At 35.5% G+C, this 72,089-nt stretch overlaps 1 protein-coding gene and 1 pseudogene across 2 annotated transcripts; both read left to right on the top strand.

Moving 5' to 3' along the window:
- Positions 1-52,095: 52,095 nt before the first annotated feature.
- On the top strand, positions 52,096-56,149 carry LOC149212633 (uncharacterized; annotated as a pseudogene). Its single transcript, XR_016250019.1, has 5 exons — positions 52,096-52,654; positions 52,832-52,988; positions 53,788-53,832; positions 54,013-55,312; positions 55,474-56,149. The product of XR_016250019.1 is annotated as an uncharacterized LOC149212633 (transcript).
- A 7,334-nt stretch (positions 56,150-63,483) lies between these two features.
- Positions 63,484-67,448, top strand: LOC149212632 (disease resistance protein Roq1-like). Its single transcript, XM_089390631.1, has 4 exons — positions 63,484-64,404; positions 64,507-65,590; positions 65,732-66,007; positions 66,147-67,448. The coding sequence occupies exons 1-4, from the start codon at positions 63,788-63,790 to the stop codon at positions 67,317-67,319; spliced, it is 3,150 nt and encodes a 1,049-aa protein (XP_089246757.1). The 5' UTR covers positions 63,484-63,787; the 3' UTR covers positions 67,320-67,448.
- Positions 67,449-72,089: the final 4,641 nt, after the last annotated feature.

Below are 72,089 nucleotides of genomic sequence, written 5' to 3'. Positions count from 1 at the left end.
CTAGGGGCTTAGATTTAACTATTGAGCTCCTTTGCTTCTCTACCTAACTAATTATCTGCCAAGCTTGAACTGTTTGGACAAAATTCGCTCTCCATCTCTAAAACAAGAAATTTAAACAAGGAGTGGCCAAGATTAAGCTGTTTGGAAATCCATCAACTGTGACAAAAGTCACTGATTACACATTTTGGACTTCTTTGCAAAAAATAGGATAGTAGTGGCATTTTGGACTAGCACACTTTCCTGGTCTTTTCTTTGGGGTTCATTTTCTTTCTTTTTGACCAATTCATTATTTTTTCCCTTTGATTTTTCTTTTAGGGCATACCCTCTTTTCATTTTTTAATTATTTTGATTTTTTGAAAATATGGAACCTTTGCAGCATGGAAATGATGAACATGTTTGGCATTTCATCAGTCAATCATGAAATATGATACCTATTGGTATAGGAGCATAATAGTGGCTCCACTCGGGGATGGATTTTCCTTGTGAAAAGCCAAGAACAACAGGTCAGATGGCCTTATATTCAACTCTTGTTGTAAACTGAAATTTTTCCTTAGTTGTAAATAAGCAAACTGTATCTCTGCAACATAAATACATTTTTCATAAATTCATTGAAACAATTACAGTCTTGTTTTAACAGTTTGCCTGAGTGTTTGCCATCATATCTACAACTCCCAAGTCTTCTTCTTCAATTCCTCTGATAAACTGAAAAGGTACTATAAAAAGCTAGCACAGTTCCTCGCCTTTTTCTCAAAATTTGCTGCATTTCCTTCTTATCTTATTGCTATAATAAAGTACAGAAAATAGACACTATTATGTACAAAATACAGTCCTGATATATCAACAAAGTGGATCAAAATAATGCTTGAGCATCCGACCATTGACTGGCCCTTTTTCTACTTCTATACCATCCATGCTTCTCAAGAAGTAGGTGTTGTTTCCTTGTACATCCTAAATAGCAAAAGGTCCTTTCCATAGGAAGTCAAACTTCCCATGTTTTCCTTTATCTTCCCTTCTGGAATCCCATTTCAGCACTTTGTCTCCTATGAAAAAATCCTCTACCTTTGTCCTTTTGTCAAAAATCTTCTTAAGTTTTTCTTGTAAAATCTGAGATCTTTGGTACACTTCTTCTCTAGTCTGTGGTAAATGAATTGTTTGATTGATTCTCCGCTGAATGTCATTAGGTTCTGCTTGTGCTTCTTGCAGCAATTTTATCATAGGGATTCCCAAAGAAGAAGGGAATACAACCTCCATGCCATAAACCAACTCATAGGGGCTTGTTCCAATGGATCTTTTTGTAGTCAACCTATCTGCCCAAAGTGCATTGATAAGCTTCTTATGCCAGTTTTTCTTGTTTTCCTCCAATACTTTCTTAATGATAGTGATCAAGATTTTATTGGATGATTCATCTAAACCATTACCTTGAGGGTAATAGGCTGTGGAGTGCCCTAGGGTAATATGGTATTTGTGACAGAAATTGATCATTTTTTTGGATTTAAAAGCAGCAGCATTATCAGTTATAATCTTTTCGGGACAGCCAAACCTAGACAGGATATTGGTTTCTAGGAATTACATGATCACTGAATCATTGGCTTGTCTACAAGGGATGGCTTCTATCCATTTGGTGAAGTAGTCTGTGGCAGTCAAAATCCACTTATGTTGGCCAAAAGAGGGAGGGTGAATTTCCCCAACGAAATCTAAACCCCATTGTTGAAATGGTCTTTCAGTGGAAATGGGTTTTAGGGGTAGAGGTAAAACCTTTCTCTTGCCTTCATAGATTTTACATTTATGGCAAGAAACTACAAATTTCTTTACATAAGAAAACATGGAGGGCCAATAAAAACTAGCTCTTAAAATTTTATCAGCAGTTGATTTCCAATACAAATGTCCACCACAGTCCCCTTCATGAAATTCTTTCAGCACCTTGTCAGTTTCATCCTTTGTTAAGAAATTTAGTAAAATGCCTTCATGATTTTTCCAAAATAACAAATTATTTATAATACACAATTTTGAAACTTTCATTTTCAAGAATCTCTTTTTAGTTCTGGATAACCCTGTAGGAGCCTGCAGGTTTAACAAAACATAAATTATATCAGCTTACCAAGGTGATTGTAAAAAGGCTTGATTGATCTGTGGAGTTGCTATCTCCTGTTCGTTATCCAGTTCATTGATGTCAAGGGCTTGAAAGTTGGTTTCAGTCATCAATTTAGCTAATACTTGTCCTTTTATCAGCTTTGTTGGTTTAATTTCAATGTCATATTCCAAAATGTTAGCTATCCATTTGTCTCTCTTGCCTTCAAGTCCTTCTTGAGTTAGGCTATCTTTGACCACAACATTTGGTACATAAGCTATTACATGAGAGTATAAGATATAAACTCTGAAATCCTTGATGGCCTTTACAAGGGCATAAGCTTGTTTTTCTATGATTTGATATCTGAGTGGTGAATCTCTAAGTGCTTTGCTGAAAAAGGCAATGGGTTTTTCACATCCCTGACCATCTTTTTGTAGTAGGACAGCAACAATAGTATGTTCAAATGCAAAGGAAAAGATTATAAAATCTCTGTCAAATTTCAGGCTTGTGAGGACTGGTGTTTTAGTTAAAGTTATTTTGATCTCTTCAAAGGCTTGCTTAGCTTCTGTTGTCCACTTTACTTTGGAATCTTTCTTCAACATGTTAGTCAACAATCTTATTAGTTCAGTCAAGTTGGGTATGAATCTTCTTAGAAAATTGATCTTTCCCAGAAAAGCTTGCAGTTCTTTGATATTTCTAGGGTGAAGAACTTGCAAAATGGCTTGTATTCTATCTGGGTCAATTCTAATGCCATCTTTTGAGATTATGTGACCTAACAGTTTGCCCTATTCTAGGCCAAATAATGATTTCTTTGGGTTCAGTGATATGCCATATTTTTTGCATATTAAAAACACTTGCCTCAAATGTTCTAAATGTTCTTGGTATGATTTGGAAAAAGTAGTGAGATCATCTAGATATATGACTAGAAAATCACGAATTTATTTAGCAAAGGCTATGTCCATCGCTCGTTGAAAAGTTGCCCCTGTGTTTTTAAGCTCAAAAGGAATTTTTACATACTTGAAAGTTCCCCAAGGTGTTGTAAAAGCAGTTTTATCTTGATCATCCGGGTGAACTAAGATCTGATTAAAGCCTGAGAATCCATCTAACAATGAAACTCTGGAAGCTCCCACTACCCTTTGTGAAATGTGATCCATCTTGGGTAAGGGGTAGTGGTCTTTGAGAGAAACTTTATTCAGATTTCTTAAGTCAACACACAATCTTATCTCTCTTGTTTTCTTCCCAGTGGACACTAAATTAGAGATCCATTCTGAGAATCTAATAGGTGCAATTATTCCAGCTTCGTACATTCTTTTGACTTCCTTTTCAATAAGGGGGAGGAGAACGGGATTAACCCTTCTAAGTTTTTTTTTAAAAGGTTTTTTATTTTCTTTTAAGGGTATTGTATGCTAGATCACAGAAGTATCATAGGACTTAAGATCTTTATAGCTCCATGCAAAAAAATCTTGAAATTCTATGAACAGCTCAATATATTTCAGTTTTTGGTCAGGTGGCAATGCTTTACACAATTTTATCATTTTAGGCTTCTGTTTAGTGCCTATGTTGCAATCCTCAATTTTTGTGTTTATTGGCTGCATTTTTGGCTTTCTTGGAATATCATTTGAATCAAAAATATCCTCCAGAGGAGTCAATCCTGTGGGTAATCCTTTAAATCAATTACTTCAATATCTCCTTCAGCAGTTTCATCAAAGTCCATTTGTTTCAGCTCTTGTAATTTTTTGCTGGTAAAGATTGTTGGATTCAAAATCTGATCTACTGTTTCAGCTGAAATATTAGTTTCAATTCTGTCTATTTGTTGTTCTTCATAAATGGTGCTGGTGTCTATATTTGTGCTTGAAAATTCCTCTTTCAAATTCAGGAAATTGTTGATCTGAGTGTCATTTTCAAACACTTGCCAATTTTTAACATTGTCTGGTACAGCAGGTCTGTGTTTAATTTCAGCAGTAAAATGATGGTTAGGCTCAAATGGCAGCTTACAAGTGCTGGCAAATGTTGCCAAACTATGAGCATGCAAATTGTGATTTCTTGGAATTTTGGTAAGCTGTGATTCTAGAAAAGTATTGAGTATTTCAATCACTGCCCCTCTATAAGCTCTTAGCCTGAGATCATTTATAACAAAGTTTCCTTTCATTTGTTGAATAATCAAATTAGAGTCTCCCAAAATTGAAATCCTAGCTGCCCCTAGACTTTTAATCAATTTGAGACCTAGCAGGAGGGCTTCATATTTAGCCATGTTATTTGTGCATCTAAAGTTCAATCTGTATGCATGTCCTTCAGCATGATCATTTTGCATGTTATGTATCCAAATCCCTGCCCCTACTCCTAGTTTATTCACTGACCCATCGAATTCTAGATACCATAGGATTTGTTGATGACAACCATCATCAGGAGTTTTAGAAACCCTCTTAGTGGGCAGATTTGGATTTTGTAACTCATATGGTTTGCCTTGTGTGTTTGTTGCATCAATTATTTCAGCAATTTCTAGATCTTGAGCAATGGATTCTCCATTTATGCTTCTTCCTTGTGCTGATTCTAAAACTTTGTCATCAGTTTTGGGAGAAATTTCAGCATTGTATAGGATGAAAGAATCCATATCAGAATGCGTGGAATAAATGGGGAAATTTTGCAGTTTCTCTTGACTGTTGACCACATATTTCATCAAAGTTTCCCGGTACAATCTCTTTGGCTAGTCAAAGACTGAGATGGTAGCATAAGACATGTCTAGCTGCAAAGATCCTTGGAGCTTTGCACCCCAAGATCTGGACAAAAGCATTCCATATTTAGGTGGGATGTAAGATACCACCACATCCTTTAAAATTGTCTTGGCAGGGTATTGCACTAGAGATACACACAAATCTTTGATTAGGCCTAAATACCTGACCTGGCTAGAATCAAATGAAAACAAGTCTTTATATGGCCTTGTGATATCTAGGTCCAATTTTTCCATCACAGACTTAGGCATTAGATTATGGGAATCTCCCAAATCAAACATTGCATTGTGGAGTAATTTGCCATGAATGTTAAGGCTTACATAGAATGGAGGAGCTCCTCCATCTATTAATTTACCATTTACTTCAGGACCAAAAATTAACTATGGCTGGTCATCTAGGACATTTACTGCATCTCTGGTTTCAGAAATTTGAAGTGTCCTGCTGATTTGTTCTCTATAGACCTCATGTTTAGCCAATTCGGATAGGGAATGGCTATTTTTAACTTGCCTATTTTGGTTTCTAGTTTGAAAGGTTTTTCCACTTGAATTTTTGCATTCCGGATAGCAAGATTTTCTTTTTATGTTGTGTTTTCAGTGATTTTTTCTCTATCAGGAGTGCTGTTATGAATTAAATCTGCTTCAAAGTCAATTTCAGGAGATTTTTTTTCATTTTATTTTGGAGGAAAGGAGGTGGATGGTTGATTGTTTGATGGCTATAAGTCTGATATGTCCTCAACTGTGGGCTCTTTTGGGTTGAGGTCTTTTCTAGCAGGGAGTTCTGTAGGGGAAGTTTTATCCTTTGCTTTTTTAGGTTGCTTGGTATCTTTCTGCTCATTGGGTTCAGGAACATCTATTGTTCTGCTTCTTAATTTGTATTGTTTGTGAACCTCATAGACAGCTACATCATATCCCTCTCTGAAATCAAATGATTTTCTCGATTTGGTTTGCAATTGGTTGAAAGTATGAGCCTCTTAGTCATCTTGGGTTAAAAATATTTGTTGTCCAGTGTTTAGACCCATCAAATTAATCTGAGTATCCTCTATTGGCTCACTAGAAGTTGAAGCTTCAGCATAGTTTTCCTCAAAATGGAGGTCGAATGTTTTGGTCGGGACTAGCCTTCCCGGTGTTAGGATTCTGATTTTTCTTGAAGTTTGGATTTCTTGCAGTGTTACTTGGTTGACCTTCCCAAGAAGATTTCCTTTCAATTTTTTCTACTCTATCACCCAATCTGTCCATTCCTTTGATAATTGCATCTAGTTTTTGTTCAAATGCAGAAGGTTCTTCTTTGAAGGGAGTCCTTCTTTTAGCTCTAGCTCGAGCTCTTTTAGAGATCATATTAGCCTCTACACTAACAGCTATGCTCTGAATGTCTTCTAAGCTTGGGGGAGCTCTTTCCCTGAGTTGGTAAGCCATGTCAGAATCAAATCCATCAGGAAATTTGATCAAGGCCAAGTCAGGTGGAGGTCTAAGGTTCTGAGGAATGGCATTGTACACATTATTGAATCTAGCACAGTAGTCTTGGACAGTTTCTTGTGGGCCTCTTTTCAGGCTTTCATATTCGGATAGGATATGTAATGGGTCCTTCTTCTTTTCCCATTTGTTCAAAAAAAATTGATAAAGGGCATCTGGATCAGCAATTGTATTCATAGGAAGTGCCCTAAACCAGGTCCTCACATCATTGGTTAATCTTTGAACAAAAATTTTCATTCTGACATCATTATCATCAATTTCATAGTTCTCAAAATAATCCATCATTTTATTAGTATGTTGTTGTGCTGTGTAGGTGCCAGTACCATCAAAATAGGTGATCTTGCTTTGATAATCTTGAGGCATAGCTCCTGGATTTACAGGCAACTGCAGGGGAGCATATCGATTTGCCATATTAACAGGTATAAATAGAACAGCTGGAAGCATGGGGGAGTGGAAAAGATGCTTTGAAGTGATGATGGTGAACTAAAAGAAGCTGCAACAATAGTAGAAAGGATTGTTGCTTCTCTGGGAGTAAGCTCAGTTTGGAAAGAATTCTGCTGAGGTATGTCAAGGTTTAAATCAGTGGAATTTTCTTGACTAACTCGGCTTCTAAGTTCCTTTGGGATTAAATTTGGATTTTCAAAGATAGATGGAGGATTTGGATATGGATTTGATCTAGTGTAACGGATTTTCTTCTTTGGAGCCAGCTTCTAAATCTGTTTTTAGTATTTTCTAGAAGTATTTGGAGAACACAGCTTTTGACAATATCTTTCTAGGAAATCATGAATTGTGAGAGTCTTGAATTTTCCTAAAGATCTTTTGAAAAAAAATAAATAAATAAACTGATCAAATTTTGAGACAGTTGTTTAAAGCCTAAAACTAGACTGGAGATAGACTGAAGCAGTTTTTATTTACTCTTGTAATTGCATAGCAAAAACAGTTTCAAAGGCTTCTTGGCTAACTTCAGGCTCCATCTGCAGCTTTAGAAACTAGACAACAGTAACAAACAGTCATTCAGCTCCCCAGTGGAGTCGCCAATGATGTTATCACTCAGGTTGTGCCCCAAAGTTGTAACAAAAGGGAATACGACCGAGGTAACCACTAACTAATATTTTAGATGCAGATTCTAGCCAATCAGCAGCCAGAGAGGGCTCTCTCTTTATGATTTAGCTTTGTTTTGGGGTATATTAGGCTAGTTATGAAGTACAAGTATTTGTTTGATTTTTGGATGGTGACTTTTAAGTGAACAGGGGCGCAAATATGAAAAGTTCAGTCCATTGGGGTTGATGGAGTCTATGAAGCTGAATTGTTGGATATGATTTCTTTGACGGGGGGGGGGGGACTACAAAGCAAATTAATTAACCATGGAACAGTTTTCAGGCTGGAATCAGGTGAAATGGAGTCAGGGGGTGAAGGGCAATTAAGAATCCTTCATCATACTAACAGAGGGAAAGTGGGTGAATATTACCAAGGAGCAGTTAAGAATTACTTAGTTATATCCAAGGTGTAAGAACCAGGGAAACAGGAGTAGTTAAGAATTCCTGCTTATGCTAATTCTGAAGAAAACATTTAAAAATAACAGGGATTGAACACAGAGTACAGTTAAGTGAGTTCTGAGCTATTCTTTTTCCCTGCAATTTAGAGTATGATATGTAAATGATATATAAAACACAGAAATAGTAAAACATGAGTTAAAAAGACTTATTGATCCATGAAATAATTCGAGAATTCTGTAATATAATCTTCTACCATCAAATCCCCAACCAGAGAGTTCAGTAGCAAAGCATTCCAACAACCTTTTATTCAGAAGAGTTCTCAAAGTTATAGCGCAGTTCCAGAATGATATTACCAACCCCTTATACTTTTCTTGGGAGTTATTTGTACAAAGATGTTCACAAAATATCTCAAAGAGATCATATCTAATAATAACTTCTTCCACCTACTCTACAGAAGGAGTAAATGATTTTGGGATTAGAGAGAAATGAATGCAGAAGTAAGAGATGTTGTGCTGGCCGCTCAATTGGTGAGGTGCATTGATTATTTTCTCAGCGAGGCGACCGATGGATACATTAGTGAAATTCCATGCTGCTAGCTCTGCTTTCCTGAGTGCTTTTAATTGCGCTTTAATAGACTATTGGCCAGCATGATTTTGATCTACTCTTTTCTCCACTTTATAATATCTATTGTGTTCTGGGAAAAATAAATAAAACTTTGAAATACGCCTACAAAATTTATAGCATACTCTGCCACCACTAGTCATTTGGTAATTGGTGTCTGCGCATTTTTATTAGAGTTTCATCAGCATCTGTGTACTTGAAGAAAGTAGGCTGGACTATGAAAAGATGTCTCACTTCATGCTCAATAAAAAACAAATTTTTTAAATTGTCATACAAGCTCTGTCCAGATGGGAGTGCCTTCTCTCCTATAGAACTTGATGATGTTGTGACTCGATTATCCACATATGTATTCAACCTGTGTACATAGTCTGCATGTGTCATCAGTCTAGGGTCATCAGTTAATAAACTGGGCAGACCCTTTTCCTCTAAAGTTGTAAAATTCTGTGTGAAATCATTTATCTCCATTTGCATCTCCTGGCACTTCCTCTCCAGATTTTGTATAAAGTTCCTCATGGTCAGAACTCTTTTAATTGTCAAGATGGTGTTGGTCATGTCCCTGATATCCAATGTTGCCAGTTGCTCCTTGGTGTGGGTGTTCAAAAACTGTATTAGCCTATTGGCTTGCTCGGGCATGTGTCCCAATGAATCCCTGACCTTTTGAATTTCTTCTTGAGCTACTGCCACCAAATCAATTTGCTCATGAATTATTTGTATTGATGTCCATATATCGGTGATGGATTGGCCAATGTTGGCCCACAAAATGCTCCTGATTTCTCCCAGAGGCTTGTCTAATAAGAGGTCCTTTTCTGATGCCTTTACTTTATTCTCTAATGCTTTTACCTCCCTTGTTTTTTCTGCCATAGTCATTTTAGATTTATCATAACTAATTTCCAACTTGGCCAATTTCTCTTTAACATCCTTTAATTCTGATACTTGGAGTCTTAGATCCTCCATGGCCTTTATCAGTTCCTCAGTAGTCATGGTAGTGCTGCTACCTGCTACTGTTGTTGTTTAAGTACTTGGTGTTGTTGATGCTGGGACAGTAGGAGGGACTGCTGTTGTGACTGGAGAAGAAGCAGTTGTAACTATTGGAGCTGTTTGAGATGGCTGGGAGGTCAACACTCCCTGCTTTTCCTATAACTCCTTCTCCAATACCTTCTCTGTTTCTGCCAATCTTTCTGAGAGCTTAATGTCTTCTTCCTTATTTTTTATTAATGCTTTAATGCCCTTGGCATCCTTGGGATCATGTCCCAGCTCTATGATAATCTCTTCCAAGGACTTGATTATGTTATCCTTGGCTAAAGAGGAAGCTTTTTCGAAATCCAATTAGGCAGAGGTATTATTTAAATAATTCTGAAATTTGTGGGCCAATAATGCCTTATTTTCCAATGTGGAGTACATCATCTCTCCGGTTTGCTTATGTAATTCAATCTGGTCCATTGGCTGGATGTCTTTGGCTAATACTTTTAGATTGGTCCTGATGTAATCAGCAGCTGACTATGGTTGCTGCATTTTGGGGTTGCAGTGACTCAGGACCATCTTTCCTTCTTGAATGTCATATGTTGACATTAACCTTTGTTGATTTGTGGGGGCCATCTTCAGCAAGTGATTATAAAGTTGAATTCTTATTGGCTCATTCTTTTCCTTTATTTTAGTAAATGTTCTTGTAATGTCAGAGCCTTGCCTGCTTTGTGGCTTGGCAGAAGAAAATTCCACATTATGTTGTCTTTCGATTTCCTGCCTGTGTGAACTGGCCGATGCTTCTGTGACTAGGGATGTATCCTGGCTGATTGTTCTTTCTTCCCTTAGACTATCTGTAGTCTCTTCAATGAATTCCTCCTCTGATAGGGGGTTCAATCTCTGCTTTTTCTCCCCTGGTTGCTCTTCAGGACCGCTGATCGGTGTGTCTTCTTGCCTATCCCTTTTCTTGCCTCTCTCCTCATTTAGAGGAGTTTGTAGTATAGAGATTTCTGGTGCTTTTGTTTGAGCTGGAGGAACCTACCCTTGGCCTTGTTCCTTTGATGTAGCTGGTTGGTTTGTCATTATGTCCTGCTCTGAACCTATTACCTCCTTGCCCTTTGCTGACCCTGTGTTGGCTTTTTGTGTGGGCTGCTAAGAAGTTCAAGTAAAAGATGTATCATCTCCTATACGCTGAGGTAGCTTGAAGGATACCTGTCCAAAAGTGTCCAGGTCAAGCATTTTTTCAACCTCCTTCATGGCTTTTTCCAATTTCTCTTCCTCAGTAATTTCTTCAACTAATGTGCCTTCTACCCATTCTCGTTGGTTAGCATACTGTTGAATTTCAGGGATCTTGTGGTAACATATGCTGTTAACTTGTTTTTCACTTTTCTATAACTTATGAAATGATCAGGGTCATAAGGTGCCCAATAAAAACTTTGTTTCAACTTAAGTTGCTCCCCTAAAATCTTGTCAGCCTCTTGCCAGGCTTCCCTTTTATTGAATACAAATGGGCCCAATTGATTTCTTATTTTGAGTTGTGCCTTTTTCTTGGTAGCATAGAAATGAGTCAAATCTAAGCTAATAAATTGCCTGAAGTATTCCAGGGCAAACAATCTCATAGGAACATACTTTGGCAGTTTATAGGGGGACAACTCACAGCCATATATCCTGATCTCAGTGTGATTCTGGTAAAAGTACCAGTCACCTATACTGTAGCCTTTTGGGAGGTGTAAAATTTTTTGCATTTCACCAGAGAGTCTGGTAGGAGGAGTTGTCATCAATAAAGAAGAGGCTGGGTGTATGAACAGGTCAATGAATTCACAATAAGTATAAGGGGAGTCACTAACACGGTGGAAGACTGAGGTCCAGAAGATTACAGACCTTCGCTCTCCTTTGAGATCCAATTTTCTAAGGGGAATTTGAAAACTATCTAGTTGATTGTACAACAGTAGATGATATATGTATGATGTGTATTTAAACACTCTTTCTCTGTCCAGGCTCATGAATTGCTCATGGATCTTATTTGCTATAAAGGTGGCATAATCATATTTGACAGCAGGGGATTGTCCTGGAGTAAATATGGACAAAAAAACTAAGGTAGTCTCATCAACATACTCACTAGTTTTAAATCCCAAGATTTAGGAAACCATGTCCACAATGAATCTCCCTGCTTCAGTGAACCATGAATGCAGATAAGGAGGAGGTTGCTGGGGCTGGAAATTTGGTTCATGAATAGTTGAGCTATTCTGGTTATCTCTGAACTGGGAAGTTTGGCACCTTGGTCAAGCAAGTATTCCATGGAGAGAGGAGCCAAAGGCTGAGTTGGCTTAAAATGTAGCATCTCATTTATGGATTCGGGGCTAATGTGAAATAAGACAGTCCCAGATGGAGCCATAACTGCTCTTTGGGTGGGATCATAATTTGCACAGCATAAGTGGATGATATCAGGAAGCACATTTACTGAGGGGAGGTAGTGTATGGGCATGTTGGACTCCAAAATTCCATAGACATCAGCATTACTGCGGTAGCTATTCCTAATTTCACAAACTGCTTGGAGGTGAGGCTTGTCACCAATTAAGTCATTAATCTGGAAATCTCTGTCAGCAAGGGGCAACCATTCCAATTCTTTGTGTGGTGCATTGAGGGGGGCAACATTCATGCCCACTGGAGCCTCCATTATTCAATATTTTGTGGTTTTTCAACTTGAAATTTGGGCTTTATGCACCAACAGTAGCTAAAATTATAGCTTTTGGGAGATTTCTCAAAGAATTTGCAGGCTGAGACCAATTTGAATTTAGATTAATGGGCGAATTTGCAGAGGGAGACAGAGTTTGAGCGATTTCTCGATAAAAATGGGTAAAAACAGAGGTTACAGTGCACGGGTTTGAAGGCAGCACAACGTTTCTAATTCAAATTTGGGTGTTTTTGGCGAATTTACAGAGACAAATAGAAAAAGCTGGGTTTGGTAGAAAAAATTGGGTAAATACCTGTTTAATGGATGCCTTGTGCGAAATGTAGGTGGCGGACCAAGCTGAGGGGCCGAGTTGTGGGCTGGATTTAGCGGGTGGCAGACTGTGTAGTCAAAATGCTGCTTTGGACGTGAAACAACATGCAGAGGCCTCGCAGAAGAAACAAATAGAAATGAACAAAAAACGACATTTTACATCTTTTTGACAAAATTTTGATTTTGGCGGGTTTTGGCGCGCTTCAGTTGGGTGACGTCAGCATGACGTAATATTTGTCATGTAGCAGGGGTATGGACGTTGACTTGGCGGTGACATGGCAGATGACACGGCGAATGAGGCGGAGGTGAGGTGGTAGACAACGTGGGCGACAACGTCAGCGGTGGGAAGCAGGGGCGGTATGTGGTATTATCCCGCACCACTTTTGGACAAAAGCTATTTTGGGCGGAGGAGTCACGATAGCACCGGACAGGGGCCACGTGGATCCTATACGACGGAAAAACAGCCATTTCCCCGGGCGCTATTGTTCGGTCATCGGAGGGGTTTCGATATTGTTGTGGGTCGCCCGATGGGAAAGCCTGGATCGGACGGTCGGGAGTGGACAGAGTTGGCGGATGGGTACGGCGTGGGGACTCGCGCAATATTTCAATGTTTTATAAGTTTTTTGCGGGGTTTTGCAAATGTATTTAAGCTTTGGTTGGGTTTGTGGGTTGGTTATTCATTTAACCAAATGTTAAATGAAACCGAATGTGTATATGCGTGCGCGGGGAGGGTTGTCCATAAGGTTTCAGATAAACCTTGGACCCCCTTAAAACATTAATGTATGGCTATAAATAAGCCTGGGGCGGTATATTAAAAGTTTTGGGTTTTTTATGTAGTTTATATAATAGAGGAGGGGAAATATTCATGTAGGAGTTATAATATAAAGTTAGTAGGTTAATATGAAAGGTAGGTTTAAACAAAACACTAAATTTGAAGAGTGACTTAGGCTTTAGGGAAATGAAAAGGATCTAGGCCATGAATTCTGGGAAGCTTAGCATAATGGAAGAAAAGCATTTTTACGCAATAAATGTGGCTTTCTTTGCCTAAGTAAAAATAAAGTTTCACTTAGTCTTTTTCATGAAATGAAGTGAACTGGGTGCAGTGAGCAGATCTCAATGTCCTTGAGGGGAAATTAGTAAATTTTCTTGGAGAAATGAGGAGGGAAATTAGTGATGCTTCATCTACTCCATAGCCACCTTGCCATGGCACTTGTGATATCCATGAGATAAATCTTTTCAAAAAGGCAAAACTGCTCATAAACCTGCTTCTGCAATCATAAAAACTGCCTACCGAGCCTATCAATCCTAACATTTTTTCTTCCTTTTCCTTGGGTGCATTTGAACTAGCAAACCCTTACTCTCTTGTTTTCTTTTAACTGCCCTCCTATCTAATTCTACCCTTTTTTCTTCCAGGGGCTCAGATTTAATTGTTGAGCTCCTTTGCTTCTCTACCTAACTAAGTATCTACCAAGCTTAAACTGTTTGGACAAAATTCACTCTCCTTCTATAAAACAAGAAATTTAAACAAGGAATGGCCAAGATTAAGTTGTTTGGCCATCAACTGTGACAGAAGTCACAGATTACACATTTTGGACTTCTTTGCAAAAAATAGGATATTAGTGGCATTTTGGACTAGCACACTTTCCTGGTCTTTTATTTGGGGTTCATTTTCTTTCTTTTTGACCAATTCATTCTTTTTGCCCTTTGATTCTTCTTTTAGGGCATACCCTCTTTTCATTTTTTAATTATTTTGATTTTTTGAAAATATGGAACCTTTGCAGCATGGAAAGGATGAACATATTTGGCATTTCATCAGTCAATCATGAAATATGATACCTATTGGTATAGGAGCATAACATACCCTCTAAACAGATGGATCAAACTTGTTATGGCATGGTAGAAAATTGGTGGAGGGTGTTGGAAGATGTAGTACATGTCTAGTTGATTTAAATGAAGCCTTGTGTATTTGGGGTGGTGAGGGTACCTAACTTGTGGGAAATGAGGTGAGGTTGTATGCTTGCCTTCCTTCTCCTTGGCTTGGGTGGCGTCACTCTTATTTGTGGTTTTGTCGAGTGTGGGTGAAGTTGGTTTATCTTGGGAGTTTGGCTCTATGATATGAATTGTGTCTGCATGCTACAGAGCAACATGTTTTGCCAAGTTAGAGGATGTTTCCTTTTAGGTGGAACTTCGCATTTGGTTTGCATGGCACAAAGTGCTGACACTCATTGGCCTCCTTTTGGAGTTTTGGTTGCACATTCTCTAGATGATGACTCTCTATGGTCTGATGGCTTAATCTTGGTACTTGATGGTTGATTATGGCATGAAGGTGATATTGATTGAGAGGGTATCACGGCCAGTTTTGGATCTTTCCCTTTCTGCAAGCTTAATGGATATTCTGGAAATTGTGGCATGCACTTATGGGTTGTTTAGTTGTTGGCTCTTTTTGTTTTGTTGGCAGTTTGTTATTGCTTTTGTATCTCGTAATTCATTCTTCAGGTCTTTGTGACCTCAAGTAGTTGGCATGATCACTGCCAGATTTGGTACATACTTTTGTTATTTCTTGTTGTGTTTATACTTTCCCTAGCCAATGGCGGCATGGTCTACTAAAAATGATAATGGTCTAATTTTAGCTCTGTAATGTTGTCCTTTAGGGTGTAAATGGTTCTTCTTTTTATGATGGTGTTTGTATTGATAATGTGTATGTGTGATGTACCTCCTTTTTTATTAATAGAAAGCTTCTCTTCATCGTGATATATATATATATATATATCTATATATATATATATATATATATATATATATATATATATATATATATATATATATTAAGTATGATGAAAAAACTTAAACATTAAAAATTTAAAAATAATATAAAACTTTTTGAAACTATGGTTTTAACTTAATTATTTAAAATGAATAATATTGATGAATAATGAACAAATGTGTTTACCTTAATTTAGTTATAATTATCCATTTACATGTTAGTGATTTAATATTTAATTGAAATTTAAGAATATAATTAAGAGAGTAGAAACATTACTTTATCTTTCAAATATAATAAATAATAACAATAATTATTAAGAAAAGGTATACCACTTAAAATAATTTGTTTAGTGATTTATGAAAAAGTTTTTTACTTTTATTAAATACTTTTAGATATTAAATTATTAACATATTTTTATACAAAAAAAATATATTAAAAAAATAACTAATGAATTTAACATTAAAAAACAAAAAATTATTTATTAAAAGAATATATTTTAAATTAAGTAAATACAAACAAACACTTACACATGCCAAGTAAATAAATAAAATTAATATGGATATATATTTTTGCGAATTTCAGATGGAAGTTTTACCACTTAAAAATGCAAAAACATTAAGTCTCATCCTACAAATAAGTGTCCCATCAAAATACTTATTAAAACAGTTGTTTTCTAACTTTATGTCAATCCATGGGAGTTGTTCTCCATAATATGAGAAAAGAGGGTTTCGGAAACCAAAAGAATCCAACTTTTGAAATATGTGGTGTCTACTCAATCTAGGGTAGGATCCACTAAACGTGGTCAATGCACTAAAGATAAAGCTTGGGTGAGAATGCTTAATGCGCTATGTCTTCCTTGAAACGAAATTCCAACCACTTCCCTAGTCGTTTTCCTTTCCACTTTCTCAAAACAATCAAGATTAAGAAAATAAATATTTTGAGAGACAGAGATGGAAAGGAAAACGAGTTCAACCTAGGCTGTGTGAACTCGTTTTCCTTTCCATTTATGGTGAAAACAATTGTTCGATGGGAATGAACTTATTTGAATTCTTCAATTCTAGAGCATCCAGAAAAAAATGGGAGTTTTTATATTTGAAGCTTTGACTTTCATTAAATAAATATTTCATTTATTTTATTTTGAATAGATAATATGGTGCATATTCTCTTTAATTTTCATTATTGTTTCTCATGCATCTTCAATTTCTATTTGTAATAAACAATTATACAATTAACCTTTAGAGGACCTATAAAATCAATGGTATTTTTTAACATATACCAAAGATACTCGAATTGAATGTTTTTCTCACATTTTACAAAATTCAATTGGGTTTTTTTTTTTATTTCTAATCTTTCTACCAAGAGGAGTTTTTTTATTTTTTATTTTTTTTAAATACAACTAGTTTTCCTCGTATTTTACAAAATTGGATTGGGCCTTTTTATTTCCAATCTTTCTACAAATAAGAGTTTTTTTATTTTTTTCTAAATACAACTAATCATCGTTAAGATAAACTTTACAAATAAAAAAAAAAAAAAAATTAATATACATTTTGATTGCCTGTAATTTGCAATTTAGATAATCATTTTAGTATAAACACTTTTACTCAAATTAACCTAAACACATATTACAATTTTAGTGAAAAAAAAATCACAATTCAGCTTCTTTGCTTCTTGCAAAACAACTCACATTTTCTATGCATCTATTGTTATCACTTGACACCTATCCTTGGCCAAAAAACTATACCATGACAATAAGGGGCTCCCATAACATAATTTGTAAAGTTAAAAAAATATATTTATGCTCCGTCATTATCCATTCAATTTATGCTTTGATTATTTTTTTCAAAACTCATTGAATTGATCTTGAAAAGCTTGACTATGCATAATATCTTGTATGAGGTATGCAATCACTCTTTTCTATTTTTAGTGTTTGTATTGTTAACTATTTATAAGGATGTTTTTCTTAATGTGGTTAATATTTTGGAACTTTATTGTATTATTTGTTTATGGTATTATAAGATGTTTTTTTTATTAAACAAGTAAACATATCATTCTAACTAAACAAACTAAACTCTATATGCATAATATTCATTTATGCTGAAAACAGTGACATGCCACCATTAATTTAAAAAGTAAAATATCTTAAATAAGATAATTAGACATTAAAAATTGCTAATCATTTAAAAGGCATTATTGATAAGTAAGTTTACCTTAATTTAAATTTTATACTTAAACTAGATTTACTTAATAATATAATAATTTGAGTAGAAAATACAAATCATCTAAATAAAAAATTAATATATATATATTTTTAAATTAAAATTTTAACCTTTCAAAAAATAAAAAATATCCAAGTCTTATCCCACAAATAATTGTGACATCAAAATACTTGATAAGATATTAGTACTCATTTTTATGTCAATCTTCTCCACAATAGAAAAAAAAGAATCCACTTTTGAAATATGTGATCTCTACTCAATCTCTCCACTTTTGAAATATGTGATCTCTACTCAATCCGTGACGGATAAGGATAACTAAACGTATTCATTAATGCATTAAGTTTTCATTAAAATAGTACTTTCCTTTACCTTTTCCTACCACTTTCTGAGAAAAAAATACTGGAGAAAAGACAATAATCGACTTATAACACTCAGAAAATAATTTCTCGGGAAGAACGCTCTGTGTAAATTATGAAGCGTCTCTATGTGTAAACCATTAGACCATGCCTGTTGTCATCCACGATATCTTGACAACGAGAAGAAAACAGGTGAAATGGGTCCTCAACGCGGAAATTGCTGCGCCCATGTCACTTTCATTATACAATAATAAATTTTAAGAATTAAAATAAAGAGGTGATAAGCTCATAAATTTCGTTCGATGTAAACTCTGGTAAATATTAGTGCTCATCTTTATGTCTCCACCATAGGACAAAAAAGAATCCACTTTTGAAATATGTGATCTCTACTCAAATCTTCCCACTTTTTAAATATGTGATCTCCACTCAATCCGTGACGGATCCACTAAACGTGATGGGTGATGAGATGTTTAATGCATTAAGTTTTCATTAAAATAAGGAGTTGTCTATAATGCGACTTTTTGAGATTCCGGTGACGGAATCCGGCGGAAGAAATTGAGCTGAAATCATGATTTGTTGCAGTTAAAATGGTTTTTTAACTGCATATTCGGATTCAGCACCCTGACCCCTGGGACAGTTTCATTGTGCAGAAATTAGTTATCAAACTTGGATTTCCGTAAATCACTGCCGGATTTTCACCGGAAAAAATCGCCGGAAAGGCTTTCAAAAAGTCGCGTTAAAGACTACTTTCTTTTACATTTTCCTTCAACTTTCTGAGAAAATAATATTTAAGAAAAGACAATAATCGACTTACAACACTCAGAAAAGAATTTCTCGGGAAGAACGCTGTGTGTAAATTATGAAGCGTCATAATGTCAAAAGTTAAAAACCATAGGTCATGGGTCCTCAACGTTACTTTGTGAGAAAATAATACTGAAGAAAAGACAATAATCGACTCGTAACCCTAAGAAAAGAATTTCTCGGGAAAAACGCTGTGTGTAAATTATGAAGCGTCTTTTTGTCAAAAAACCATGCTGGTTGTCATCCACGATATCTTGACTACAAGAAGAAAAAAGGTTCGTGCAGACCAAACCATAGGTAATGGGTCCTCAACGCGGAAATTGCTGCAGACCAAACCATAGGTAATGGGTCCTCAACGCGGAAATTGCTGCGCCCATGTCACTTTCGTCGTTGAAATACTAAATTAAAAAAATTAAAAGAAAGAGGTCATGAGGTCATAAATTTCGTTCAATGTAAACAAACGGAGGTCCCTATTTGCTGAGCCAGATTAGAAGCCTACCACTTGGCCGGTTTCAGGGCGCTTTTGTTCTCAACTTATTGCCAAGTATTCAGAGACACAGAACGCAAGAAAAGCCGAGTGAACTATTCGTAACTTGGGGTCATCGGCTGCGAGTCACAGCGCAAGAAAGACCGAGTGTACGAGTGGTCATCTTCTGGTAGACATTTTGCAGTTGTTCTGAGAGAAACCAGACAATTGTATAATTCTAATCTTGTGGTAATATGGCATCCAATGGACTCTATGATAAAGTCCTGCGCGTGCTCCCGTGGGTTCCCTGCATGCTCTGCATATTTTATTTTAAATTGTTTTTGATATATATTTTATTTTAAAATAAATAAATTAATTAATTTAATTAATATTTATTTTTAAATTTTATCATTTTTCAAATTTATTCTTAAATAATTATAACTTTATATATACACAGAAATTATATTTTATAAAATTTTGTTTTCTTAATAATTTAATGTTTTCATTTTTATTTTTAAAGAATATATTAAAATGTTATAAGTAATCAATATTTTATATTTTAAAATAAATTTATTTGATGCTTGAAAATACTTTTTTTAGTGTATTATATATTATTTTATTTTTTAATACCTAAATAATATATAAATAAATTTAATAGATCTTTATTTTTATATTGATAGTATTTTCTTTTTGGCAAGTAAGTTAGAATTCTCTATGATTTGTGTTCCAAAATAGATATGACTGTAAATACAGAGAAAACTAAATTCATGATAATTAAAACTCAAAGGAATCACTTATGATATTTTTATTTATGAAAACAATTCTTTGAAGAAAGTTCTTTTATACAAATATTTGGGAATTGGCATCCATCATAAGCTCAATTGGAATTATGATATTTAGAAAATGATAAATGGAGGTTGGAAAGCTTACTATGGGCTTGAAAATAGTTGCAAGTGCCACTAACTTTGGATCTAGGATAAAAAAATTCTAATCTTTGAGACTCTTGTCACTCCCCTTACTTTATATGAATGCCAAATTTGGGGTTGCAGTGTATCCAAAAAGTAGTGAAGGAAGCTTGAACAAATCCAAATACAGTATATAAGCTACAACCTCAAGATTAAAAGGAATACTCCCTTCCCTATCCTCCTAATTGAAGCAAGCCTTTACCCCATTGAAAATATAGCTATGACTAGATATCATATGTATGAGAAGTTGTACAACATCCGATGTCAAGAAGCTTCTAACACTGAAAAAACCTCCACTTTCAACTCAAGGGAGGGTGGGTTAAGGATGCCCGTCTTGCCTAGAACATTGGGGAATAAATGAGGAGATCATCTCACAAAATTCAAATAATATTAAAAATATTATTACTTTCTAATTCAAGGAGGAATTATAGGAAAATAAAAAAGGAAATTAGTGTATTATAAGGAGACGATAAACCCAAATCTCCAAAACCAAATTTATCTCTATTTTAGTGTTAAGAAGAAAATGGACTACCAAGATTAGAACTAATTCTCATGAGTTTCATAGTGAAATTGAGTTTGGTCAATTTCCAAAACACCATGGGATGAAATAGTTGTCACCTACGTGGTCCTAGGAGGATTGAAGTTGAAAAATATTTTCTCTTAGATTGCATTGAAGATACAAACACTTCCTCTTAAATTGTCCATCTTATACTCACATTAGATCTAATTTTCAAAATATGTGTTAAACAACCAACCTTCATGACCTTTTAACTCAGTAAGACTATGGTGACCTCCTGGGAAGTCCTGGTTACCGGGTGCAAGCCCCGGAAGTGATGATTGATGCTATGTGATTCGTTCTCCACATTTCACTAGTTTCAATCCCACTTCTTCACCCCTGTGAGCATCACCCGATGCAATCAGTGCTAAGCGAACTATTCAAAAATCATGAGAAATTAGTCACTTTACAACTACCTCTCATGGAAATGGTCATACGTTTGAATGACTTACTTAACGCAGTTGAATCCCAAAAATGATATCTAATATAATGCACTGCGTAAATCCCCCATACTTAAATTCAAAAAGAGTCAAGGGATCTCTACTTGAATGGTTCATGAGGCACAATACTTGCTAAGGTTTTGCAAATGGGGTAGCAAGCTAAGTGGGCTTGATTGTGGGGAAAAACTCCACAGTTAAGCGCGCTTGAGCCAGAGGAGTTCTGGGATGGGTGACCTCCTGGGAAGTCCTGGTTACCGGGTGCAAGCCCCGGAAGTGCTATGTGATTCGTTCTCCACATTTCACTAGTTTCAATCCCACTTCTTCACCCCTGTGAGCATCACCCGATGCAATGAGTGCTAAGTGAACTATTCAAAAATCATGAGAAATTAGTCACGTTTGAATGACTTACTTAACGCACTTGAATCCCAAAAATGATATCTAAGACTATGGTGATTTGGGAGGGCTTCCCTCACTTCTATTTTAGCATAGAAATATAATATTAAATAATTTTAATTAATTTCTTACTTTCTTAAGGTCCTATATACCATATAAATATTAGTGGAAGTTAATCATGATCATCATCATTATATATCCTATTTTATATCTTATTGCCTTAGGGGCATTCTACAATCCAATATGACCCTAATGTGTAACTATGTATGTGCTCAAAGCTAAATTTTAGCTAATGTCAGCCAACATAAAAATAAAAAATTAGAAATCTAAATAATGTTTATGTCCAACCATCGAATAAATAATAATAAAAATAGAAAAAAATTATGTTGGTCCTGAACAAAAATGAAAATAATCATATAGATATTAAAAAAAAAAAAACTACAATACAATTATTTCATGCGTTTAATAGTTCATTCATTATCATATACATTGAATTTGAATGGATCATAAATTTACCTTCAACAAAAAAAATTACCACATTAAAATTCCAAATTATGTAAAATTTTAAACATCTTTATTGTTTACTAAAGTCACTACCATTTCTTAAATCAAAGTAAAAAGGTTAATTCAACACAAAGAATCCAAAATCTTTTAATATTTCTTTTCATTAATTATTTGTAAAATAAATCTTTAAAAGGAAAACTATATCCTATGGATATATTAAAATCTCTATAAGCATAAATATTTGGTAATATTAAAATATTCATTTGATGTAGTTTTATTATAAATTTGGTTATCATGTCATGTAAAAAAATCATTAAATCTAATATTGAAAGATTAATATTCATATTAATATTATTATTAAATATAATATTAATATTAATATATTATAATATAAATATTATTAAACTTAATAACTTTTAATTAATGCAATATTAAATTTAATGTAATATTAAATTTATTATATTATAAGATATCATGATATATATTTACTCTAGATATATATGGGAGGGAAGATAGTGATATAGGTGGAGAGATAGAGGGATTGACAGAAAGGGAGAGAAAGAAAGGACGAGAGAGGGGATTTGAGAGAGAGGAGGAGAGAGGGAGGGATAGAGAGATGGAGTTGGAAGGAGAGAGAAGGAGGGAAGAAAAAAGACAAAGAGAGATAAAAGTGGAAAGAGAAAGATAGAGAGAGGGAGTGACAAGAGAGAGATGTAGAGAGAGTGTGTATGTTTGGGGGTGAGATAGAGAGACAAAGAAGGATAGATGAAGAGAAGGGGGGGGAGGAGAAGAAGAGAGGAGAGAGGGAGGGAGATAATGAGAGAGAGAGAGAGAGAGGTGGGAGAGAAAGGGAGAGAGAGGAACCTGTGCATTTATTGACTTGTCAGGAGAGGGATCTCACGAGGGAGGGTGGGCAGAGCCCACCCCTCCGGACGGCAAGACCATGGTGAGGAGATCAGTGGCGTCGCAGGCCAAAGAAACCGAGGACACAAAGGAGAGGGGCGACTGGATTTTTCAGTAACCCTAGCAGGGGCAGCATCGATCGCTGGTCCGATGAGCGCTCCAAGTTCCTCGTTGTCCTGCTACAATAATAATTTTATATGATATACTAACCTATACAACGACCACATATTTCAAAAAAAAATGTAATTTTTTGTTTTGATAATGAATACAAAATACAATAATTTACACAAAAAAAGCACCTTAAAAACCCTTTGGGGCACTTGGATTATAAAGAGTTTATAAGGGAACTCAAAATGACACACTTAACGAAAAAGAGAGTTGGACTGAGAAAGGCAATGGGAAACTAGGGTTAGGGTTTGGGATCAAGCAACCCCAGGCAGACCTACTCCTGATCAGGGTGCGGGGGATCCCATACCCACATGCGGAATCACACACCAATACAATGGCATTTTAAATAAGGGCAGAAGGCATTGAGATCAGGCTAGTCTGGGAGGAAAATGAATGAAGCGAGCGGGGGGGAGAGATCCACTCCTACAAGGAAATCACAGCAGGGGAGTCAAGTCGAATCGGTGCAAATGGCGGATCTGGGAATTGAAGCAAGGACGCACTGTGATGGGAGTTGTATGGCAAGCCAGGACGGGGAACAAATGTTTACCGAGGGCAACAAAAAAACCCAGGTTCATAGTTCCAAATAATAAATTAGAGGAGTACAGAGGATATATGAAAGACCATGCACTTATTTGCAAGTTTGTAAGAACATGGCCATTTGAGAAAGATTTGATGAAATGAATACAACAGAAGTGGAAACCCAAAGGGCATATAGATCTTAAACTGGGGGCAAAAGGTTTTTTCATAGTAATATTTGCTAATCTGGAGGATGAGAGGATATTTGAAGAAGGCCCATACTTCTTCAACAACACAGGGCTATTCATGAGGCAATGAGAAGAATGTTATAATCTGGAAAAATAAAAAATATTATCAACACCAGTTTGGATCAGACTATTTGGGCTCCCAATAGAATTCTGGGATCCAGAGATTTTAGAAGGAATTGGGAACTCAATCAAGACCTTTGTGAAGGTAGCAGATACCACAAAGAGAGGCAGATATACATCATATGCCAAGATCTGTGTCTACATGAATATCACAGAACCATTGCTAGATAATATTTAAATAGAATATCATGATGAAGTCTGGCAACAGCCAGTCGATTATGAACACATTCCTTTCAGGTACAGACGGTGCCATGAGTATGGCCATTTGTTTAAAAATTTCCCAATGAATGAAATCAACACACCAATAAATCAGGGGGATGAAAAGAGAAGGACAGAGCAAGAGAGAAAGACGTATGAAGGAAACAGGGGAGGGTTTACAGAAGTACAGAGAAGAAGAAGACCCCAAAAAGGAAAAACCAAACTAAACCCCTCTTATCCAGAAGGCAATTAGAAAATTCAGAATCAGTTTGAGGTCCTACGAGAATTAGAAATGGAAGCAGAAGGGGAAGAAGAGGAAGACGAAATAGGAGAGATCCAGAAAGAAAATAAAAAAGAAAATAAGAAACCAAATAAGATGGAATTGGAAAAAGAGGGAGAGAAGGGAGACTGGGCTCAAGAACAGATCCAAATGGAAATAGATTCTCAACAGGAACAAGAAGGAGAGGAGGAACAGGTCATGAGGAAACTTCTATAGGAATGGAAGCATCTAGACGAACGGTACATACCAGATGATCAAAAACAACTTTATAAAGATATGTTCCAAAGATACAAAGAAAAAGGAGGGATATGGATAGCGAAGCAGCCAGAACAACTTGGAACACAAGGAGATCAGAATACAGAAATAGGAATCACAGGGAAGGGTGGAAGGAAAAGAGGAAGGAGACCCATGAGTGAGACCATTCAGATGGTAGGAGATATGTTGGTGAATTCAAGAAAATTTGTACCATTTTCGGAGGTTTTCCAGCAACCCCTCAAACTATTGAAATGATTATTACAACCTGGAATATTAGAGGGCTGAATAGTAAGGGAAAACAAAGATATCTGAAAGAGAGACTCAAAAGAGATAAACCAAATATAATGCTAATCCAAGAAACCAAATTACGAGAAAGAAAACTAAAAGAAGTGATGAGAAATTTTAAGCCGCATTATGAGATCATTGGTTAAGATGTGGCAGGTAGTGCAGGAGGAGTAGAAATCCTCTGGAACCCAAAGGAAGTCCAATTTGAAGATTGGACCAGCATACCACGCATACTCTCAGGAAGATTCAGAATTCTAGGTTCTCAAGAATGGATCCTCTTATCTAATGTATATGGACCCCACATACAGAGCGACCATAGGGTTTTCCTTCAGAACATGGCAGCAATGCGATCCTTGTATCTAGCTTCACCTTGGATAGTGGGAGGAGATTTCAATATGCTAAAATCAATAAGCGAAAAAAATGGTGGACTTAGAAGAACAGAGGCAGACATGGAAGCCTTCGGAGATTGGATAGCAGAACAAAGGCTTGTGGACATACAGACAAAAAATTAGATCTATACATGGAATAACAGAAGGGGAGGTAGACACCAGATCGCTTCCAGACTAGCTAGATTTCTAATGTCGGAACAAATCATAAATTGGGACATTTTCATTGAAGCTTTGATTCTTCCTGGTATGGGATTGGACCATTGGTCGATTAAAGTAGAACTAGACATTAAAGCAAGCCCTAAGACAAGCCCTTTAGCTTCGAAGCCTTCTAGCTCAGGGATAAAAATTTCATGAAGAAAGTAGAAGATTGGTGGGAACAAAGTAGTCAGAAAGGAAGAAACAGAATTAATAAATTTCAGATGAAACTAAAAGAACTGAAAGGAAACATCAAGAAATGGAATAAGGAGGGATTTGGACATATACTCAAAGATCAGCAGCTTCTAGAGAAGAATATGAAGCAAATCCAACGAGAAATAATTAATACAGGTAGAAGTGAGGACCTGGCTAGAGAGGAAGGGATCCTGATAGGACAATTGGAAGAGAGACAAAAATAAGAAGAGATTTTGTGGAGACAAAAATCCAAGGTAAATTGGTTAAGAGAAGGGGAATGGAATACAAAGTTTTTCCACCAAGCAATGATTCAAAGAAGGTAAAGAAATAGAATCTTATCTATTAAAGATGAAGCAGGGACAAGAGTTACACAGCATGAGGAAATAGAACAAGTCTTGGTGAATCATTTCAAAGATCTCCTCACGGAACCTAATGTAGACCGTGGAGAAGCTATTGAAAGAATATGTAGAGAGATTCCAAGTAGGATCACTAGAGAACAAAACCTTTCCCTAATGAGGGCAGCTACTCTGAAGGAAGTAGAGGAGGTAGTAAAAGGGATGAAAAAGAATAAAGCCCCAGGCCCTGATGGATTCACGGTGGAATTCTATCAAGCAGGATGGGACTTCTTGGGCCAAGACATACTAGATGTTGTGGAAGAATCAAGAAGGAACCAGAAGGTAAGTACAAGCCTAAACTCAACCCTCTTATCTCTGATTCCGAAAGAAACTAAGTCTGAAGTCCCCCAGGGCTTTAGACCCATTTCCCTCTATAATGTCATATATAAGATAATAGCTGTCTTAATGGCTAAAAGACTCAAGCCTATCTTATCTAGCATTATTTCCCCAGAACAAATAGGATTCGTGGAAGGTCGGCAAATCCTGGATGGACTGGTGGTCTCCCAAGAAGTAGTGCACTCTTTGAAAGTTAAAAAAGAAGCAGGTATGATGACTAAACTTGACCTCTCAAAAGCTTATGACCGTCTGAATTGGAAGTATTTGAAAGAAGTTTTAAGGGCTTTTGGCTTTTGCAATAGATGGGTCGAATGGATTTCTACCATGATCTCCTCAACCAATTTCTCCATACTTGTGAATGGAACCCCCTCCTAGCCTTTTAAAGCGTCTAGAGGACTTCGACAAGGGGATCCTTTGTTGCCTCTCTTGTTCATCATAGCTGTAGAAGGCCTAGGTAGGTACATCAAAAAAGAAGTAAGAGAAAGAAAGCTCAAGGGAATACAAATATGGGGTAGCAACCTTCCTATTACTCATTAGCAATTTGTAGATGACATTATGTTGTTTTGTAATGTGTCTCTCAGAGAATCCCGCAGAATCAAAGCAATTTTAGACCTTTTTATGACAGCTTCAAGTACCCAAATTAGCAATGACAAGTCCTGCACTTATTTTTTCAACACTGCTCGAAATATAAAAAAAATTAACAAGAACTCTGGGATTTCGATCAGGAGAACTCCCAACAAGATATCTAGGAACGCAGTTAGCCCTGAATCCCCTAAGGGCGTCAAATTGGCAACAAACCATTGAGAAAATTTCTAGGAAACTAGCTAACTGGTCTTTCAAAACTTTGAACTTGACGAGTAGAGTTGTTTAAGTTAAGGCAATCCTTCAATCGATTCCAATATATCAATTATCGATAATGGGTGCCCCTAAAGGAGCGTGTACAAAGATGGCAGAAATCTTCAAAAGATTCATATGGGGGGTCCGAAGGATCAAAGGAAATGGTCTTAGTATCATGGAAGGATTTAGTGAAAAGCAAGATAGAGGGAGGATTAGGACTTAGAGATCTCTGTATCGTGAATCAAGCAATGGGTGCTAAGCTGGTGGTGCTGGATGAGAGGAGGAAACGATCTATGGAAAAGAATATGGACAAAAAAATATAATATGCCTACAAAACTAGAGGAAATATTAAGAATATGCGATACATCGAAAGGGTCGAAAATCTGGAATTTAGCCAGTCTAAACAAAGCAATAATAACTAGGCATGCTTTCTGGGAAATTAGGGATGGCAGCCCAGCCAGGTTTTGGGAGGAGCCCTAGCAGCAAAGAGAAAGACTGATTGGACTACAAGCCCTATCAGATATATGCTAAAAAGCAGATGAGAGTGGAATGAATTTGGTAAGGGACTTCTGGAAATTGGGGGGCCAAGATGAAGTTTGGAGAATCTGAAAGAATCCGGAAGAATGGATGGATCAAGTCGATGGAGAACAAAGGGAGACATACCAAAAGGAAATGTAGACAAGGAGAATACCTATAAGATCTGGACCATACATTCTAAGATGGGGACACACAATAAAAGGAAAATTTTCAATTAAAGAAGCTTATCATCTTTTAATTCCCAGAGAACCAGAGGATACGATAGTAAATTGGAAACAAATATGGAATAGCAATTGGTGGCCAAAAGTGGCACACTTCCTTTGGTTGGTAAGCAAAGGTCGCATCCTGACCTAGGACCAACTCCAAAAGAGAGGCATACACGATCCCCCTAGATGTATTCTATGCAAACAAGAACAGGAAACACACGAACACCTCCTAAACTCATGTAAAGAAACTCAACAACAGTGGGAAGAGGTCAGGATGCTCTTTGGAAAAACCCACAGAGATCAACAAAGAATTAAAACCACTATTAAAATCTGGGGAGAAGGACATTTTACGAGCCCGGTGGTAAGACGAGTTTGGAGCCTAGAAGTAGGGATGAATATGTGGATGATCTAGAAAGAAAGAAATAGAAGAATTTTCCAAAACAAAGAGATGACAAAAGACCAAATCTGGGGAAAAACCTTGAGCCATATTCGTGAGAATATACTTGCGGATACTTGGAATGGAGAATACTGTGAAACGACACTGGAAGAAGATCAAATTTTAAGGAAGCTGAACTTGCATCAAGGGATGGTGGCCCCACAGATGTGGAAAGAACCCAAGACAGGATATAATGGCACCATGCACTTCTCCCACCCCATGGATGGATTCATAAAGTTAAACTTCGATGGAGCCTCTAAACGAAACCCAGGCCCAGCAGGGATGGGAGGTATTTTTAGGGACGATCAAGGCAGGACAAAATGCACTTACTCAGATAATGGAGGCACTATGAGTAACAATGAAGCTGAATTGATGGCAGTACATCAAGGATTAAAGATAACAATCAGAAACGGATATAATAACCTGGAAGTGGAAGGGGATTCCCTAATGGTTATACAAATACTCAAAAAAATTAACAATGGGACCCCATGGGACAAAGTTACACAAAGTTGGAGAACGGTCAGTCTAATCCAAGAACTGGAAAGTATCCTAAGAATATTTGAATATACGATCATTAAGCATGTTAGAAGAGAGGCTAACAGAGCAGCAGATTATCTTGAAAATTGGGGTTGCGAGGAACAGGGAAGGAAAATGCATAATATATGGACTATGCATTCAAAGGACTTAGAATTTGAATAGCTAAGAATGATTCTAAACCAAGATAATCATGAAGACACGACTCAAAGGCAATAGAGACAGATGGCTCCCGATTGGGATGTGGAATAAGGTAGGTGAGGGTGGCAGGAGTTATTATGATCATGGAAGGATAGACAGACATAACCATAGGTACGAAGCCGCCCTTCCAACCAAAACAATGAGTAGTAGGACGACGCAAGTCTCAAGAAATTGGAGTGGGGAAGGTGGAATGCAGAAGATTAGTAATAGTGGTGGCAGTACTGGAAGAGTGAGAAGGTTGGTGAAGAGGAATTATATGAAGGTGGTGGAGTATAGAAGAAGGGGTAATATAAGTGGGACGAAGGAGGAGCAGAGCGCAGCGCAGCCAGGAGGAGCCATCAAGGAGGTTAGCAATTCCGAGTATGTTAAACCTGAGATCCCCGCATTCCTTTTCTATGTGTTAGTAGGTAAAATGGACAAATTTAATATTTGTGAAGCCCCTAAGGAAGAAAAGGGCTGGAGTGAGATCGCCCTTCACGCAACGATACATTTTGAGGGGTAATTGGGTCAAAATCGGGGGGGGGGATTCTGGATGAATGGGGGTATTGTAGTCGGGAGCACAGTCTGGGAAGAAACTTGGGAGACTATGTCCAGCAATCCACTGTAAAAGCAGAGGGGAAGTCTAAAAGAGGGGATTCGAAAATCATGTCCTTAGCCCAATAATTGATCTGCATGATAGAGGGTCTTATACGCCTCCTGTATCCTGGAAATGATGAACAGCGTCAAACCCAAGAAAAGGGTGGTGACTGTAGCAGAAGCAGAGGAACAACCATAGCAAAAATTTTGGTGGAAAACATTGATGAGAAACTTAAAAATTTGACCCCTGTGATTGATAACTATCAACAGGAGAAGGTAGAAAATAGGATGGCATGCCCGAGTCGTGGCAGAGGACGTGGAGGCCATGGGCGACCAAGGCAAGGGAATCAGGAGAGCCGGCCAACAGGTTCCCCAAGTAACCAGAGTAGAGGGAGAAGGTCCACCTTGACAGTAGTGCAGGAAGAGGCAAGAGTGTATCGAGAAGGTACGAGTGAAGACATTCGTTGAATCATTCAAGACATGGAAACCAATGTATTGGACGAACAGTCTGAATCAGAGATGGAAGAATGGTTTGAAATGATTAGGGATCCGGGGAATAAGCGGGGAAGGCTGACTCTATATAGGCAGTCTCTACATATCTACTGGGTATTAAAGCGCCTCCTGGCAAAGGCTCTGGAACAGGTGGCGAAGGAAATGGTGGAGATTGCAAACGGCATACCAAATATGCAGAAAGAAATGAAAAACTTCCAGGTTATCATGATCAAGCAAAACAACAAATTGGAGGAGATGCATCAGCTGTTGTCTCGGATGGATCGCACAGACCCAAGTAAGGATGAACAAATGGATGCTCCCATGGACATGGACCAGAATATAGGCATCAGGAAGGAATGATTCTCTTGAGTCCCTTAAGCATTTTTTTGTGAACCTTTTATTTTCATAGTTTTATGCATGACAGTAGCTTAATGGGTAGTTTCAGTTGTATTGTGCATATAGCCATTTTGATTGCCTGTAATTTGCAATTTAGATAATCATTTTAATCAAAAGAAACCTATTTGCTGAGCCAGATTAGAAGCCTACCAGGTTTCAGAGCGATTTTGTTCTCAACTTATTGCCAAGTATTCACAGACACACAACGGAAGAAAAGCCGAGTGAAGTAGTCGTACCTTGGGGTCATCGGCTGCGAGTCACAGCTCAAGAAAGACCGAGTGTACGAGTGGTCATCTTCTGGTAGACATTTTGCAGTTGTTCTGAGAGAAACCAGACAATCGTATAATTCTAACCTTGTGGTGATATGGCATCCACTGGACTCTATGATAAAGTCCTGCGCGTGCTCCCGTGGGTTCCCTGCATGCTCTGCATATTTTATTTTAAATTGTTTTTGATATATATTTTATTTTAAAATAAATAAATAAACTAATTAATTAATATTTATTTTTAAATTTTATCATTTTTCAAATTTATTCTTACATAATTATAACTTTATATATACACAGAAATTATATTTTATAAAATTTTGTTTTCTTAATAATTTAATGTTTTCATTTTTATTTTTAAAGAATATATTAAAATGTTATAAGTAATCACCATTTTATATTTTAACATAAATTTATAATTTGATGTTTGAAAATACTTTTTTTAAGTGTATTATATATTATTTTATTTTTTAATATCTAAATAATATTTAAATAAATTTAATAGATCTTTATTTTTATATTGATAGTATTGTTTTTTTGGCAAGTAAGTTAGAATTCTCTATGGTTTGTGTTCCAAAATAGATATGACTGCAAATACAGACAAAACTAAATTCATGATAATTAAAGCTCAAAGGAACCACTTATGATATTTTTATTTATGAAAACAATTTTTTGAAGAAAGTTCTTTTATACAAATATTTGGGAATTGGCATTCATCATAAGCTCAATTAGAATTATGACATTTAGAAAATGATAAATGGAGGTTGGAAAGCTTACTATGGGCTTGAAAATAGTTGCAAGTGCCGGGGTCTTTGGATCTAGGATAAAAAAATTCTAATGTTTGAGACTCTTGTCACTCCCCTTACTTTATATGAATGCCAAATTTGGGGTTGCAGTGTATCCAAAGAGCCGTGAAGGAAGCTTGAACAAATCCAAATACAGTATATAAGCTACAACCTCAAGATTAAAAGGAATACTCCCTTCCCTATCCTCCTAATTGAAGCAAGCCTTTACCCCATTGAAAATATAGCTATGACTAGATATCATATGTATCAGAAGTTGTACAACATCCGATGTCAAGAAGCTTCTAAAATTTGCTTCTAACACTAGAAAAAACCTCCACTTTCAACTCAAGGGAGGGTGGCTTAAGGATGCCCGCCTAGAACATTGGGGAATAAAGGAGGAGATCATCTCACAAAATTCAGATAATATTAAAAATATTATTACTTTCTAATTCAAGGAGGAATTATAGGAAAATAAAAAAGGAAATTAGTGTATTATAAGGAGACGATAAACCCAAATCTCCAAAACCAAATTTATCTCTATGTTAGTGTTAAGAAGAAAATGGACTACCAAGATTAGAACTAATTCTCATGAGTTTCATAGTGAAATTGAGTTTGGTCAATTTCCAAAACACCATGGGATGAAAGAGTTGTCACCTATGTGGTCCTAGGAGGATTGAAGTTGAAAAATATTTTCTCTTAGATTGCATTGAAGATACAAACACTTCCTCTTAAATTGTCCATCTTATACTCACATTAGATCTAATTTTCAAAATATGTGTTAAACAACCAACCTTCATGACCTTTTAACTCAGTAAGACTATGGTGATTTGGGAGGGCTTCCCTCACTTCTATTTTAGCATAGAAATATAATATTAAATAATTTTAATTAATTTCTTACTTTCTTAAGGTCCTATATACCATATAAATATTAGTGGAAGTTAATCATGATCATCATCATTATATATCCTATTTTATATCTTATTGCCTTAGGGGCATTCTACAATCCAATATGACCCTAATGTGTAAGTATGTATGTGCTCAAAGCTAAATTTTAGCTAATGTCAACCAACATAAAAATAAAAAATTAGAAATCTAAATAATGTTTATGTCCAACCATCAAATAAATAATAATAAAAATAGAAAAAAATTATGTTGGTCCTGAACAAAAATGAAAATAATCATATAGATATTAAAAAAAAAAAAAAAAAAAACTACAATACAATTATTTCATGCGTTTAACAGTTCATTCATTATCATATACATTGAATTTGAATGGATCATAAATTTACCTTCAACAAAAAAAATTACCACATTAAAATTCCAAATTATGTAAAATTTTAAACATCTTTATTGTTAACTAAAGTCACTACCATTTCTTAAATCAATGTAAAAAGGTTAATTCAACACAAAGAATCCAAAATCTTTTAATATTTCTTTTCATTAATTATTTGTAAAATAAATCTTTAAAAGGAAAACTATATCCTATGGATATATTAAAATCTCTATAAGCATAAATATTTGGTAATATTAAAATATTCATTTGATGTAGTTTTATTATAAATTTGGTTATCATGTCATGTAAAAAAATCATTAAATCTAATATTGAAAGATTAATATTCATATTAATATTATTATTAAATCTAATATTAATATTAATATATTATAATATAAATATTATTAAACTTAATAACTTTTAATTAGTACAATATTAAATTTAATGTAATATTAAATTTATTATATCATGATATATATTTACTCTAGATATATATGGGAGGGAAGAACAAAGACATAGTGATATAGGTGGAGAGATAGAGGGATTGATAGAAAGGGAGAGAAAGAAAGGACGAGAGAGGGGATTTGAGAGAGAGGAGGAGAGAGGGAGGGATAGAGAGATGGAGTTGGAAGGAGAGAGAAGGAGGGAAGAAAAAAGACAAAGAGAGATAAAAGTGGAGAGAGAGAGAGAGGGAGTGACAAGAGAGAGATGTAGAGAGAGTGTGTATGTTTGGGGGTGAGATAGAGAGACAAAGAAGGATAGATGAAGAGAAGGGGGGGGGGGGGGGAGAAGAAGAGAGGAGAGAGGGAGGGAGATAATGAGAGAGAGAGAGAGAGAGAGAGAGAGAGAGATGAGGGAGAGAGATCGAGGGAGGTGGGAGAGAAAGGGAGAGAGAGGAAGGAAAAGAGTGAGGACGTGAGAGAAAAAAGGAGAGAGGAAGGGAGAGAGCGAGAGGTAAGAAGAAAGACACAACAAGAGAAAGGTAGAGAGAGAGAGAGGGGAGTGATAAGGGAGATGGAGAGAGACAGAGAGAGGATATCAGGAGGGAAGAGAGATAGAAAGGGCGAGAGAGGGAGAGAAGGGGAAGAGCGAGAGATAAGGAGAGGAAGAGGGAGGGAGAGATAGATATATATGGAGAAATATTGTGTATGTTCTGGGGATGATATAGAAATACAAAAGAGAGACAGAGGGAGATGGAGATACAAATAGAAGGTGAAGAGAGGAATGCAGAGAGAGATAAAGAAAGGGAGAAATAGATAGATATGGAGGGAGAGAGAGAGAGAGCATGTGTGTTTGGGAGGGGTGAGATAGAGAGACAAAGAAAGAGCGATGTAGGGAAATATAGATATAGATGGGGGGGGAGAGGGTAGAAGATTTCTTAGATTAGATGCATTGATTCTGGTGTAGATGGTGATTTCTAATCCTACTTGATTTCTTACACTCGAGGAGATAAACTAAATTAGAAGGGAGATGAGGAATGAAGAGAGAGAGAAGGAGAGGAATGAGAGAAGGAGATAAGGCTAAGAGAGAGAGAGGGAGACACAAATATGGAGGGGGGATAGAAAGAAGGAGAGAGGGAGGGATAAAGTGACAGGATTGGAGGGTAGAGAGAGAGAGAGAGGGAGAGAGAGAGATGGGGGGGAAGATAGGGAGGTGGGAGAGAAATGGACAAAGAGGAAGGGCAAGAGAGAGGAGGAGAGTGTGGGATAAAGGGATGGAGTTGGAAGGGGAGAAATGGAGGGAAGAAGAAAGACATAGAGAAAGAAAAGTGGAGAGAGAGGGAGGGAGTGACAAGGGAGAGATGGAGAGAGTGTGTATTTTTGGGGGTGAGATAGAGAGATAGAGATGGAGGGAATATATATATATATATATATATATATATGGAGGGGGGAGAGAGAGAAGAATATTTTTTTCACTATATGGATTGATTTCAGTGTACATGGTGATTTCTTGATCCAAATGGATCCGAGAATGCCCTCTAAGTCTTCATAAATCTTTTAAAAATCGTGCCAAAGATCAAAAATCTTGTAAAAAGATCAAAGTTATCGCAAAGGAAACACCCTTATCAGGGCAGAGAAACACTATCAGGAGGCCCAAAACTCGTGAAAACAAAGAAAAAAAAGTATCAGCGGTTTTAAGGCAACGTTGAATCAAAGCCATCGGATCTGGCCGATCAACGGTCCAGATCCGATCGGTGAATCGCAATCGGCGGTGACATTCAACGAAATCAGCAGGATCCACATAAGGCATGCGACGACGATTAGTGGAGTTAATCTGGACCGTCGATCAAGCACGCAGATCGACGACCCATATTACATCGACGAATCGCTATCAGGGGATTGCAAAAGCGCTTACAATGGAAAAAGGGTTATTGTGATGAGCGATTGTGATATATCACATCGCCGCATCGCATCGGAACTATGCAGAGCGGCAGATATCAATACACCATGCGACAACCGAACCTGATAGCATTATAAAGGAAATTTGATATAATTTGAAGTCCCATAACAGAGCCATTTTTAATGTATTTTTGCGATTTTCATTGTATTTCCAAAACACAAAGGGACGAAGCCTTTCGATATGCAATAGCGACTTGTGGGCACACCCGATAGAGGAATGAATCATAGTTAAGGACTTTTAAAGTCTGAGATATTGAGTTTTGGCTGACTTTCTCTGTGAAAATACATTTTCACTCTGAAAACAAAGCGTGGCCATTTCAGGAGTTGTAGAGGCCTGCGGCACTCTTACATTTCAGAATGGGTGGCCACCTCCTCTCCATGTGTTAAGCAATGATGGTATAACGCTGGAAGAGGGATTCAAAGCGTGTAGAGGCTGGGGAGACCGAGAGACAGGAACCGAAACGAACAGGCGGCATTGGCTTTAAAGCCACAGATAGAGAGTGCAGGAGAGAAGCAGTATTGCAAGCAAATGTCGAGACAGAGTTAGCATAGAGACAGAGAGCATTAAGGGAGTCTGTGTACTCATAGAGAACTTGAGAGGTTCAAGTAAACTCTTGTTATTGTATTCTATTGTGTGTGAGGCTCAAATAGAGCTCACTGTTGTAAAAAGAACTCTGCTTGAAGACATAATAGAGAGGCCACCACTGAAGGCTGGACTAGGAGATGTAGCCTAGGAGTATTGGGTGAACTCCTCATTAAATTTTCTGTGTTATGTGTTTTCTATTATGTTCTGTTTACTTCTTCATTGTCTATGCATTTCGCAATCTTATCGATTCATTGCATAAAATGACATAGACTAATCCAGGCACATAAGTTTGTAATACCTTATTGTTGTCTTAGATCTCATAATCAGATCAAGTGGTATCAGAACTTTAGGTTTCTAAGGTTAGACAAGCTTGTGTTGGACTATTTGTGAATTCTAACTAGGTCAAATCTCAAATTAGGAGAAGGACAACTGGTTGAAACTAACCCAGAAATTGGTAGAGTATATCCTAAGAGGAAAATGACAGAAGAAATTCCCTTGGAATCAGACTCTCAGTTCATGGACACTTTCATGACCATGAGAACCATGGTAGAAGAAATGTATAGAGAATTTAAGAAAGATCGAAGTGAAAATTCTTCAACTTCCAAACAAGACAAAGGAACAAAAGAATTTCTTATAGATGGCCATTTTGAAGGAAAAAGAAAAGGAAAAAAGGCTCCTCTATCCACACCTCCCGATAGCCCTGAAAATACAAAGAAGAAAACATCTTTGATTAAATTAGATGTTAAATTTGATTTTCCAATATATGATGGAGAGTTAAATGCAGAGAATTTAGATAAATGGATTAGGCAGATTGATGTGTATTGCAGGGTGCAAAATATTGACTCAGATAGGAGTAAAATTCAGCTGGCCAGCCTACGCCTTGGAGGAACTGCCTTGGTATGGTAGGAAGGCAAGACACAAGCTGACTTGAAGAAGCATGGTAAAATTATCTCTGTCTTGAGTAAATTTGTTTCTGCAATTAAAGAAAAATTATATCCACTAACTTATATGCAGCAAGTTATGATGAGTTGGAAAACTCTTCACCAATTAAGAGGGCAAAGTGTACAAAGCTACACTCAAGAATTTAGAAATAGAGCTTTGATTCTAGGCATTTCTTTAGACTCACCAGAAACTTTGCTGAAGTATATAGGTGGTCTACATATTTATTTGAGGCACACCATTCTCATGTTTAACCCTACTAGCATAGATGAGGTATCTGTTCAAGCTACCCAACTAGAGGCTAGAGGCAAGGATGTGAACCCAGAAATTGGGGGATCATCAAAACCCACTACAAGTAAGAACAAGGAAAAGAGGAAGCAGAAATGGAAAGAGAGGAAGGAAAATGTTGTACAAAAGGCCAAACCTTCATGCACTCACTGCAAGAAGGATGGACATGATGATGAACATTGTTGCTCTTTGCATCTGGAGTTGAAACCCAAGAAGTTCGATGACAAGAAGAAGAAGGTTGCTGCTGCTGTTCAGAGAGATTTGGGGTCAGACTCAGGTGACGAAACAACCATCACAGCCACATGTATACAAGGTAAAAACTATGAAGCATCTACTAGTAATTCTACCCAAACTATTGATAGTGAAGAAAATGAGAGAAGAAGACATGAGCTTTTTCATATTAGAGTTATTTCCAAGTATAAAAAGATTGATACTTTATTTGATAGTGGCTCACAAGTAAACTTAATTTCTGAAGCAATTGTAAAGAAGTTGGGATTACTAACCACACCTCACAAGAAGCCATATCCATTAGGTTGGTTATGTGATAAACCAAAGCTACAAGTGACTAGACAATGTAAACTTAGGTTTGCCATTGGTTCAACATTTGTAGATGAGGTTGAGTTGGACATAATTCCCTTGGATATATGTGGAATTGTTTTAGGAAGTCCTTACTTGTATGATAGAAAAGCCATCTTCTATAGAGCTAAAAATAAGTATCATCTTGTTAAAGACGGAATAGAATATATTGTAAGAGCTCACAAACTCAAAAACAATTATACTCTCATAAACTCAGGGCAGATGAAAAGGATTGTAAATTCATGCAAGCACTTTTTACTGATGGTTGTAAAGGAAAATAAACCTGATAAAACCAATGTATTTGAAGGCTATGATGCTAAACAACAAGCTGATTTAGAAAAAGTTGTTTCAGAATATAATATATTATTTCAAGGACCTAAAGGTCTACAACCCAAAAGGGAAATTGTACATGATATTAATTTGCAGCAAGATGCTCCATTGCCTAACATCAGAATGTACAGGTTATCCGCTTCAGAGAATGCAGAAATCAAGAAGTAGGTACAGGAGCTACTTGAGAAAGGGTTCATAAGACCAAACACATCACCATGCAGATCTCCAATAGTGTTGGTGAGAAGAAGGACGGTTCGTGGAAGATGTGCATTGATTACCAAGCACTGAATAAAATAACGATCAAGAATTGTTATCCCCTTCCTCGCATTGATGATCTATTGGATCAATTGAAGGAAGCTATTTACTTTTCCAAGTTGGACCTACATAGTGGTTACCATCATGTCAGAGTAGAAGAGCAAGATGCATGGAAGACTGCTTTCAAAACAAAGCAAGGGCTATATGAATGGCTAGTTAGGCCTTTTGGCTTAACTAATGCTCCTGTCACTTTCATGAGAGTAATGAATGATGTACTCAGGCTTTTTATTGATGATTTTGTAATTGTATATCTAGATGACATTCTTGTATTCAGCAGAACATGGGAAGAACATTTGAAGCATGTGAAGCAGACTCTAGATGTTTTGAAAAGGGAAAATCTCTATGTTAAATTATCAAAATGTGAATTTGGTAAAAAATATTTGAATTATTTGGGTCATATTGTAGGGGGTGGTGAATTGAAGATAGATCCCTCTAAGGTTGCAGTCATTGTAAACTAGCCTAAGCCCAAGTCTGCTACAGAAGTTAGAAGCTTCCTAGGAGCAGCACAATATTGGAGAAAGTTTATTGCTAATTTTTCTTTAATTGCAACTCCTTTACATGCTTTGACAAGATTGAACAAGGTTTTTCAGTGGGGAGGGAAATAGCAGAAAGCCTTCGACACCTTGAAAGAGAAAATTAGTATAGCACCAGTACTAGCATTGCCAAATCTTCAACAACCATTTGAGATCGAAACAGATGCCAGTGATTATGCCATGGGAGCAGTGTTGATGCAACATGGTAAACCCATATGCTACTATTCTAAGACTTTTAATTCTGCAGTAGTTAATTATCCTACATATGATAAAGAATTGTATGCATTAGTCCAGAGTGTGAAAAAGTAGAAACATTACTTAATGGGAAAAGAAACGGTTATACATACTGATCATCAACCACTTCAATATTTACTCTCACAAACTAAGTTGCAACAATCAAGACACTATAGGTGGATGGGTTTCCTACAACAATTTCATTTAGTCATCAGATATAAAAAGGGAACACACAATAAAGTTGCAGATATGTTGTCCAGACCAATCATAAATGCATCTATTATACTTAAGCATAACTCAGTAATGCATGAAAGCTACATTGAACAACATGCTTAAGATATAGACTTTAAAGATGTATATGCAGCTTTAAGTAATGGCAAAAAGGTAGAAGAATTGGATTACTATGTTAAGGACCAACTCTTGTATCATTTGGGAAAGCTATGCATTCCACAAACAGAGAGAATTAACATAATTAGGGAGGCACATACTTCCCTGATATTAGGTCATTTTGGTGTAAGTAAAATAGTTGCACAACTGCAAAGATACTGTTATTGGCCAAAAATGAATGAAACAGTTTCTAGGTATGTAAGAGGGTGTACCATGTGTGCTAAAAGCAAGCCCAGCAATAGAAAACTAGGCTTGTACACTCCACTGCTAGTTCCTTCCCGTCCTTGGGAAAGTGTTTCCATGGACTTTGTTGAGGGATTGCCAAAATCTAGAAAGGGACATGACTATTTATATGTTATTGTGGACAGATTCAGCAAAATGTGTATTTTAATACCTTGTAATAAGCAGATTACAGTTGAAAAAACAACGAAATTGTTCTTTCAGCATGTCTGGGTGCATTTTTGGTTACCCACTTCCATAGTATTTGATCGAGACTCCCGATTTGTTGGGAGGTTTTGGTCAAGTCTGTGGGAATTAATGGACACCAGACTGAAGAAAAGCACAACCTTTCATCTACAGACAAATGGCCAAACAAAAGTAGTCAACAGGACAGTGATCCAGTTGCTCAGGGGTTATTGCAACAAGAATCTCAAGCTTTGGGATGAACACTTATGTTATGTGAAACATGCTTACAATCGTGCTAAACATTCTTCTACACAGAGATCTCCTTTTGAGACCTATTTTGGTTTTATACCAAGGTCTCCCTTGGATTTTGTCTTTGAAAAAGGCATAGCAGTTGCTGGACACAGTGATGTGGACAAAGCAACCAGATTCACTAAATAGATCCAAGAAATTCACTAGGAAGTGCAGGAACAGTTGAAAAAGAGCCAAGCCAAATACAAGGAAAGGCTTGATAAACATCGAGTGGAGCACAGCTTCCAAGTTGGTGATCAAGTCTGGCTATATATCAGCAAGGACATAATGCAAAGTGAAGGAAAGAAGCTGAAGCCAATAAGGTATGGGCCTTTTAAGGTACTTGAGAAAATTGGTGAGAACGCTTTCTACCTTTATCTGCTAGCATACATGCGCATCTATTCAGTAGTAAATGCAGGAAATTTGAGACTATTTGAACCTTCTTTAATTGAAGATCCTAAAGAGCAAAGTCAATTGCCTTCCATTGATGATATGTTGCCTGAATACCTCAATGAGCTGCAGGAAGATACTGTTCTAAACAGGAAGGTGAGGACAACGCACAGAGGGGATGTGGAGTACCTTAGAATTGGACTCAAAGGTTCAAAACCCAACAGTGTCAAATGGATAGAGAATGGGTGAGTGAGGAAACTGTATCCTCACTTAAGTGATGCTTGAAAACCACTTTTGGTGGTCCAAAAGCCTTTTCAGTGGGAAACCATGATCCAAATGGATCCGAGAATGCCCTCTAAGTCTTCATAAATCCTTTAAAAATCGTGCCAAAGATCAAAAATCTTGTAAAAAGATCAAAGTTATCGTAGAGGAAACACACTTAGCAAGGCGAAGAAACACTATCGGGAGGCCCAAAACTCGTGAAAACAATGAAAACAAAGTATCGGCGGTTTTAAGGCAACGTTGAATCAGAGCCGTCGGATCTGGCCGATCAACGTCCAGATCTGATTAGCGAATCGCAATCGGCGGTGACATTCGGTGGAATTGGCGGGATCCACATAAGGCATGCAACGACGATTGGCAAATTTAGTCTGGACCATCGATCAAGTGCGCAGATCGACGACCCATATTACATCGAGGGATCACTATCAAGGGATTGCAAAAGCACTTACAATGGCGAAAGGGTTATTGCAATGAGCAATTGCGATGTATCGCATCGCCGCATCACATCGGAACTATGTAGACGGGTCGATATCAATACACCATGTGAGAGCCCGACCCGATATCATTACAAAGGAAATTTGATATAATTTCAAGTCCCGTAACAGAGCCATTTTTAATGTATTTTCGTGATTTTCGTTGTATTTCCAAACCACAAAGGGATGGAGCCTTCCGATATGCGATACTGACTTATGGGCGGACCCGATAGAGGAATGAATCATAGTTAAGGACTTTTAAAATCTGCGATATTGAGTTTTGGCGGACTTTCTTTGTGAAAAAGCATTTTCACTGTGAAAACAGAGCGTGGCCATTTCAGGAGTTGTAGAGGCGCACGACACTCTTATGTTTCAGAATGCATGGCCACCTCCTCTCCATGCATTAAGCAATGATGGTATAACGCTAGCAGAGGGATTCAAAGCGTGCAGAGGCTGGGGAGACAGAGAGACAGGAACCGAAATGAACAAGCAGCATTGGCTTTAAAGCCATAGACAGAGAGCGCAACAGAGAAGCAGTATTGCAAGTAAATGCCGAGACAGAGTTAGCACAGAGATTGAGAGCATTAAGGGAGTCTCTGTACTCATAGATAACTTGAGAGGTTCAAGTAAGCTCTTGTTATTGTATTCTGTTGTGTGTGAGGCTCAAATAGAGTTCACTGTTGTAAAAAGAACTTTGCTTGAAGACATAATAGAGAGGCCACCACTAAAGGCTGGACCAGGATATGTAGCCCAGGAGTATTGGGTGAAGTCCTCATTAACTTAAATGGAATGGTAAATTAAGTATACCATTCATTTAAAAAATGATAATTAAAATGTTAATTTTTCAAATTTTACAGCGTTTAGTTTTTAAGATAGGTTTGAACTCCTTAAAAGTTTAATATGGATTTAATTTTTATCAATTCATTCATATATACATTATGGTTTAGTGGTTGGGATGGAATTTTTCAATGGACACAATTTAAGTTTAAATTTTAATAGAACTATTATGTGTGTGAGGGATGGCGTTTGATTTTTTACAATTAGGTTTTTTTTAATAATTAAAAAAATTCACACTTCTTTAACATTCTAAATTAATAAATAAATATTAATAAAATACCTTATTATCATTTTATCACAAAATATATTTAAAATTTTTATAACCAATCTCCAACCAATAAATTATATTTGCAAAAGTGTAAAGTGTTTCACCTCCTAAAATTAGTTTTCTTCCCTAAAAGAGAATTCACAAATACTTTATTCTTTATTATCATTTTATTAAAAAACTCGATCCAAAAAAGTATAGTCCAATCCAAAAATGTATAATCTTCAACCAGTAAAATATATTTAAAAAATAAATAATTTTGAAAATAGTTGTTTACACACAATAAATAAATAAAATGTTATTTTTATTATTTATAATGCATAACCTATGATAAAGATAGGGAAGTCGAACCTACTATTTTCCATCTTCAAATAATTTTGTATTATTATTCGTTTATGTTTAAATAATGAAATATCTTATGTAAGATGATTGAGAGAGTTGAACATTAAAAATTTGAAAATGATAGTGAATTCTTTCAAAGATTGGTTTTAATTTAATATTTTGTATTATTCTTTGATTATGTTTTTTCATTCAAAAAATGAAATATTTTTCTGTGAATGGGTGGTATCACTAATGTTAATGGGGACTCTTTGTGAGATGTGCCCCTCAACAGATTGATCAAACATGTTATGGCGTGGCAAAAAATTGGTGGAGGGTGTTGAAAGATGTACTACAAATCTCGTCGATTTAAATGCAGCCTTGTTTCTTTGGGGTGGTGAGGGTACATAACTTGTGGGAAAGGAGTTAAGGTTGTATGTTTTCCCTCCTTCTCCTTGGCTTGGGTGGCGTCATTGTTATTTGTGGTTCTGTGGAGTGCGGGTGAAGTTGGTTTATCTCAGGAGTTTGGCTTTGCGATATCAGTTGCATCTGCACTGGGCATGGTGCTACAGAGCAACGTGTTCTGCCATTTTAGAGGATTTTTCCTTTTAGGTGGACCTTCTTGTTCGGTTTGCATGGCACAAAGTCTTAACACTCCTTGGCCTACTTTTGGAGTTTTGGTCGCACTGTCTCTGGACGATGACTCTCTATGGTCTGATGGCTCAATTTGGGTACTTCTCGTCGCACGTTTTGATTATGGCATGAAGGTGATAGTAATTAGGAGGGTACCATGACCAGTTTTGAATCTCTCCGTTTCTGTGGGCTTAATGGATATTCTGGGAATTGTGGCATGCACTCATGGGTTGTATAGTTATTGGCTCTTTTTGTTTTACTGGCAGTTTAGTTGTTTCTCTTGTATCTGGTAATTCCTTCTTCAAGTCTTTGTGACCTCAAGTAGTTGGCATGATCGTTGTCGAATTTGGTATATGTTTGTTGTTATTTCTTATTGTGTTTATACTCACCCTGACCAATGGCAAGATTTTGGTGGCATGGTCGACTGCAAAATGATAATGGTCTAATTTTACCTTTGTAATGTTGTCCTTTAGGGTGCCAATGATTCTTCTATTTATGATAGTGTTTATATTGATAATGTGTATGTGTGATGTACCTCCTTTTTTATTAATAGAAAACTTCTTGCCGCAATTTAAAAAAAAATGAAATATTTTAAGTATGATTAAGAAACTTGAACATTAAAAATTTGAAGATAAAATAAATTTTTTTAGAGCTATGATTTTAACCTAGTTATTTAAAAGAAGTAATATTGATCAACTCTAAACAAGTATGTTTACCTTAATTTAATTGTAATTCTACATTTACATGTTAGTGATAAAATATTTAATCGAAAATTAATAATATAAATACTAGACTAAAAACATTACTTTATCTTTCAAATATAATTATAAATAAAATATAATGGAACATAAAAAAATTATTAAAATAAATTACACCATTTAAAATAAATTTTTATTAATTTATAAAAAAAGTTTTTACTTTTAATAAATACCTTTAGATATTAGATTATTAACCTATTTTCATATATTAAAAAATTACTCTTAAATTTATATTTATATATATATATATATAATATTAAGAAAAACTTAACCCGAAGGAAAGTAAAAATTTATTTATTAATAGAAATATATTTTAAATTGCAGGTAAATACAAACCAACACCTACAGCATGCCAAGTATATAAAAAATGAATATATATACTAATTTCAAATTGAAGGTTTACCCATTTAAAAATCCAAAAAAATATTATTAAAACATGGTTCTCAACTTTATGTCAATCCATGGGAGTTCTTCTCCATATTACGAGAAAAAAGGTTTTGGAGACCAAAAGAATCCAATTTTTGAAATACGTGATCTCTACTCAATCCAAGGTGGGATCCACTAAACGTGGTCGGTGCACCAAAAATAAAGTCTTGGTGAGAGTGCTTAATGCACTACATTTCATTAAAACGAAATTCCAAACTACTTCCCTTGTCATTTTCCTTCCACTTTCTCCAAATAATCAACAGGAAATAATTTCTCAAAATAATCAACTTATAATATTATGAAAAAAGTTTGTCGAGAAGAACGTTTCATGTATATATTATGACACATCTAAAATGAACTTTAAACCACTTACCTCGTTATTTTCCTTTTTACTTTCTCAAAACAATCAAGATTATGAAAATAATTTCAATACACATTTAAAATTTCATTTTAAATGAAGTTTTTTTTAGTGTGATTTTTTGGATTTTTGAATTTATGGAAATATTTGAGGTGAAAACTTGAATTGTGTTATTGAAACTGGTTTTAATCAATTTATAACATTAGGAAAAGAATTTATCGAGAAGAACGTTTCATGTATATATTAAGACACATCTAAAATGAAATTTCAAACCACTTACTTTGTCATTTTCCTTTTCACTTTCTCAAAACAATCAAGATTAAGAAAATAATTTCAATACACATTTAAAACGAAATTTTAAATGGAGTTGTTTTGAGTGTGATTTTTTGGATTTTTTAATTCTATGGAAATATTTGAGGTGAAATTTTGATTTGTGTTATTTAAATTGGGTTTTTGATTGTATATATAGATTTAGCACCCTGAAAAACCTCTAAACCACTTTGATTGTACAGGGGTTACCCATCAAGTTTGCGATTTCAATAAATTCCTATCAAATTTTAAAAAATTAGATAAAAAAAATAACCACTCAATTTCAAACCCTACACAATCATTTTCCTTCCACTTTCTTAAAACTCTCCCAACAATCAAGATTAAGAAAATAATTTCTCAAAATACATTACGAACATCCAATGAAGCATCCAATGAAAGAGATTTACACATACTACGGCCAAAATACATTATGACAAATTTCAGCTTTGCATGAGAATCTCTCTCTTTAATATGAAATGCAATTCACGCGATAATTATAAACTTGCCACTTACAAATATTTTCTATGTTTATCATTTTAAAGTCATGTGATTTTACAACACTCACAATCTACATTAGAGCCATCAATTCTAACATTAAACATACTCATCTATATCCCTTTGTTTAATATGAAATGGAATATATCTCTTTGTTTAATATGAAATGGAATACAAACTATGGTTCTTGACACAACTTGCAAATCTTCTATATTTTCAAATTTGTAGAGTGTATTGTAGATTTACCGCATTTGCAAGCGTGATGAAATTTGAAAGGGAAAAAATAATTTTATGCGGAAAGGTATAGTTTTATCGAACTTTTTTATAATGAAAAATTGAAAAAAATAATATAGTTATATTTTAATTAAAATGATATATTAAATATATATTTGTATTAAAAAAAATGTTGATTTTTCAACTTTTAGAGTGTTTAATTTTAAGATATGTTTGATTTTTTTTAGAGTCTAATATGGCTTTAATTTATATATATATATATAGATATAGATATTGGTTGGGATAAGATTTCACTATGGAAATAATCTAGATTTAAACCTTAATAGAGTTATTATGTATGTGTTATGGGTGTTTTACTAGGGGAGCAATACCATACCACATGCATTCATATTGCGGGATATATATTGAGGAAAAAATGACATAATATATTGACCATATATCAGAGGGTAAAGGGTTTTTATATTGGCTAATATAAAAAATGAAGCTCAAAGTTAATGATAAATATAAAGAGGTAGACCCCGGATGCGGGTGGCACCATCTCCCTTAATGCTTCGCATGTAGAGAATTAAAGTCTGGTACTGCCAGCTGCACAGCAGCGTGGCTTCCCGCGACTTAACCTTATGTGAGCAGGAGGAAGATATTAATGCAGGATCGGTTAGCAGATCTGCATTAATGGACCGCGCTGATCGACGCAACATTCTCTCGGTTATAATCATGCTGCTCCTCAGCGGTTTTATCATGCCTTATGCTCAGTCGCTCGGCAATGGAACCTGGTTAGCGGAGGCTGTTGGTGATGGACTGATTTTGGTTCACCGCCGCGAGCTCCAGGTCAACATTTTCAAGGGTAAGTTCTCCCCTGTTCTGGAACTTCGCATTGGTTGTATTGTGTTGTCGTCTATGAGTTCTGTTGGGCATCCCTCCTGCCTCAACCGACTCTGTTCTGCCGTCTCTCCTGTCTATAATCTCTTTGCGCCCTACCACATGTCTGTCATTATGGTTCGTTCGAGTAAGAGGCATCGGTCAAGGGGGCGTCGTGACAGCCTCTTGCATCCCTCGGCCGGTTACGCTATGGAAATTGAGCTGGAACCCAACAATCCCCCCCCGTCCACGAAGCTGGGCCATCATTAAGCTCTGGTCGTAAGCTTATTCTGAACAGTGCCTTCCAAACCACGCACTTTAAATTTCAAAGTAATTTGAACAGGGCCCTTATTACTGCTCACATCACCATTATTCTTTCGGAAGAGGAAAATCAGGTCACCCCTCTGGCATGCATTGCTCCTGATCCTCTCCAAAGCAGTGAGCATTCCACGGACAAAGACAGCTTGGAGAATTGGAAAAATGAGAAGTCTGGACAGGAGGAATTTCTCAAAAATCTTCCTCCCCTTGAAGATACAGGATCTGCTGCTAAGGAAGGGACCCAAGGTGAAGCAAGCCATTCCATGGCAATCCCTGGCAGCGATTTGGGTGGCAATGAAAGTCTGAGAACCGGTGATGCAGGCCTGGCTGAGGAGAATAATCATGGAACGACAAAGGAGGGGTAGCGCCACCTGGGACTGCCTCTTTATTTTTTGTTTTGGCTACTGTTTCAGGCTCATAGTCAGGTTTCAACGCTCATGGCCTACTGTTTTTGGCTTCCAGCTGGGGATTTGGTGATACATTTTGTGCCGGTTTGCATTGATTTTGTGTCTCTGTGGCTCAGTTCTCTTTCTCAGCTAAATATGTCACTCTCTATGTCTTTTATCTGGTTTCTTGATCTTTGTAACTGGTCTCCCCAGCTTCTGTTTGTAAGGGGGCAGTTTTGTTCTGTTGAGCGCTCTCAAACTATGTCTCCTGAGGCCTCGACACTATGTAAAAATATTTTGCCTTACAGTTAATAGAATTTAGTACTTGCAGAGAAAAAAAAAATATAAAGAGGTAGAAAAATGTTAATGAAAAAATGTATACTTACAATATCTAGTAAAACTAGGAGTATTTTATTGGGAATTTGTAATGGGTTCATATTGGTAGGGGGTTAAATAATGTGATTTTTAGAGGCATTTTCCAATAGGTAGTCAAATTAGGGGTATTTTTTAGTATGCCACAATCACATGTGATATGTTAGAGGTTGAGTGAAGCCATTGTGGTGTGTGTGAGGGAATGTTTTTGACATCCTGAAGTTGGTTTCCTTCAATAAAAGGGAATACACACATCTATAACAATCCAAATTGTTATGTGAATATTAATAAGATACTTTAAATGAAACATGCTTAGAAAAGTGTGTGAGAGAAAGTGTTTCACCTCCTAAAATTAGTTTCCTTCCATAAAAGATAATTCACACATCTCTAACAATCTAAATATGTAGGTGGATATTAGTCAAATGCTTTATTGCTTATTATCATTATATCAAACAAAAAAAACCCATCCCAAAAATTTATAATAAATTCTCAACAAATTTGAAGATGATAGTGAACTCTTTGAACACTTAGTTTTAACTTAATAATTTGTATCACTATTTGATTATGTTTTGTCATTCAAAAAATGAGATACATGGTGTACGATGAAGAAACTTAAACATTGAATCTTTGAAGGTTTGGTTTTAACCCAATCATGTAAGGGGAGCAATATTGATGAACAAGGAGCAAATGTGTTTACACTAGTTTTGTTGTGACCATTTATTTACATGCTAGTGATTTAATATTTGGCTCAATTGATTCAATAATATAATTATTAGAGTATAATTATTACTTCATCTTTCAAGCATAATAGGTAAAAACACAATACACATTGAAAATAATTATTAAAGAAAATTACACCACTTGGAATGATTTATTAGTGATGTATATGAAATACATCTTCACTTTTGTCAAATACTTTTAAATATTAGATTTTTAACATATATATATATATATATATATATATATATATATATATATATATATAATGGTGATGAGAAAACCTACATGTGCTAATAATAGTTAGTGATGGTTGTCACCATTGCTTGTTTGGCAATTGTATTATGATAGGTTTCCCACTATTTAAAGATAAATACAAACCCTTACAAATGCTAAGTAAACAAAAAGTTACTATTTTTCATAATTTTAAGTTAAAGATTTAACCCCTTAAAAAACCAAAAACATTTAAGCCTCATCGTACAAATTAGTATCACATCAAAATAATTAAAACTTTAATTCTCATCTTTATGTCAATTCCCTTGTCATTTCCTTCTACTTTCTCAAAATAATCAACCAACTTATAACATTATGAAAAGAATTACACAAAATAATCAACTTATAACATTAAGAAAAGAATTTCTTGAGAATAATGTTTCATCTGTAAATTATGTATGTATTTATGTCAAAGCATACTAGTTGTCATCTATGATATCTTGACTACAAGAAGAAAACATTCACGCAAACCAAAATTTGACGAATCTCACTAGTCCTTAATATGCAAATTGTTAAATGTTTGACAATATTTTTGTAAAAATATTTAGATTTCTAATGATTCTATATTAGTCTACATAAAAGTTTGGTGACTTCTAAGGTAAAATAATTTTATAAGACAATTTTTTGACAAATCAGTTTTACAAAAAATGGAAATTGGCGGATATTTTTTTGGAAAAAAACATGGAAAATTAGCCCACTTGTGAATATTAGCCCCTAAATTTTTCCATGTTGAAGACCGTGAATATTAGCCTCTAAAATTTTCCATGTTGAGGACCATGAATACTAGTGACAAATAAAGGATAGTAATGGGCAGATGACACCAATGGTTAGCAATTTATGAGCTATCTCTATGATCTCATTTTTATGGGAAAAGGATGGTGATATGAGAATACATTAGGTGGACAACTACCTAGTATGAGCATAATAAAATGATCATACTCACCTTGGGAGGGTAGTAGGCCTTGGGGAGTTTCAAACCTAAATTAATGTTTGGAAAAGACTAACTAAATGTAAATATGGATGGGTTGAGAAGGTGTCTCAAAAGCCCAATGGCATTGAATTGAACCATAATGTCTAAATCCCTTTTTAAGAATCTTTTATATATAATTGGAGTTGATGATGTCTATACAATTAGTTTTGGTTCATTTGAAAATGTAGTGATACCCCTCTTACTGGAAATTGATTATAACTCACTAAAATCCATGATGATGGGAACACATGTCCATAACCATTCAACACCTAAGACTATATCACAGCCACCCATTTTAATAAAAAATTGTTGATTTTCAAACTCTAATTTCGCCCATTTGAAAATGCATATTTCATAATGACCACTGCATTTAATGGAATCTCCGTTAATAATCATGATCAATAGGTTTTTCCCCACTAAACAATCATGATCAAGAGGTTGTTTACAACATGGCTATATCGATGTACCTCCCGGGCTACACATTGATGTATGAATTTATGGATTCTACCATTGTAAATTAAGATAATAACTATACGATGTTTGATGAGGCCAACCAATATAAGGATTTTGGAAATGGAATATCCGTTGAGGCATTAATGGATATATGCGGTTCCACATCCTATGGATTCGATGGGAGAATGTTTCAACAAGTGGAGAGATATTACATGGAGTTATAACTTCAATTTCTCCAAAATGCCATAAAGAGTTTTTCTCACCTTACATTTATGCTTAATTTCCTCATGATCGTTATAATAAATACCTTTAAATTTGTCCTGTGCAATTTTTTAATTTTTTTTATGAGAGTTAACGTATAGACTTATAAGGAATGGGGAGAATATATAGGGATTAATAGGTGAGAAATATTATAACAAGAATGAGGAATAAATGTTATTTTTCATTTGAGCATTCAAGACATTTTGGACTTGTTGGGCTCTTTGAGAGACTCCCAACTAAATAGTAGGATGAACCAATAAGATTTTTGGATAACAATGATAATTAATTTCTCAAAAATAGTATTAAACATATTTTTGTTATATATGAGAGTTTCTCAAAAGAAGAGATGAATTCTTTAGTTGTATTATTGTTTAATTTTAGAAAATTGTCATAAATAATGAATCTTTGTTTCAAAGTGTTTACAAAGGTCAAAGAGAAACTGTGTTTATGTAAAACTTTAGTGGTATATTTTATATCATTGCTAATGTTTAGGGTATATATATAAGGTACCTAAATGAAGTTTCATTAATTCATTTGTGATGGTGATGCCATGTAATTAGGAAAACTAATGTTCCATTTGAATGACTCAACTTATGGGTCAAAAACATCAAATTGTTGAGATCCACTATAAGGAGTTTGTGCAACATTTAAGTCATAAGGTCATTGAAAAATGGGGTAGAGTAATGCCCCAAGAGGATTGGATGATTTAGCTCCTCCTTTTTGGGACAACCGGTCCTACCATTAATAACTCGTGATTTGAGTTTGCATTACAACAAGTTTTGACAACTACTTTAGGATTAACTCTAGGTTGGAAAGATTAAGATAAATTGTGATATATGACAAAATAAAAGTTGACAATGCTAATGTAGAGCATGTGCGGCCATGATACAATATCAACATATGGATATGGTAAATTATCACATGCTAAATGGTTATGAAGGATTCTCCTTTAGGCATCAAGTTATTTAGCATAGTAACAATGTTATGAAATTTATTTAAATGTCAAAAATGCACGTATAAAGTTAATTTACTTATTGTTAACGTAGGATAAGTTCAATCTAATTGATTTCAGCTTTGACTTGTGTGAAATTTGTAATTATGCTAAAATTTATGCATCCTTGTATGATTATTCTTAGTAAATGACAACCACACAGACACACCACAAGATATATTTAAATGTAAGTTATGGTTTATGCCAAGTGTGAGAATTATATGTTATGTTGTGTATCATATATGAGACATGAGAAAATGTTATTGTACCTATTGTACGTGAGAAGAGTATATATGATATGTTGTGTGTGATACATGATGTGAAATAATATGTTATCATGTGTGTTGTACATGAGACATGATTTTGGTCATGAAAATGACATGTGGGTCATGTATAGACATTGGTATCTTGAGCTTCCAATGGAGGTTTACACACATTATGATCAAAATACTTTATTACCAACATTTTTAGGCCGATAGGCCTTCCTTTGAAACAGACTTTCGTCGTCCTTTTCATTCTTAGGTCAACACGTGGCGTGGAATTTGGGTCCAACGAAACGAGATTTGTAGAGGAAGGTCGGGCATTCAAGTTTACACGTGGCATGAAATTTGGGTTCCGCCCCCTTGCCTCTGGAAGTTGCATCACTGGCCAGACTCCGGTACCTCCACCTCGGCGGAAATTATTTCTACGGTTCGATTCCTGCTTGCTACGGAAACCTGACGAGTCTCCACTACTTGGGCCTCAATGGAAATGGCCTCACCGGTAACTTGTCGTCGGAGCTCGGCAAACTCGCCGAGCTGTGATACCTCTTCATCGGCCACTACGACAATTATTCCTTGCCAGATCCCGCCTCAGTTTGGGAACTTAAAGAAGCTCATCCGACTGGACATGTCTAACTGCGGGCTCATGGGTTCGATTCCCGCGGAGCTAAGCAATCTGAGCTCGCTCGACTCGCTCTTCCTCTTCTTAAACGTCCTATCGGGTCCCATTCCTCCCCAGCTTGGAAATCTGAGAAACCTCAAGTTGTTGGATCTTTCATTCAATGAGCTGACTGGACAAATCCCAGAAGAATTCAAGAACTTGGTCTCGCTTACGCTCCAGAATCTGTTCCATAACAGGCTCCATGGTGGAATCCCCAATTCGATCGGCGACTTCTCGAATCTTAAGGTGTTGAATCTCTGGAGCAACCTTGGGGTCCTGCAAATCTCTTGTCATTATTTAATATCATCTTTGAATAATAATAATTTGCAGAAGAATGCTGTAAGTCATCACCGTATTATCTGCTTTCTTACTATTTTCTTGCATTTTTTGTGTCTTTATTTATATCTATTGATGCTTCTGCAGGTTGATGAAGGTGGAGAGTGCACTACTGAACAGAAGAGAAGCAGCGATCAAGCCGGGCTTTCCAATGCGGCTTTCAAGAAACCTAGAACAGAATCTTTTTCGGGCCCTCCGATGAAGGTCACAAGCTCGATTCCCACCCGGTGTAGTAATAACCTTAAATTTTACTAATTAAAGAGGCTTCTGCCCAAGGTTTTCTTTAAAGGTGCAGGTGCGCAAAGAGAAGCTAGGGGAACGCATTACGGCGTTGCAGCAACTCGTCTCGCCATTTGGAAAGGTAAAATCTTGAATTTTCAGCATTTCAATCTTCAGTTTTCAATATCTAATTTCAGGGAAAAAAAAGAAACCTAGCCGGTAGACATGTATGAACCTATTTGTCTCACGAAAGGTTATGTTTTATGTCCTAATCTTGATTTTGCAGACCGATATGGCATCAGTTCTTTTTGAAGCCATGGGATACATTAAATTCCTGCAAGATCAGGTTCAGGTACGAAGTCTGCATTTTTTACAAGTTTTATGGAAAATTTTCTGACTCTTTGTAATTTCTATAAGATTGTCACATGAAAATAGAGTTACTACAGAGCGTGATACAGACAGCTTAAATTCTTCGAAATACATCAAATATTTTTCGGTTTCAATATTAAACAAGCTTCGGAATTTGTTTCCCACCAAGCATGGATTATCATAAAATATAATGTTTAGAGAAATTATTTGTGACAAAAATGATCATTTTTTTAAACTTATGCAACAGAGACGGTCTTAGTCGCCAGCCTTCTCCATTGCTTACCTCGAATTTTCTCGTTCCTTTACACAGGACAATTAAAACAAAAAATAGATTCTTTGGTTCAAATTTCTTTGGAGATTTGATCAGTTAGGGTTTCTTCTTCTGTAGCGATAAAATTTACAAAGCTTTGCTATAATCCTTTATAATCCTTTTGAACCTGTGCCGTGTTTTGCAGGTATTGAGCTCACCTTATCTCAAAGGCATTCCCTCCAGCCAGAAGGTAATTCAAATCTTCTTCCCATCTTACTGAGGTCACAACGTTTTTCATGTTTAATAAATTCCGCTAATCAACAATGAAATGCTCTCTGCAAATTTTGAGAAAATGAACCTCTCGATGTACTGAAAAATAACACATACGAGAGGTTGAATTTTATTTCAGTATGCATCCCCTGTTAAGTAGGTGTCTGGACTGGTCCCCTAATGCCGGAGGGTATCGAAGTTTCTCGGGGCTGACACAACTGACTGTCTCCAATAATATGCTCAGCGGACCCCTGCCTCGGACTATAGGCAAGTTCGTTGGTTTAACAAAGATTTTGCTTAATGGAAATAAATTCACAGGACCTATTCCTACTGAGATTAATGAACTGAGACAACTGAGCAAGTTGGATTTAAGCAACAATAGATTCTCGGGGCAAATCCCAGATGGGATAAGCCAATGCAAGCTTTTATCATATATAGATTTGAGTAGGAATAATCTGAGTGGCCCAATTCCTTCCACAATCACCAGTCTGGGCATCCTTAATTATCTGAATATCTCGCGGAATCATTTCTCTGGAAGCATTCCTAATGAATTAGAGCAGATGTAGAGCTTGACTACTGTGGATTTCTCCTACAATAATCTGTCTACTGTTGTACCAATAATCTGTTTGTTGTTGTACCAAATGGTGGCCAGTTCACTTTCTTCAATGCAACTTCCTTCGTTGGGAACCCTGGATTGTGTGCGCTGTATCTGGGACCTTGCACAGTTCAGCCCAATTCGCCGCATGCTCATGTTAAGGGTTCTTTGATTTCTTCCACTCTAAAGCTGGTTCTGGTCATATGTTTGCTATTATGCTCACTGGTTTTTGCCTCTGCTGCCATCATCAAAGCCAGGGCTTTGAAGAAAAGCAATGCCTAAAGATCCTGGAAGCTAACAGCATTCCAGAGGCTGGTCTTCACCTGTGAAGATGTCCTGGAGTGTTTGAAAGAGGAAAATATTATTGGGAAGGGAGAAGCAGGGGTTGTGTACAAGGGTTCAATGCAGAGCGGTGAGGAATTTCCAGTGAAGAGGTTGCCTGGGATTGGAAGAGGGTCTTCTCATGACCATGGTTTTGTTGTAGAGATTCAGACTTTGGGCAACATTCGACATCGCCATATAGTGAGACTATTGGGGTTTTGCTCAAATAAAGAAATCAATCTGCTTCTTTACGAGTACATGCCAAACGGAAGCCTGGGAGAGTTACTGCATGGGAAGAAAGGTGGGCATTTACAATGGGCTACCAGATACAAGATTGTTGTTGAGGGAGCTAAAGGGCTCTGCTATTTACACCATGATTGCATCCCGATTATAATACACCATGATGTAAAGTCCAACAACATTCTCTTGGATTCCAATTTTGAGGCCCATGTAGCCGATTTCGGCCTTGCAAAGTTTTTGCAGGATTCTGGGGCTTCAGAATGTATGTCTTCCATTGCAGGTTCCTATGGTTACATTGCTCCAGGTAAACAATCAAGTTTATCTCCTTGCCTTTAATATTATTTCAATGTGAAATTTCCATGCCCTCTGTTTCTCTGAAGAGAATCAATTAGATGAAGGCTGCTGATGGATCGAATGCTTATATGTAAGTTCTCATACAATATTTTTCTTGTGTTATTTTTTCAGAATATGCATACACGTTGAAAGTGGATGAAAATAGTGATGTTTATAGCTTTGGAGTAGTCACTGGTAGAAGGCCGGTGGGGGAGTTTGGAGATGGTGTAGATATTGTTCAATGGGTAAACAAGATGACTTAACTCAACCAAGGAAGGAGTTTCAAACATTTTGGACGAGAGGTTGTATTCAGTTCCTTTGCATGACGTTATCCACATTTTTTGTGTGGCAATGGCATGTGTTGAAGAAAATAGCGTAGAGAGGCTACCATGAGAGAGGTTGTTCAGATGCCCAGTGAAATTCCAAAGATCAAACCTTCTGAAAATCCCCTACCTGCTTCAGAAGGAGATGAATCCCCCCAACAAGCCGGTGCTGCCCACCCTCCTGATCTCCTCTCTATTTGAATCCATTTTCAAATTTTCATTGTTAGGATACATGGTCAGTGCCAGTTAATATTGTCAAAATTCATACACAGAATATCAGTTAACAATCGCCACCTCAAAATTCCTTTCAAGAGGGTGATTAATTTACTTAGATAGCAATCGCCACATCTAAAGAAAAGTAATTGCACAATGATTCAGTGCAAGATAACAAGGTTTTCCACAGACCAATTATCTCTTCTAGAAAAATTCAACAATTTCAATTTAATAATCCTATCGGCCTCTCTTTGTACCTTTTGGGACAATTACTAGTAATAAACAAATTTTAACACTTCAAGTGAGTGTCCCTTTCTTTAATATGAAATACAATACAAGTGATAATTATAAACTTTCCACTTACAAATATGATGTATGTTTATCTTTTAAAGTATAGTGTAACTTACAACACTCACAGCCTACATTAGGGTGATTAATTCTAACATTAAACAAAAGAATCTGTATCTCCTTGTTTGATATGAAATGGAATATAAACTCTAATTATTGAGATATAACTTATGAATTTTCTATGTTTTCATATTTGTTGAATGTATTGTGAGTTTACAACACTTACCAGTAATGATGAAATTTGAAGGGAAAAGTTTAATTTTATGCTGAAAGGTATATTTTCATCTAATCTTTTCATAACCAAAAAATTCGAAAAACAATTATACTTCAATTGAAAAGTTAAATACCCTTCCTTAAAAAATTGTTAAATAAAATGTCGATTTTTTTCAAATTTTACAGTGTTCCACTTATAAGATAGGTTTGAACTCCATGGAAGTCTAATATGGGTTTAATTTTTATCAATTCATATATACATTGTGGTTCGGATGAGGTTTTTTCATGGAAACAACCTAGGTTTAAACCTCAATAGAACTATTGTGTGTGAGAGAGAGGGAAGGTGTTTGACTTCCTAAAGTTGGTTTCTTTCCATAAAAGGGACTTAACACATTTCTAACAATCTAAATTGATAAGTGGACATTAATAAGATACTTTATTATCATTTTATCAAAAATGTCCAAGCCAAAAATCTATAATCAATCTTATTCCTCAAATGAAACACGCTGGGAAAAGTGTGTGAGACTGTCGTTTCGCCTCCTAAAATTAGTTTTCTTACATAAAAGATAATTCGAACATCTCCAACAATCTAAATTTATATGTAGAAATTAATCAAATATTTTATTTTTTACTATCATTTTATAATAAAAGCCAACCCAAAAATTTATAATCTTCAACAAATAAAATATATTTAAAACATATTTTTTTTGAAATATTTGTTTACACATTAAATAAAAAATGTTATCTTTTACTAATTATAAGATATAACATATGATTTGAGGACATTAAACACATGCTCCATAATCAAAGGTTTTGTTTAGATAATATAGATTCTCATTTGGCCTAACTTGAGGGTTTTCTTGAGAGCGATTATGCTTCTGGTGACCTCATAGGTCCTTTGGGTTCTAGTGCTTAGGCACTATCTGCAATATCCTCTTTTGATTATGATTAGATATGGTAGGCTTTCATGTCCTTTTGTAGTCAATTTTGGTATGTGGCCAGTAAGTTTGGATTATAATGTGGAGATTTGTTTCTCTGGTATGCTTTTTGAACATGGTTGTGCATTTGATGATATTGTTAGTGGCTCTATGTAGTTATCGATTTGTCTATGCTCTTATGGTTGGTTATGAGTTTGGGAAGCAAGGTTATGGTTCTCTCTTATGTATTTTGATATGGATGGAGGCTAATTGTTATTATATTTGGCTTCGTACATAGATGGTTGGCTCTCTGTTCATGTTGGTTGCTATGGGTTCTAAATTACTCAGTGGATGGTGTCTTTTTGCTTATTAGTATTGGTTTCAAGTGCATTATGTTGTCTCCCATCAGGAGGATTGTAGGTTATGTTTTTCTTTGGGTTATGATCTTAGATGGTGATGATATATGCTCTTGGTGGCGTGTTCAGCATTGGTTAACTGAAGATTGTGCTTTATTATGTTGATTTCAGTTCAATATGTTTGCTTCAACTCTATGGTTTATAACTCAGTGATCATAGAAGATATGTCTTTTGTGAGCCTGATTTCATTCTGCTACTTATGTCTATATGGTGATAATGGGTTGGTGGTGTTATGCTTTGTTGATATGGATTGAGCATTTTTCTCTATGTTTTATGTGGTATTTCGTTTTCTAGGTTATTTCAGTTTTATGATATATAATGGTAGGTGAGATCTGAAACATAAAACTCTGTAATCTTGTTTTGTTAATAAAATACAAGTATTATAATTTACAATAAGAGATCAAGTGTGTTATTTTTCATTATCCAAATAATTTTGTATTAATATTTGCTTATGTCTAAAAATGAGATATCTAAAGTAAGATGATGAAGAAAATTTAACATTAAAAATTTGAAGATGATAGTGAATTCTTTGAAAGCTCAATTTTGATTTGATAATATAAATTATTATTTAACTAATGTTTTTTCATTCAAATAATGAAATATTTTAGATATAATTAAGAAATATGAACACTAAAAGTTGAATTTAGCTAGTGATTTAATATTTAGTTGAATTTACTTAATATATAAATATTAAAGTAGAAATGTTATTTTATCTTTAAAATAAAATAGGTAAAACATAATGGATAGTGGAAATAATTATTAAAAAAAAGTATACCATTTAAAATGATTTGTCAAGGGACTTTCACTTTTATCGAATATCTTTGAAAAGTAAATAAATTTAATTTAAAGATTTATTTACTAAAAAAAATTGTATTTTGTATAAATAGTAAGTAAATACAAACATTTACACATGCTAAGAAAAAATTGTCATTGTCTAAACATGGTACAATTTTTAAGTTTTTGGCCAGAGTATGGCTAATTGTTTTTGGCCAAATAGTAATTTTTGTTGTTTAAAATGAGTTTTTGACTACATATATAGATTCAACACCTTGAAAAAACCATAACCACAGTGCTTTTGTTTTGGAGGTTCTTGTTGTTTATTGTATCCTCTTGGCACAAAGCTCTTGCAAATCCTAGGTTTTTAATGGTATGTTGTATTCTTTTATGGTCATGTGTGCTTGTGGATGTTTCTACTCTTGTTTTTATGGAGTACTGGTTATTTTTTGAAGATGTTGATTACAATTGTTTGGATAAGGATTTTAAGTTCTTGTTGGATATTATTCTCGTGTTCGCAACCCTTGAACAAGTGTTATGTGGTTTCAATTATGAGGAATTTCTAATTTAGTTGGTTCTACGTTTTGATGGTATAGATAGATTGAGATTGCTTGTAGCTTTGATCTTTATCTAATATAATGAGCATATTTTTTCTCTAATGTCTATTTGATATGGGTGATACAGGTTTTATAGGTTCATTTTTATTTATGACTAGAAATGATATTGATGCTTTAATGTCTATTTGATATGGGTGATATTGGTTTTATGGATTCGTTTGTATTTATGAGAGGTCTGGAAATGATATTGATGTAATCTTCAGGTCTGGAAATGATATTGATGTAATCTTTCGTTTTGATAATGAATACAAAACACAATAATATACACAAAAAAAGCACCTTAAAAACCCTATGGGGTACTTGGATTATAGAGAGTTTACAAGCAAAATTTATAATTCCAAAATTTAGATAAATTAAATTAGAAAATATGCCCAAAATTGTTTCAAAACTTGAAAAAAAAATTAAAAATTAAAATTAAAAATTCATAGTTTTAAATTAAAATACTTATTATACTCGTCATAGGCAATATATATTGTAATTACACTTGGTCAAATAAATTTGATTTTTTAATTAGTCGATTAAAATAAAATATTTGAACTATAATTTTATAAAAATTTTAAAAAAAATATTAAGTATTTAATAATTTCAAAATATATATTTAATTTTTTTAATTATATTCTTAATTTTGATTAAGAAAAAAGTATTGATATGACTAATTTTCTCGTCTTTATGTATATAGCACTGGTTCAAACAAAGCAATCCACTATTGAGATATGTGATATGTATATAGCATTGGTTCAAACAAAGCAATCCACTATTGAGATATGTGATATGTACGCCATCCGTGTGAGACCCACTAAAGGTAAAGGCAGTGGTTGTTAGATGCTTTATCTCAATATCTACGCCATCCGTGTGAGACCCACTAAAGGTAAAGGCAGTGGTTGTTAGATGCTTAATAAAATACAGTTTTTAAATGAAATTTCAAACCACTATCCTTGTTAGTTTCTTTCCACTTTCTAAAAATAATGAACTTTTAGAAACGAATTTATCGAAAACACCTCCTACGTAAATTATGACATGTCTTTATGTCAAACTATGCCAGTGGCATATCTTGACTACAGGAAGAAAAGGTAGATTCATGTAGACCAACCTACAGGTGGTGTATATTAAAATGAAAAGGTAAATTAAGTATACTATTCATTTAAAAAAATGTTAATTTTTCTAATTTTATCGTGTTTAGTTTTTAAGATAAGTTTGAACCACTTAAAGTTTAATATGGATTTAATTTTTATCAATTCATTTAATTTTTGTTCAACAGTTGGGATGAGATTTCTCAATAGACACAATTTAAGTTTAAATTTCAATAGAACCATTTCACATGTGTGAAAAAAGGTGTTTGATTTTTTAAAATTGGTTTTATATATATATATATATATATATATATATATATATATATATATATATATATATCACTTTTTCTTTAACATTTTAAATTAATAAATAAATATTAATAAAATACTTTATTATCAGTTTATCACAAAACCTAATTCAAAAATTATAATCAATTCTTAATCAATAAATTGTATTTGGAAAAGTGTATGAGAAAAAGTGTTTCACCTCCTAAAATTAGTTTTCTCCCCTAAAAGAATTCACTCCTACTTTATTCTTTATTATCATTTTATTAAAAAATTCAATCCAAAAATTATAATAAAATTAAATAATTTTAAAAATAATGATTTACACACAATAAATAAATAAAATGTTATTTTTATTATTTATAATACATAACCTATGATAAATATGGGGAAGTGGACATACTCATTTTTATCTTCAAATAATTTTGTATTATTATTCTTTTATGTCTAAAGAGTGAAATATTTTATGTAAAATTTTGAAAATGATAGTGAATTCTTTCATAGATTGGTTTTAATTTAATAATTTGTATTATTTTTTTATTATATTTTTTAATTCAAAGAATGAAATATTTTTCTGTGATGGGTGGTATTACTAATGTTAAGGGAGACTCTTTGTGAGATGTGCCCCCTCGACAGATGGATCAAACTTGTTATGGGGTGGTAGAAAATTGGTGGAGGGTGTTAGAAGATGTAGTACAAGTCTAGTCGATTTAAATGAAGGCTTGTGTATTTGGGGTGGTGAGGGTACCTAACTTGTGGGAAAGGAGGTGAGGTTGTATGCTCGCCTTCCTTCTCCTTGGCTTGGGTGGTGTCATTGTTATTTGTGGTTTTGTGGAGTGTGGGTGAAGTTGGTTTATCTCAGGGGTTTGGCTCTATGATATGAATTGCATTTGCAGTGGCCAGAGTGCTACGGAGCAACATGTTCTGCCATGTTAAAAGATGTTTCCTTTTAGGTGGACCTTCTCGTTTGGTTTGCATGGCACAAAGTGCTGACACTCCTTGGCCTCCTTTTGGAGTTTTGGTCACAGTCTCTAGATGATGACTCTATATGGTCTGATGGCTCAATCTTGGTACTTTCTCTTTGCACATTTTGATTATGGCATGAAGGTGATATTGATTGGGAGGGTATCATGGCCAGTTTTGGATATTTCCCTTTCTACCGGCTTAATGGATATTCTGGAAATTGTGGCATGCACTCATGGGTTGTTTAGTTATTGGCTCTTTTTGTTTTGCTGGCAGTTTGTTGTTGCTCTTGTATTTGGTAATTCCTTCTTCAGGTCTTTGTGACCTCAAGTAGTTGGCATGATCACTGTCGGATTTGGTACATACTTGTTGTTATTTCTCGTTGTGTTTATACTTGCCCTGGCCAATGGCGGGCTTTTGGTGGCGTGGTCGACTGAAAATGATAATGGTCTAATTTTAGCTCTGTAATGTTGTCCTTTAGGGTGTAAATGGTTCTTCTTTTTATGATGGTGTTTGTATTGATAATGTGTATGTGTGATGTACCTCTTTTTTTATTAATAGAAAGCTTTTCATGGTAGTTTAAAAAAAATGAAATATTTTAAGTATTATGAAGAAACTTAAACATTAAAAATTTGAAGATAATATAAAACTTTTTGAAACTATGGTTTTATCTTAATTATTTAAAATGAATAATATTGATGAACAAGTGTGTTTACCTTAATTTAGTTGTAACTATCCATTTACATGTTATTGATTTAATATTTAATTGGAATTTAGTCATATAATTACTAGAGTAGAAACATTACTTTATCTTTCAAATATAATAATTTACATGTTAGTGATTTAATATTTAATTAGAATTTAATAATATAATTACTAAAGTAGAAACATTACTTTATCTTTCAAATATAATAAATAAAATATAATAGATAGTAAAAATAATTATTAAATGATTTTTTAATGATTTATAAGACATATTTTTACTTTTACTAAATACCTTTACATATTAGATTATTAACATATTTTTATACATAAAATAATAAATAATAAATTTAGCATTTAAAAAATAAATAAATAAATTATATTTATTAAAAAAATTATATTTTAAATTCAGATAAATACAAACAAACACTTACACATGCCAAAGTAAAAAAAAAATTAATATGTATATATTTTTTTGCTAATTTCAAATTGAAGTTTAACCACTTAAAAATCCAAAAACATTTAAGTCTCATCCTACAAATAAGTATCCCATCAAAATACTTATTAAAACAGTGGTTTTCAACTTTATGTCAATGCATGGGAGTTGTTCTCCATAATATGAGAAAAAAAGGTTTCGGAAACCAAAAGAATCCAACTTTTGAAATATGTGGTGTCTACTCAATCCAGAGTTTTTCTCCATAATAAAAAAAAAGTTTCAAAGACTAAAAGAATCTAACTTTTGAAATATGTAGTGTCTACTCAATCCAAGAGGGATCCACTAAACACAGTCAAACCTCAGTGAGAATGCACTACATCTTTATTAAAACGAAATTCCAAACCACTTTCCTAGTGATTTTCCTTCCACTTTCTCAAAACAATAAAATAATTCCAATACACATGTAAAATGGAATTTCAAACCACTTCCCCGCTCATTTTCCTTCCACTTTCTCAAAATAATCAAGATTAAGAAAATAATTTCTCCAAAGAATCAAGTTTAGAATTTATCGAGAATAACGTTTCATGTGAAATTATGACACGCCATTATGTCGTACCATGCCAGTGGTTGTCAGGTTCGTGCAGACCAAACTAGAATTTATCGAGAATAACGTTTCATTTGAAATTATGACACGCCATTATGTCGTACCATGCCAGTGGTTGTCAGGTTCGTGCAGACCAAACCATAGGTCATGTGCACTCAACGCGGAAATTGCTGGCACGCGTCGGCGTCACTTTCATCGCATCGTTTATATAAATTAAAAAAATTAAAGGAAAGAGGTCATAAATTTCATTCAATGTAAAGGGTGGACTCCGTTTGCTGAGAAAACCTAGAAGCCTACCGGATTTCAGAGCGGTTTTGTTTTACCAAGTACTTTGAGAGACAGAGAGCGACCTAGGCCGAGTGAACTAGTGGTAACTTGGGGTCATCCGCTGGGAGACAGAGCACAAGAAAGGCCAAGTGAAGTAGTGGTAACTTGGGGTCATCCGCTGGGAGACAGAGCACAAGAAAAGCCAAGTGAAGTAGTGGTAACTTGGGTCATCTTCTGGTGGCCATTTTGCTCCTCACAACAACCAGACGATCTTGTAATTTCAATCTGTGAATATAGTATGGCATCCTCATCCACCTCTTATGCCAACAAAAACTACAATGTTTTTGATATTTTTATTAATCATCGCGGTCCAGATTGCAAGAAACCCTTTGCCACCGATCTCTACAATCGCCTTTGCAAACACGGTCTCAGACCATTTTTGGACATTGAAGAATTGCGAGAGGGAGATGGCCTAACTTGTCAAATCGAAGGCGCTATTCGAACAGCCTCCGTTCACATTGCTATTTTCTCTCCCCGATATGCAGAATCGGTGTGGTGTTTGAAAGAACTCGTATTGATGTTGAAGTCGAAGGCAACTATCATTCCTGTTTTCTACCATGTGCAGCCATCAGAACTTCGTTGGACGCAGCGCGAAACTGGACTCTATGCTAGAGTCTTGCGCATGCTCCCGTGGGTTTTTCGCATGCTCCCGTGTTGTCTTCGCATGCTCTGCTCTACGAGGGGCGAAAATGGTGTGTATGCTCGATCCCTGCGCGAGCTTGGAGAAAAGAAAACAATCCACCGTCAAACTGGTAAAAAAGAGCCGCGATATGACCCCAATATTATTAAAGAGTGGAGGGACGCTCTTTTTAATGTTGCAGACATAAGCGGTTTTGACCTGGAATCTTATAATGGGTGAGAACTCCGTTCGATTCTCTCTGTTAGTCTTAACTTTAATTTGCTAGTATTAGATTTATTGAATTTCTGAATAGCAATTGTATTCTGGATATTGTTTAGTGACGAGCAGCAGCTCCTGGAAAAGATCGTGGAAGAAGTCTTAAAAAGAGTTCCAAGAAAGCTCCACGTTTCCAAATATCCAATCGCTTTGGAACAGAAAATTGAAGATTTTGAAAGGGAAATGTGTTTGCAGCAGCAAAGCGAGCAGACCAGAGTTATAGGAATTGTAGGACTTGGAGGGGTTGGTAAAACAACCCTCGCAAAAGAAATATTTAACCGTCGGGGATCACATTTCAATAGATCTTGTTTTTTATTTGATGTTAGAGACAAACCTTTAATTTCTTTGCAGAGTCAGCTTCTCAAGGACTTGGCTAAATGGAATGAGCAGATAAACAGCATCGATGAAGGTATAGTGATGCTGAGTAGATATCTCGCAGCTTCTAAAGCTATCATCATTTTAGATGATGTAAATGATATTAAGCAAATGGATGCATTATTTTCACCAGCTAAGGATGTCCTGCCATCGGGTAGCTTGATTTTAGTTACCTCTCGTAATATGGATGTTCTTATAAGAGGGGGAATTGTAGAGTCGTGCATATACAAGCTCACAGGACTGGATCCGCAACAGTCGAAAGAGCTCTTCTGCTGCCACGCTTTTCACCAATCTCATCCACATGTAGGATTTGAAAAAGTAGTTAGTTTGTTTTTGAAAACCTGCGATGGATTGCCGTTATCTCTCATGGTGCTTGGGGCGCACATGCATGGTCAAACACAGTTGAAGTACTGGGAAGCCGAATTGCGCAAAATCTCCAAAGTACTTCCCATGGATATCCAAAGCAGGCTCAAGATTAGCTACGACGGTCTGGACCAACATGAGAAGAACATATTTTTAGACATTGCTTGTTTCTTTCTACACGAAGACAGAGATAGAGCGATAAGAATATTGGACGGATTTCGCTGGGAAGCAGAACTGGGTTTTCGGAATCTACAAAACAGGTGTCTCGTAGAGGTAAGCTACAACAATAAAATAAGAATGCACGACCACCTCAGGGATATGGGGAGAGACCTGGCGGAGAAAGAGCCTCCAGACTGTTGGCGTCGTATTTGGCGTCCAACTCACAACAGTCTTTATTGGTGCCCATCTGTACGTATTTTGAAGCTTTAGAGTGACACTGAAAATATCAAATTCTGATATCAAATTTTGAAATGCCGTTATGGTGTGAAATATCTCTAAATTTTAGGTTTTTCATCTAATTTGCATAAATATCGATCAATCGTGTTTTAGGTGCGTGGAGTTAGCGTTGTTCGGAGTCATGGCCCGGAATGGTCTCCACAACATTTCAAAAGCCTTGTGGAACCCACGGGCTGGTTGCAGCTTTTTGCGGCAGAAAGTGGTTGTGTGGAAAGCATATTGAATGTTGCTCAGCCACCAGAGCTAATATGGCTCCGCTGGATTAACTGTCGGTACTCCTCCCTGCCTTCATGGATTTTAATGAAAAATTTAAGAGTTTTACAATTACAGGGGAAGGAGTTTGAAACAATCTGGGCAGATGAATGCCAGGTAATTATGTGATTTTGTTTTCTGTCTACAGTTTTGCATTTTTCAATTGACCTTTATTATAAAAATTTACTTGCTCTAGCCCAATTTACAGAAATTGTGCCATCCAATGTCAAGCCCAATTTAAAATATGAAATTGCAGGCACCTGTGCAGATTAGGGAGTTGGAAATTGATGGTCGTGTTCTCAATATTCCAAAGTCCATTGAAAAGTTGAATTATCTCGAAAAGATTGTCTTGCACAACAGCCGATATGAATCGGTTGGTCTGAATATCTTGCCAGATGAATTTTGTCGTCTGCAGTCCTTGAATTACTTGAAGTTAGTGGGTTGTTCAGAGATTAAGTCGCTGCCAGCTTCCTTTGGCAATTTAAAGAACCTCCAGACTCTCGACTTGTCCTCCTGCTCCCAGCTGCAGAGGCTCCCAGATTCCCTTGGCGGGTTGACGAGCCTCCAGACTCTCGGCTTGTCCTACTGCTCCCAGCTGCAGAGCCTACCAGAATCACTTGGCGGGTTGACGAGCCTGGAAACTCTCAGGATGGACAACTGCTCCCAGCTGCAGAGCCTACCAGAATCACTTGGCGGGTTGACGAGCCTGGAAACTCTCAGGATGGACAACTGCTCCCAGCTGCAGAGCCTACCAGAATCACTTGGCGGGTTGACGAGCCTCAAAACGCTCCACTTGGAGGGTTGCGGCGCATTAAAGAGCTTACAGGGGTTAGAGCATTCGACAAAGCTTCGAAAGCTGAATATTAACTGGTGCATGGAATTGGAGGAGCTGCCAAGTCTTGAGGCATTGGTATCTTTAGAGGAATTGTCTGCATTTAATTGTGTCAAGCTAAAGGGCATACATGGGTTGGAACGGCTGACAGAGCTTCAAAAACTGAACATCAGCTGGTGCATAGAACTGGAGGAGTTGCCAAGTATTGAGAGATTGGTATCTTTGCAGGAGGTGTTGGCATTGAATTGTGTCAAGCTTAAGAACATACAGGGGTTGGAGCATTTGACAAAGCTTGAAACACTGAACATTGACGGGTGCATGGAATTGGAGGAGTTCCCATGTATTGAAACACTGGTATCTCTGCAGCGGTTGGCTGCGCGTAAGTGTTGCAAACTGAAGAGTTTACCGGGCTTGGCGCAGTTGACAAAGCTTCAATTACTAGATGTTAGGGAGTGCTCTGAGTTAGAACACTTGGCAGGTGTTGAACAGTTGGGTTCGTTGGACACACTTTATGCCTCTGGATGCCCAAAACTGCGGTGGTATTGGGGCGTCGTGGAGGAATTGCAGCAAAGATTGAAGGAAGACTTCATCGTATGAAAATATTACTTATTCAATTGTTTTAAATCCCGTTTGAATCACAAAGAGTTTGTTTTTTAGCATCTTGCTTTACAGTCCCGGTGATTATTCATTTTATATGTGGGGATATTTTTTCTATAGATAAAGGTATGTCGGTTTAAGTGGTTTTCTTGTATGGTTGTGGATGACATGAACGGCCACCGGGTAGGATTGTAATTTTTGTGAATTTTATATACACGTCTAAAGTTCAAACTCAAAATAAAATTAAATAAATATTATTAAGAATTTAAATTATTAATTAAAAATATTTTAACGTAGATACCAATACATTTTGACGCAAATACACAAAAGAGTTAAAGCAAATACCGAAGCTTTAAAATGATACTTTAATTTCGTTTTTTAACCGATTAATCCAATTACAAACACGAGAAAAATACCCAACAATCTGGTAGTCAAGATTTTAGCGAGTGTATATGCTTTCAGCTAATTGTTCCATCTTTTAGTTTTCTTCACTAACTATATACTTAAATGGTTCTTGATATATATTTTATTTTAAAATAAATTAATTAGTTAATTTAATTAATATTTATTTTAAATTTTATCATCTTTTAAATTTATTTTTAAATAATTATAATTTTATATATACATAGAAATTAAATTTTATAAAATTTTGATTTTTTTTATATTTTTAAATAATTTAATGTTTTCATTTTTATTTTTAAAAGATATGTTAAAATGTTGTAAGTAATCAATATTTTATATCTTAAAATAAATTTATAATTTGATGTTTAAAAATACTTTCTTCTTCTTTTCTTTTTTTTCCGAAGGTGGCAAAACCTATCAAACTCAGGGGTCAAACCAACAGTGAGGACAACCATCTCTGGCTGCTATCCGCGAATGTCGATTTGACTCATCACCGTTATCAAGGAAAACCACGCCACCTGTAATAACCCGCTGGTGGTCCGTAAGGGAGCAGGCTTTCACTCCTGCTAGATGCCTCTGGGTCTTGGGCGTATTATTTTATTTTTTAATACCTAAATAATATATAAATAAATTTAATAGATCTTTATTTTTATATTGATAATATTTTTTTTGGTAAGTTAAAATTCTTTATGATTTGTGCTCCAAAATAGATATGACTGTATAGACAAAACTAAATTCATGATAATTAAAGCTCAAAGGAATCACTTATGATATTTTTATTTATGAAAACAACTCTTTGGAGAAAGTTCTTTTATACAAATATTTGGGAATTGGCATCCATCATAAGCTCAATTAGAATTATGGCATTTAGAAAATGATAAATGGAGGTTGGAAAGCTTACTATGGGCTTGAAAATAATTGCAAGTGCCCCCGTCTTTGCATCTAGGATAAAAAGAATCTAATCTGAATTTCAAATTTGGGGTTGCACTATATCCAAAGAGTCATGAAGGAAGCTTGAACAAATCCAAATACAATGTATAAGCTACAACCTCAAGATTAAAGGGAATGTTACCTTCCCTATCCTCCTAATTGAAGCAAGCCTTTACCCCATTGAAAATATCGCTATGACTAGATATCGTATGTATAAGAAGTTGTACAACACCAAATGTCAAGACGCTTCTAAAATTTGCTTCTAACTCCAGAAAAAACCTCCACTTTCAAGGGAGGGTGGCTTAAGGATGCCCAATCTTGCCTAGAACATTGGGGAATAATGGAGGAGATCATCTTACAAAATTAAAATAATATTAAAAATATTATTACTTTCTAATTCAAGGAGGAATTATAGAAAAATAAAGAGCTCAAGGGAAAAGAGAAATTAGTGTATTATAAGGAGACGATAAACCCAAATCTCCATAACCAAATTTATCTCTATGTTAGTGTTAAGAAGAAAATGAACTACCAAGATTAGAACTAATTCTCATGAGTTTCATAGTGAAATTGGGTTTGGTCAATTCCCAAAACACCATGGGATGAAAGAGTTTGTCACCTATGTGGTCCTAGGAGGATTGAAGCTGAAAAATATTTTCTCTTAGATTGCATTGAAGATACAAAACACTTCCTCTTAAATTGTCCATCTTATACTTACATTAGATCTAATTTTCAAAATATTTGTTCCTTTTAACTCATTAAGACTATGGTGATCTCGGAGGGTTTCTCTCACTTCTATTTTAGCATAGAAATAAAATATTAAAGAATTTTAATTAATTTCTTACTTTCTTAAGGTCCTATATACCATATAAATATTAGTGGAAGTTAATCATGACATCATCATTATATATCCTATTTTATATCTTATTGCATAAGGGGCATTCTACAACCCAATATGACCCCAATGTGTAAGTAAGTCTGTGTTCAAAGCTAAATTTTAGCTAATGACCCCAATGTGTAAGTATGTTTGTGCTCAAAGCTAAATTTTAGCTAATGTCTGCCAACATAAAAATAAAGAATTAGAAATCAAAATAATGTTTATGTCCATCCCTCGAATAAATAATAACAAAAATAGAAAAAAAATTAATCTCCGCCCTAAACAAAAATGAAAATAATCATATAGATTAAAAAAAACTACAACACAATTATCTCATGCATTTAATAGTTCGTTCTTTATCATATACATTGAATTTGAATTGATCATAAATTTACCTTCTTACCACATTAAAATTTCAAATTAGGTAAAATTTTAAACATCTTTATTGTTTACTAAAGTCACTACCATTTCTTAAATCAAAGTAAAAAGTTTAATTCAACACAAAGAATCCAAAATCTTTTAATAGTTCTTTTTGTTAATTATTTGTAAAATAAAACTTTAAAAGGAAAACCATATCCTATCGATATATTAAAATCTCTATAAACGTAAATATTTCCTAATATTAAAATATTCAATTGATGTAGTTTTATTATAAATTTTGTTATCATGCCATGTAAAAAACATCATTAAATCTAATATTAATATTAATATATTATAATATAAATATTATTAAACTTAATAGCTTTTAATTAATACAATATTAAATTTTTTATATTACAATATATATTAATATATCATGATATATATTTACTATAGATATGTATGGGAGGGAAGAACAAAGACATAGAGTGATATAGGTGGAGAGATAGAGGGATTGAGAGAAAGGGAGAGAGAGGAAGGGCAAGAGAGAAGATTTGAGAGAGAGGAGGAGAAAGGGAGGGATAGAGAGATGGAGTTGGAAGGAGAGATAAGGAGGGAAGAAGAAAGACAAAGAGAGAGAAAAGTGGAGAGAGAGAGAGAGGGAGTGACAAGGGAGAGATGGAGAGAGAGTGTGTATGTTTGGGAGTGAGATAGAGCGACAAAGATGGAGAGAGAGATAGAGAGATGAGGGGGAGAGACCGAGGGAGGTGAGAGAGAAATGAAGAGAGTGAGGACGTGAGAGAGAAATGAAGAGAGTGAGGACGTGAGAGAGAGAAGGAGAGAGGAAGGGAGAGAGAGAGGGAGCGATAAGGGAGATGGAGAGAGACAGAGAGAGGAGATCAGGAGGGAAGAGAGATAGAAAGGGCGAGAGAGGGAGAGAAGGGGAAGAGAGAGAGGGAGAGGGAGAGGGAGGGAGAGAGAGATATATATGGAGAAATATTGTGTATGCTTTGGGGATGATATAGAAATACAAAAGAGAGATAGAGGGAGATAGAGATACAGATAGAAGGTGAAGAGAGGGAAGAAGAAAGAGATAAAGAGAGGGAAATATAGATAGATATGGAGAGAGAGAGAGAGAGAACATGTGCTTTTGGGAGGGGTGAGATAGAGAGACAAAGAAGGAGCGATGGAGGGAGATATAGATATATATGGAGGGGGGGGAGAGGGAAGAATATTTCTTACATTAGATGCATTGATTCTGGTGTAGATGGTGATTTCTAATCCTATTTGATTTCTTACATTGGAGGAGATAAAATGAATTAGAAGGGAGATGAGGAATGAAGAGAGAGAGAAGGAGAGGAATGAGAGAGGGAGATAAGACTAAGAGAGAGAGACAGGAAGACACAAATATCGAGGAGGGGGAGAAAGAAAGAGAGAGGGAGGGAGAAAGTGACAGGTTTGGAGGGCAAAGAGAGAGAGAGAAAGAGAGAGATATGGGAGGGGAGAGAGGGAGGTCGGAGAGAAAGGGACAAAGAGGAAGGGAAAGAGAGAGGAGGAGAGAGGGTGAGATAAAGGGATGGAGTTGGAAGGGGAGAGATGGAGGGAAGAAGAAAGACATAGAGAAAGATAAGTGGAGAGAGAGGGAAGGTGTGACAAGGGAGAGATGGAGAGAGTGTGTATGTTTGGGGGTGAGATAGTGAGACAGAGATGGAGGGAGATATAGATATAAATGGAGGTGGGAGAGAGAGAAGAATATTTTTTGTAGTGCATTAGTTTCAGTGTATACAGTGACTTCTAATCCTATTTGATTGCTTGCACTAGATGCATTGATTTCAACGTAGATGTTGATTTCTAATGATATTTGATTACTTGCACTAGATACATTGATTTTAGTGTAGATGTTGATTTATAATCCTATTTGATTTCTTGCATTAGATGCATTGATTTAAGTGTAGATTTTTTCTAATTCTATTTTATTGCTTGCACTAGATGCATTGATTTCAATGTAGATGGTTATTTATAATCCTATTTGATTGCTTGCACTTGATGCATTGATTTCATCATAGATGGATATTTATAATCCTATTTGATTGCTTGCACTAGATGCACTAATTTCAATGTAGATGTTGATTTTTAATAATATTTGATGGTTTTCACTAGATGCATTGATTTCAGTGTAGATGTTTTCTAATTCTATTTGATTG

The sequence above is a fragment of the Pinus tabuliformis genome, chromosome 1_1, assembly GCF_031772625.1.
Source record: "Pinus tabuliformis cultivar Carrire ecotype Pingquan chromosome 1_1, CPIR1, whole genome shotgun sequence".
NCBI classification, from domain to species: domain Eukaryota; kingdom Viridiplantae; phylum Streptophyta; class Pinopsida; order Pinales; family Pinaceae; genus Pinus; species Pinus tabuliformis.
This window is presented reverse-complemented; position numbering and strand designations above follow the sequence as displayed.

Coding starts and splice junctions, on each gene's coding strand:
- LOC149212632 (XM_089390631.1), top strand. CDS start 63,788: ATGGCATCCTCATCCACCTCTTATGCCAACAAAAACTACAATGTTTTT. Junction 64,405..64,506: donor GACCTGGAATCTTATAATGG/GTGAGAACTCCG, acceptor GATATTGTTTAG/TGACGAGCAGCAGCTCCTGG. Junction 65,591..65,731: donor GTCTTTATTGGTGCCCATCT/GTACGTATTTTG, acceptor ATCGTGTTTTAG/GTGCGTGGAGTTAGCGTTGT.